The sequence below is a fragment of the Aegilops tauschii genome, chromosome 4 (genome assembly GCF_002575655.3).
Source record: "Aegilops tauschii subsp. strangulata cultivar AL8/78 chromosome 4, Aet v6.0, whole genome shotgun sequence".
NCBI classification, from domain to species: domain Eukaryota; kingdom Viridiplantae; phylum Streptophyta; class Magnoliopsida; order Poales; family Poaceae; genus Aegilops; species Aegilops tauschii.
The window spans coordinates 169,348,574-169,420,662 of NC_053038.3; the positions used below are offsets into that span (position 1 = coordinate 169,348,574).

At 46.6% G+C, this 72,089-nt stretch overlaps 1 protein-coding gene and 1 long non-coding RNA gene across 2 annotated transcripts; both read left to right on the forward strand.

The window, feature by feature from the left end:
• The first annotated feature begins 3,068 nt into the window (after positions 1-3,068).
• On the forward strand, positions 3,069-3,752 carry LOC120962489 (uncharacterized). The gene is made up of 2 exons (XR_005753248.3): positions 3,069-3,387; positions 3,467-3,752. It is a non-coding gene; the product is annotated as an uncharacterized lncRNA (long non-coding RNA).
• An 8,300-nt stretch (positions 3,753-12,052) lies between these two features.
• On the forward strand, positions 12,053-41,090 carry LOC109751373 (protein LOWER TEMPERATURE 1). The gene is made up of 6 exons (XM_020310273.3): positions 12,053-12,350; positions 12,486-12,531; positions 19,654-19,777; positions 39,471-39,550; positions 40,017-40,120; positions 40,800-41,090. Exons 1-6 carry the CDS (start codon positions 12,207-12,209, stop codon positions 40,836-40,838), a joined length of 537 nt encoding a protein of 178 aa, XP_020165862.1. The 5' UTR covers positions 12,053-12,206; the 3' UTR covers positions 40,839-41,090.
• The last annotated feature ends 30,999 nt before the right edge of the window (positions 41,091-72,089 follow it).

Genomic DNA, 72,089 nt, shown 5'->3' on the forward strand with positions numbered 1-72,089 from the left:
CTATGTCAATGCTATCTCGAAGCATGTATGTGGTACTCTGATCATTGATAAGAACATTTGAAGCGCCATGCTAAATTTACTTTATCAATTATTCAAACACCGTTGTTTGGGTAATGTCATGAACTTCCTCTCCCCTAACCTAAATGGTTTTCTACGTTATATCCTGTCATGGATATCATGCTCTGCTTGTCCTTGGGAAGGATATACCCCTGAAGCATGTGTTTAAACACATTTTCCTTTCCATTGTTCTGTTTAATCTGATAATCGCATTTTCCTTTCCATTGTTTTGTTTAAACCTTTCTTGTAATCTACTTAACTAAGCAGTGGGAATTCCCTGCTTAGGTAAGCACCTCGTTGTACCACTCTGTCGTTAAAACCCTGTTAATATTGTTGATAACATTCCGGTAACCACCGATGGACGAGAACTTTACCTATTGGTCTGCCTCGTTCAACGAGCAGGAAGATGGTTCTCTTCGTCCCTCGCCCTTGGTACCGACGTTGCCGACATAATTGATAGGCTATCCTCTGACATGCCTTGTTATCATGACTGTGCAAAATATCACCGCCCTTTCTACTTTTAACCCACATGGTGGGCCCATAACCCACAGTTCCACAGGATCGAAACCTGACTCTCCTGTACACCCCCTGTTTCTCTAGTTATTCCTCGCGCATGACCTCGTATGTAATTCACGAGCCACCTTCCTAGTGACCTATTATGGTAGCAGATGCAATACTTATTCTCGTTGCTCTGAACCCCTTTTCCCACTCTGTTTCAGGCAACGAACGATTGCATGCCCGCTCGAAACTTCTCATGCTACCTTCGATATTTTATTAAGTTTCAATTCAAGAATTACTTTCCTCCACCTTCCCCGATGTTATCTACCAGATAGACAACCTTACAAATGTGCGTTCTCCCGTAATACCCCCTTGTTCTTTCGTAAGTGCGATGGAGTTCCCTAAGAAAGGATGGCAACTTCATCATGATGCATTGATGCATAGGAATGAAGAAATCAACTCTATGGATCGATCTCTTCGAGAAAAGCAACCAAGACCGAGAAGACTCGATAGAATTTCGTAACCACATCTTTCCCCTTACTCTACCTCTTAAATCTCAGGACGAGATTTCTTGTAGTGGAGGAAGTTTGTGACGCCCGGATAATTAAGCTACAGTGAACCTCTGCTAATGATGCCACGTCACCTCCGTTACTGTTGCTAATCTTGCGTTAGTTAAAAACCGATTCAAAATCCAAATTCAAAATCCAAATTCAAAAACAATTCAAACAATTAAAGTTTTCAAAAGTCAAAACTAAAATGTTCTTATTGTGAAAAATAATTCATAAGATATATTGGTGGAGAAACCAAGTCTTTATAAAATGTTTAAATGCACTAAACTAATTAAAACAGTAGCTAAAACATTAAATAAATGCATTTTATAAATTATAAAATATTAAAACATTTTATTTAGGGGCCAAACTTTTTTAAGGCAGTGGGTTATTCAAAGACATTGATTTAGGAGCTATTGCCATATTTTACAAAACTAAAGAAATTAAAAGTAAAAAGAAAACAGAAAAGTTAAATACAAAGAAAAGAGGAGATACTAAATCTGTTGTGCACTTACCGGCCTGCCACTACAGTGTCGGCCCAGCCCACACCCCCGCTCGTCTACCTCCTGTTCACCGCACCCTCCGTGGACGAACCGAGCGCGTCCATGGTCGGGGATTGCCACGCGCCGGCCATCCGAGCCTCCCCGGCGAGGATAAGGCCGCCCCCGACGCCTAGGGTTTCACCCGTGTCCACTCCCCATCACAGTTCCCCCCTCTCGTCCCAGATCCTCCTCTGCGAGCTCACCCGAACGACGCCGTCGCCTTGGCCGCACCATAGCCGTGGCCATCGTCATCCCCGCGACTCGCGAGCACGCGCACGGGCTCCGCCGAGCTCCGCTACTCCCTCTGCATCCCCGAGCTCGAGCTCTACGCCACCGCAGCCTCGGGATCGAGCCCGTCTTCATCCACGACCGTCGGCGCTCCTCCGGCGGATGTCGCCGTTCAGCTACTCCTAAGCTACCGCCGACCCCCGTGTGCCTCCCCGGTGAGCTCCACCTTGTTTCCCCTCCCCCTCGATCGGCTGCTGCTGCTGCTAGCTCCGCCATGGCCGAAGCTCACCGCAAGCGCTAGCTTCGTCGTCGCGCGAAACGCCGCTGCTGCTTGCCCTCGAGCACGACCACGTGTTCCTAGACTCCCTAGGAGTCCAACGCGACCGCCCACGCGCCTTCTCGTGCCCCGCAGTCTTGCCCCCGACCTTGCCCGATTCCGGCCGCCGCCCTCACCACTCGCCGCCGTCGTTACAGCCCGCCCCAACCCTAGCCGAAGCCACCAATGGATGCGCCGCTCCGGCCCCGTCCGAACGAGCCCAACCACGGCTCGAACGGTAGCCCATAGCAATTTTCCGGCGAGGCCGAGGCCGCTCCGCCGTTGTTTTGGCCGTCGCCCTGGCCACGCCCTGCCTCGCCCGGGGTCGCGCTCGTCGCGACCGCTGCCACTGCCGCGACCTGCCCCCGCCTCGCCGCTGCTGCCGGTTGCTCCCGCGCTCGCCCTACTGCTTCTTCTCCTTGCGTTGCTGCTGCTGCTACTGCGTTGCTGTTGCTGCTGCTTGCTGCTCTCCGGCCGCCGGTGCTTGCTGCTGCTCACTGCTGCTCCTAGCTGCGCCGCGCCGCAGCCTCCCAGTGCCCGTTGCCACTGCTCACTGCTAACTGCTGCGTGCTGCTCAGAGTTACCGTCGCTGCTGCTTATGTCGCTCCTGCTCTGTACTCTACTACTACGTGCTAGCCATGGCAAGCAACCAATGCGCAGCCAAGGCATTGCTTGCCGGCTCAATTAGTAGGCCTATTAGTTTAGGGAAACGGTTCGGTTCGGCGCACCGGCCGAACTGGGCTGGTCCCTCCTCGTCGCGCAACGCGCGCACACACACGTGGACCCATGTGGCCGCTTAACCACCGCTCGTCACAGAAACCTCATCCTCACCCCCACGCGAATATCTATCCAGTTCCTTCCCTGGCCGCTCTTCTCTCTGTCTCTCAATCACCACAATCCCAATGCCGGTGACTGTGCTTGAGGTGCGCCGAAGCCGACGCGAGCGAGGAGCTGCGTCCATGAAGCGCCACCACGACAAGCTGCGCCCGCGGCCACGGCGAGCTGCGCATATCAAGCGAGGTCGTGGAGCGGCCGGCTTGCGGCGGAGGCTGTTTGTGTCCTCGGCCCGACAACGATGAGCAGAGGTGATGCGCTGGGACCCGGTGCTGGAACCGACATGGGGATTTGCTTCAACCAGCACCGGGATTTGCTTCAATGGCGAGGATGGTGGTGGACGGCGACAACGGTGGCCGTCGTGGTAAGTTGTTCTTTTTTTAATTTTTGCTGGAACTACTTTCGAATTTTGCTGGAACCATTTTCTCGATTTGCTGCAACAGGAGGGGACAATGTCGGGCGACCATGGCCGCGGGTGCCGTGATTTTTGCTGCACAGATTTTTTGCTGGAACCAGCATTTTGACTTGTTGCAATCGGCAAGGATGGTGCTGGGGCGGCTACGACGACAACGCCGTGATTTTTTTTGCTGCATTGATCTTTTTTCTTCTTCTGAGGAACCATTTTTCATTTTTGTTGGAACTATATCAATTTTTTGTTGGAACCATGTGTGTTTTTTGCTCGAACCATATCAATGTATTTCGCTGGAATCATAGTATTTTTGCTGCAACGACATTATTGTTTGCTGGAACCATATTAATTATTTGTTGGAACCATGTGTTTTGCTTTCAAGCTGGCATTGCTTTGTTTTTTCTGCTGCAACCGACGAGCGGCGATGCTGACGGCGAGCGACGAGCGTTGGGGAACCAGCGGAGCTTCCAGGTCGCGTGGGCATAGAGGTCGCACGGGCATGGATCGATGGCACTTTTTGTGTTTTGTTTCCTTTTGCGTGTGGGAAAGGACAAGAAAGGGGAAGGAAGAGGAGGCGAGATCTGACGGTTCGCTACTTCCAAATCGGATGGCTAGCAGCGGACCGGCCGAAAGTTTAGGCCGGTTCGCCGGCGCCTATCGTTGCCCATTAGTTTAGGCTAATTTATAGGAGTTAATTAATCTATGCCAATTACATGTGGACCACCCATTTTATTTTGACCCATATTTTATCTACGTGTCACTTACATGTGGGTCACACTTCCTTCGACTAGGTCAACTGTCACGCCCAATATGCGACCCTATCCAAAAGGAACTCGAAGGTCCCACCAAGGATAGACCCGCATATTGAAACGCTTTTGCAAGGTGGATATCATTACATCAACATTACATAATATTTGGGGATACATACAAGGCATACAAATGACGCAAGAATACATCAATACCACATACATAAGATCAACATCCGACTACGGATGAAACATAAACAGAAACTCAACGACAACCACCCTGCTAGCCCAGGCTGCCGACCTGGAACCTATCCCCTGATCGAAGAAGAAGCAGAAGAAGAACTCCAAACAAGCGAACATCGCTCTCGCGTCATGATCATCGCATAACCTGAACCTGCAACTGGTGGTGTAATAATCTGTGAGCCACGAGGACTCAGCAATCCCATTACCATGGGTATCAAGACTAGCAAAGCTTAAAGGGAAAGGAAGGGGTAAAGTGGTGAGGTTGCAGCAGCGACTAAGCATGATATGGTGGCTAACTTACGCAGAGGAGAGCGAGAAGAGAAGCAAAGGAACGGTCGTGAAACTAGCAATGATCAAGAAGTGATCCTGAACTCCTACTTACGTCAAACATAACCCAGAAACCGTGTTCACTTCCCGGACTCCGCCGAGAAGAGACCATCACGGCTACACACGCGGTTGATGCGTTTTAATTAAGCTCAAGTGTCAGGTTATCTACTACCGGATATTAACAAATTCCCATCTGCCACATAACCGCGGGCACGGCTTTCGAAAGATAATACCCTGCAGGGGTGTCCCAACTTAGCCCATGATAAGCTCTCACGGTCAACGAAGGATATTCCTTCTCCCGGGAAGACTCGATCAGTCTCGGAATCCCGGTTACAAGACATTTCGACAATGGTAAAACAAAATCAGCAAAGCCGCCCGATGCGCCGACATCCCGATAGGAGCTGCACATATCTCGTTCTCAGGGCAACACCGGATGAGACATCCTACGAGTAAAACCAGACCTCGAGTTTCCACGAGGGGGCCCCGCAGTCTACTCAGTTCGGACCAACACTTAGAGAAGCACTGGCCCGGGGGGGTTAAAATAAGATGACCCTCGAGAGAGCGACTCCCTAGGGAAAAGAAATAGGCTAGACAAATGGTAAAACCAAGGTTGGGCCTTGCTGGAAGAGTTTTATTCAAGGCGAACTGTCAAGGGGGTCCCATAAATCACCCAACCGTGTAAGGAACGCAAAATCCGGGAACATAACACCGGTATGACGGAAACTAGGGCGGCAAGAGTGGAACAAAACACCAGGCATAAGGCCGAGCCTTCCACCCTTTACCAAATATATAGATGCATTAATAAAATAAAAGATATTGTGATATCCCAACATAAACATAATCCAACATGGAGCAATCTTCATCTTCACCTGCAACTAACAACGCTATAAGAGGGGCTGAGCAAAGCGGTAACATAGCCAAACAACGGTTTTCTAGGAAGGGTGACAAAGGTTAGAGGTTCATGGCAATTTGGGAGGCTTGAGGAACAAGTGAATAGGTAGCGCAGCAAAGCGATAGAACGAAGCAACTAGCATAGCAATGATAGTAATGAGATCCAAGGTGACAGTCATCTTGCCTGAAATCCCGCTAGGAAGAAGAACGAATCCATGAAGAAGATGAAGCCACGAAGACGAACGAATCCTCACGATCGCAACGACACGGGAACTATCGAGAAGAAGCACACAACAAGGTAAACACACCACACAAGAACAAGGCATGATGCTCAACCAAGTATGATGCATGACGAGGCTATATGAAGCTACTCATGAAAAGAGATGATGCATACAAGAACAACACATCAAGGCAAGTTTAAATGAGGCCGGAATCAACATATAACAAATCCGGTAAGTCCTCATATGCAAATTTCGAAATTGGTACAGAACTGAACAAGCATTAAGTTGAAGTTGTTAAACAGCAAGTTAAAGAGCACCATGATGATCTACACGAAATTCTAGTCAAGTTACATATAAGGTTCATTAGATTCGGAGCTACGGCCTAGAAGATATGAGCAAAACAAGTTAAACATGGCATTGATGCAAAATGCATACAAACATCAAGCAAACACCTCAAAACAAGGATGTAACATGATAATGTGAGACTACATGCAAAACTAAGCAAGTTTCATATAGAGCACGCTCGAAACGGAGCAACGGTGCAACACATACACTCCAAACAAGACATAGCAACAATCTGTCCAAAACAACAACTAGGCATATAGCAAGCATCAAAACAATATGCTACAGCAACCCAACATGAAAACAAAAGGCATGGACATGATGTATAGGTAAAGCACAACAAAACATGAACACTGAGCTAACTCTAGAAATCACTAGAACATGCTCAAAAGGACATGGCAAGATTGCAAAATAATAGCAGGTTCACAGACTTAGCAGAAATACTGGACATGACAGAAATAACATCAGGTAGCAATGTTCAGGGCATGAAATCAACATGCTACAAGAACTTAACATGGCAAAACAAGGCATGGCATGAATCTACTCAAAGCATATAACAAAAGTCCCTTACTGACCATAAGCCAAAAAGGACCAGAAGATATGATGGCAAGCATGTAAACATAGCAAGTTTCGTTATCAGGTTTCAGACTTAGCAGAAAACAGAGCATGGCAGAAATATTAATATGTAGGCATGTTGGTGAGCTTGATGCACTCACCACAAAGCAATGCATGACAAACCAAGCATACCTACAGCAAGATAGCATGTTTATGAAGCTAACCATGGCAATAACAATAGCATAGCATGTATGGATCAACTACAATAAGCTTGGCAAAAATGAATATCATGTTAAGAATCTGCCAGAAATATATTATAGCAAAAGTAAAGCAAGATTGAGACATGCTAGGGCACTCTATAATTGCAAACAATTGCAGTAATGGATCAATTAGAACTATAGCTACAAAACATCCTTACTGAACATCTCCAAAATATGCATGGATCCCTCTGTAGCATCAAGTTTACATGGCAACAAAATTACAGCAGACAAGGACTTACAGAAATCACTCTGAAATCAGAAACATTACGGTACCTACTTTGCATGCTTGTGCTAGTCACTACAGAGATCACAAAAATACATGGCATATACCCTTGGAAAGATGGCATGGCATACTTCAAAACACATGTAGAGCTCATGCTCAAAAGATGCACAGAATAAATGATACAAAAATGACAAATCTCCAAGTTCTGATAAGAACCAGAGAATAACAGCAACTAGCAATCTTGAAACGAAGATTTGGGCATCAAGATGACCTCTAAAGAACATGGTGCAATTGAACAAAATGAAGAGTATCACGAGACGAACAATTTGACATATTACACGCGCGAATCGGAGCTACATGCAAGAAGTTACGATGTAGAAAACATGGCATGATAATGATAAAGTTCCAGGACTTGGAATATTCTCGGGGTCAACCTGCGGGCACTGTAGCACTGGATCGAGGGCAGTGCTCGAGCTCGGGCCCGATGCGCCGGAGGGAGGAAGGAGAGGCGCGGCCGGGCGGCGGCCGGGGCCGGCTCGGAGCGGCGGCGGCCGGCGAGGAGCCACGGCAGGGCGGCGGAGCACGGGAGGCGAGGTGCGGCCGGATCGGGCCGGCGCTGGTGGCGGGCAGAGGCGGCGACGGGAGGAGGCGCAGCGGCGGCCATGGACGGCGGAGGCGTGGGCCGGCCGGGGCGCACGGCGGCGCGGGCGGAGGCCGGCGGCGGAAGTCGCCGGGTGGCGGCGGCGACCGACGGAGGGAGGAGCGGGCGCGCGGGGAGGCGAGCGCCTCGGGGCGGCGGCGGCTCGGGCCCGCGCGGGCCCCGGATGGGCTCCGCGGGCCGCGGCGGCGGTGGAACGGCGGCGGACAGGTGTCGCACCCGGATTCGTCGCGGGGCGGTGGCGGACATGTCCGGTGGGAGGAGAAAGCGTCCGGCGGCGCGAGGGGAAGGAGGCTAGGGTTCATCTGCGCGAAAAATCGGGGAGGGACACCTATTTATAGGTAGAGGGAGCTAGGAGAGTCCAAACGAGGTGCGGTTTTCGCCCACGCGATCGTGATCGAACGACCGAGAGCATGGCGGAGACTTAGAGGGGTTTTGGGGCTGTTTGAAAGGGGGTTTTTCTGCAATACCAAAACGGACTTCGCGGTTACCCGGTTAACCGTTGGAGTACCAAACGACCTCCAAATGGAACGAAACTTGACCGGTGGTCTCCGGGTGGTATACCAAGGCCACTTGACAAGACTCGGTCCATTCCGAGAAAGATTGACACCCGCACACGAGAGAAAACAAGAGGGGGCACCGGGGAGATAGGAGCGCCGGATTGTAAAACGGACAACGGGGAAAATGCTCGGATGCATGAGACGAACACGTATGCGAATGCAATGCACATGATGACATGATATGAAATGCAGATGATGACATGGCAAAATGCAACACACAAGCAAATGACATGGCAACGTCAGCGAATAACTGGCAGACACCTGGCGCATCGGATCCGGGGCGTTACATCAACCCCACCCCCACTGGCCCCACCATCATGCACATAGGCTAGGGGAACACTAGGTAACAAAAGTGTTTGCTGTTCTATTTTCGAATTAAAAGGAATTTCAGTAATTCTAGAAAATGAATTAAAACTTTAAAAATTAATATAAAATAATCCGTAACTCGGATGAAAATACTTTGTACATGAAAGTTGCTCAGAACGACGAGACGAATCCGAATATGCAGTCTGTTCGTCCACCACACATCCTTAGCAAAGCAAACATGCAACTTTCCCCCTCCGGTCCGTCTGTCCGAAAACGCGAAACACCGGTAATACTTTCCCGGATGTTTCCACCATTCGCTAGTATCGCCTACTACCGCGTTAGGGCACACCTAGCACCGCTCGTTTTCATGTCTTATATCATCATGCTTATGTTTGCATTTTATTTATTGTTTCTTCCCCCTCTTCTCCGGTAGACTACGAGACTGACGCCGCTGCTGGTGCCCCGATCGACTACGTTGTTGACGACCCCTCCTTGCTAGAGCAACCAGGCAAGCCCCCCCTTGATCACCAGATATCGTCTATTCCTTCTCTCTACTGCTTGCATTAGAGTAGTGTAGCATGTTACTGCTTTCGGTTAATCCTATTCTGATGCATAGCCTGTCATTGTTGCTACAGTTGTTACCCTTACCTGCAATCCTAAATGCTTAGTATAGGATGCTAGTATTCCATCAGTGGCCCTACATTCTTGTCCGTCTGCCATGCTATACTACTGGGCCGTGATCACTCGGGAGGTGATCACGGACATATGCTATATACTTTATACTGTTACATTACTTATGATATTGTTCGAAGATGGGGGCTGAAGGGGCAGATGGCTCCATCCCGGTAGATGTGGGCCTGGGTTCCTGACGGCCCCCGACTGTTACTTTGTGGCGGAGCGACAGGGCAGGTTGAGACCACCTGGGAGAGAGGTGGGCCTGGCCCTGGTCGGTGTTCGTGGTTACTTCATAATAACACGCTTAACGAGATCTTGGTATTTGATCTGAGTTGGGTCGTTGACCTTATACGCACTAACCGCCACATGGGACAAGATATGGGCAACCAGCGTCATGGTATCAGCCGAAGCCTTCGTGACGTCAGCGACTGAGCGGCGCGCGCCAGATTGGACTGGAACGCCTGCTCTTGTATTAGGGAGGCTAGGTCTGCTTCCGGCCGCGTATGCAACGTGCAGGTGTGCAATGGGCGATGGGCCCAGACCCCTGTGCGCATAGGATTTAGACCGGCGTGCTGACCTCTCTGTTGTGCCTAGGTGGGGCTGCGACGTGTTGATCTTTCAAGGCCGGGCATGACCCAGGAAAGTGTGTCCGGCCAAACGGGATCGAGCGTGTCGGGTAATGTGGTGCACCCCTGCAGGGAAGTTTATCTATTCGAATAGCCATGATCCTCGGCAACAGGACGAACCGGAGTTGTACCTTGACCTTATGACAACTAGAACTGGATACTTAATAAAACACACCCTTCTAAGTGCCAGATATAACCCGGTGATCGCTCTCTAACAGGGCAACGAGGAGAGGATCGCCGGATAGGATTATGCTATGCGATGATACTTGGTGAACTTACCATCTACTCTCTTCTACATGCTGCAAGATGGAGGCTGCCAGAAGCGTAGTCTTCGACAGGACTAGCTATCCCCCTTTTATTCTGGCATTCTGCAGTTCAGTCCACCGATATTGCCCCTTTGCACAGATACCCATGCATATGTAGTGTAGATCCTTGCTTGCGAGTACTTTGGATGAGTACTCACAGTTGCTTTGCTCCCCCTTTTCCCCTTTTCCTTTCTTCCTGGTTGTCGCAATCAGATGGTGGAGCCCAGGAGCCAGACGCCATTGTCGACGATGACTCGTACTACACCGGAGGTGCCTACTACTACGTGCAGGCCGCTGATGACGACCAGGAGTAGTTTAGGAGGATCCCAGGCAGGAGGCCTGCGCCTCTTTCGATCTGTATCCCAGTTTGTGCTAGCCTTCTTAAGGCAATCTTGTTTAACTTATGTCTGTACTCAAATATTGTTGCTTCCGCTGACTCGTCTATGATCGAGCACTTGTATTCGAGCCCTCGAGGCCCCTGGCTTGTATTATGATGCTTGTATGACTTTTTTTAGAGTTGTGTTGTGATATCTTCTCGTGAGTCACTGATCTTAATCGTACACGTTTGCTTGTATGATTAGTGTATGATTGACTCGGGGGCGTCACATGAGGGTTCCAGCGGCGGCGGCGGCCGAAAAACACCGTTGCCCCATAACCCAAGAGAGCGGGGAGCGGCGAAATTCCTCACCGGCTTGCCATCGCGAGGAAACTTCTTCTCAAGTTCCATCTCTTCCAATCTGGTACAGACCCCCCCCCCGTCGCTGTTGAGGACGACGACCCCGCCCTCGTCGCGTCCGCGGCGCCGGCCTTGATCTCCTCATAGGCCCGGCACTGGCGCTTCACCTGCTCGCGGACGTAGTCCGCCTTTGCCCACTTGAGGGCGGTCTCATCGGTGGCGGCCATCTCCGCGTGCTCCTTGACGGGGAGCAACCCCGACTCGGTCTTCGGTCGGACAAGGCGGAGGGAACGAGGGGAGGGGCGGCCGCCCTCGTTGATGACGAGGGCGCCACGGCGGGTGCGGCGACCAAGCGGCGTCTCATGCGGCTCCGGCTTGACGGGGCGGAGCGCCGGCGACCCGGAGGAGAGCGAACCGGAGCCCGACGATGAGGAGGCCGCCGCCTACATTCGCCGCGGCGTCCAGGAACTACCGCGGCGGCGAGAGAAGGACGGGGGCGCCGGGTACTCGAGGCGCGGCGTGTGCCGGTCTCGATGTGGTCGAGGACGGCCTCGAAGGTGCGCCCGGGCCGTCCAACCCCCCGCGCGTCGGCGACCCTGGTCAGGGGTGCAGCAGGGACGGCGGCGGCTCCGGCGAGACGCAGGGCGGCGGCGGCGGCGACGACGGCGGCGACTACACCTGGTTCTACAGGCTCCAGGAACTACCGCGGCGTAGTAGTTTGTTTTCTGTTTTTTTAATAAATTTGAATGAAATCGCCGAGTTTGTATTGTGTTTGTACAAATTTGAATCAAATCGCCGAGTTTGCGCTGATTTGGGGGCGACCTGGGGCGTCGACTGAGAACGCAATCGCTTCCACGCCGAAAGTAAACGCCGATTCAGTCCCAGACGGCTCTTTTTCAACATCCTGAACGCCGGCTCTTTTTCAACATCCTGAACGCCGAACGGCTGGAGATGCTTTAAAAAAAAACCCTTTTATTAGTAGGTATAGGTATAGATCATATAACAACTATTTTACATCTTCAAATTTGCGTCATGTAAGTTCTAAATAGTTTTGGGCGAAGATCGGATGATGGAGTCGCTCGCGTTGGCGACATAAATTAACGAACGTCGTTCGCTCCCTTTTCCGAATTAGGAAAGAGTGAGAAAAAGGAGAGAACTCCATGGCAGCCGAGGGTTCCGGCGGCGGCGGCGGCGGGCGGAAAACACCGTTGCCCCATAACCCAAGAGAGCGCGGAGCGGCGAAATTCCTCACCGGCTTGCCATCGCGAGGAAACTTCTCCTCAAGTTCCATCTCTTCCAATCTGGTACGGAGCACCCCCCCCCCCCCCCCCCCCCCCCCCCCGCGATCCCCACCACAAAACCAAAACCCGCGGATGATTATGTTCCCTGGACGTTGTGAGAGGCTTCTGAGACCATCTTTCTGCCTATGATCTGCGCAGGGAGGCCTCAGGGTTTATGTCTGCGAGCACGACACAAATCCTCCAGGTCAGTAAGACCTTGCAATTGTCCATTTCGATTTGGTCGTTTTATGTTAAATTTTACTTTTAATTCAGGTTAATGGTGAAGGGTATGAGGGAACTTTATGGATTAGAAGCTGTATGTAGGGTTCAGCAACTTCTGTGAAATTAGAATTTTGGCTCTAGGGTTTGCTGGTCTCTTCTTGCTTCAGTGTGCATTCGATGAAAGTTTTGTTTGTTTGAAATGTCCGCTGCGAGCGTGTTAATTTTTTTTTTTTGGCAGTGGCTGCTGTGAGCGTGTTTACGGAATGTGCATTGGTTCAGAGTTCAGACGGCTGCCGTCTGTAGCCTGCGTCCACGCCACCTGTAGATTGCAGTGTAGACAACACATACAGCAGGGTGACTGTTTGGCTGGCTGTGATACTCAAACGACCTGTAAATAACGCTAACCAACTGAAATGATATCTTTTGGGGTCTGACGTGTGTTTTGCATATGACCTGATCACACTTGCCTAATTAAACATATTAGTACACAATGCACAAAAAAAGTACACATGCTACTACGAAAATAGTGATTCATGTGTTTATGCATGGCCTTTGTCCTTGGAAGCATGTGTACGTGAACTATATAAAATGCAACAAAAATAATATATAAGTTTGAATTGTTACAAAATTATTACATATGGGAATCTTTAATGGAAAAAATAAATATATAAAGGATTATTCAAACTAGTTATAATTATCCACTTGTTACCAGACTTTTGCCAAACATGCTCGACCAAATCTTGTTTGAGTTTCTGATGTGTTGGCCTAGCATGAATAGATGAATTCGTTTGTAGTACATCTGCAAAACAGATGTTGGGGCCACGATTGACCTCCTTCGGTGAAGTGGAAGATGCTCTAGGATTTCTGTCCAAGTCCAAAGTGATGTGAACCATTTCTCCCTCATCTTGAACAATCATGTTATGAAGAATGCAACAAGCTTCCATGATTTTATCGACAAAAGAACGCTTCCACAGGCGTGCTGGACGTTGCACGATGTTAAAACGAGATTGCAATACACCAAATGCCCTTTCAACTTCTTTCCTTGCCCCTTCTTGATGTCGGGTAAACAACCTGTCAATCTCTATCTGAGGCAGCAGTATAGTCTTCATGAATACAACCCATTTTGGATATATTCCGTCTGCAAGGTAGTACCCTCTATCATATTGCACTCCATTGACGGTGAACTGTACCCGTGGAGTCTCTCCTTTCAACTCTCAGATGAACAAAGGTGACTTGTTAAGCACGTTAATATCATTGTTTGAGCCAACCACACCGAAATAAGCATGCCATATACAAAGGTCGTGAGAAGCAACCGCTTCAAGGATCATAGTAGGAACGCCGTGATCACCGCGGGTAAATTGTCCTCTCCATGCATGAAGGCATTTCTCCCATGGCCAATACATACAGTCGATGCTCCTTAACATGGCAGGGAATCTGTGAGATTCGCCAATTTGAAGCAAACGCTTCACTTCATCACATCTCTGGGGCCTCAAATACTCTTCGCCAAACATGTCAATCACCCCTTGTGCAAACTTCCCCATACACTAAGCTAGTGCTTGCAGCTAGCATTAGTACCTCATCAAGTTGGTCAGCAGAGGTGCCATATGCTAACATGTGGATTGCTACCGTACACTTCTGTAGTGGTGAGAGCCCTGGTCGTTGGTGGCATGTGTCTTATGAGTAAAATATGGATCCCACTCACTGAGCGCATTCACAATTCTCAAGAACAAAGGCCTTCTCATACGAAATCTTCTGCAGAACATCTCATCTGTGTACATTGGATTGGATTTTCGGAGAAGTAATAGTGCAAGAGGTTCTGATGGGCTATTTCATGAATCCTATGTATGTACCTTCTTCCACCACTTCGACGGAGAGATTACTCAACATTTCGTTCCTCGAGCCTGGTGATCAACCTAAATGACCCAGTCAAATATTTCTCGCTCCACGATGAAGACTTCCCAAGTGTTGATACCATCGATTCGGTCACAATTGGTCAAGCTATCATCCCCGTTAATGGAAGACGATATCATTGATTGATATGACATGTCGTGTCGCTGAGGTCCTACATGATTTTCGAAATTTAGTAACAACAACAACAACAACAACAACAAAGCCTTTAGTTCTAAACAAGTTGGGGTAGGCTAGAGGTGAAACCCATAAGATCTCGTGACCAACTCATGGTTCTGGCACATGGATAGCAAGCTTCCACGCACCCCTGTCCATGGCTAGTTCTTTGGTGAATTTTCAAAATTTAGTAATGTCAAATTTTGTCCCTTTAATTCCTTTACATAGTACTCGCGTTAAGAAAATATACCAGACAAATATTGGTGTGCATAACACTGAAAGTACTAGCTGCGGCATTTTTTACTCCATACTAGCATAATATCGTGTAGTAGTATTATTGGTCTTGCTTACTGGTCGCGTAAAATTATCCATTTGCTGGAAACACAATGTCTATGTCGGCCTTAAAGAAAATTGTTTCTACTTTTCTCTATGGTATTAGGTGGGTACTTAGATCTTGCTGCAAAGGTTGAAAAGTATGAAAATTAGCAGTATATTTACACGGTACATGAATATGTAATTTTACTATTATATAATAATAATACAGTAAAAATGGCACATCTATTAATTATCCAAATCGACTAACTATTAATCAAGAACAAAAAATCAATGGCATTGACGTGTCATGTATGAAGTAGCTCTATTCATGATAAATAATGCAATGACTTACAACTTGTTATCAAGAATCCCAATAGGTGCTGTGCCGATCTATACAACGCAGCTACGAAGGCACTTTGGAGGTGCAGCCAAATAACAAACTGGGAAGATGTTCATGGAAGAGGTAAGAAGATGTCAGTGTGGGCACTGACTTTATGTACAACAGAATTAGGTACCAACATGAATTAGTTCATGAGGTGAGCTACGTGATCCAGGTTTTTCTCTATGGAAATCTTGACTTGCACCAGCGGAAGAGGTGAATTAGTTCCACACATCCCAGATAGTATAACAGACCAAGTGAAAATACAAATTACTTTTTTCCATGTAATCTTGACTAGCACTTTTTTCCATGTAATCTTGACTAGCACCAGAGGAAGAGCTGGATTACTTCCACACATGCAGAGTAGTACGATAGACCAAGTGAAATACAAACTATTGCACTGGATGCTAGCACATCACAAGGAGTACTGCTTGTTTAGCACATACCACATCAATCTTTTGTATTAGCAACCATATATTCTTTCAACAGCAAACTTGAACAATTCAAGAAAATACATAACATAGCATGTAATCTGAAGTATGTAAATATAGATAGCTTCTACTAGGTCTTCAGACCAAAGTTCAAAACGGCGCTGGGTGTTAATTATGCGTTTTGGGACCTACATGCGCCTTGCTCGCTTATGCGCTGCTTAGGCACGCCTAGGCGTGCCGTACAATATTTTACGGGCACCATACGGGCAGGCGAGCAGGACAGAGCTGGTGGGTGAAGATAAGCCGAGGAGCTTGGGGCAGGGGGGCCTCATGAGCAGTAGATTGAGGGGCTGGCGACGTGCGGAGGAAAGGAGCTCGAAGTGGAGGAAGATGTGCGTGCCCGTGGAAGGTGGAGGGGATCTAGGTCCTTTGGTCGGCGGCACACGGAGGAGAGCCGGACCCTAACCCTAACACGAGTTGTTTGATTTGGTAACTTTTGTCTCTTTTGGCGCCCATGCCGTTCGTTTTCTTCCTTTTCCTGCTGCTCCTTGCTCACTGTTTTGTGCCGTGGCGCGCCCCTAATCTCTGCGTCTGCGCGCCTGATCACGCACATAGGGAAAAAGCGCTATGCCCAGACGCGCCTTGTGCTTTTCCGAGTCCGTAGGGGCAAAGCGATTTGTTTTTGCCAACGCGCCGCGCCCAGGTGTGCCTTTTTGAACTTTGCTTCATACACACAAGTTAAAGACTGGAAATAAAGCGCCTTGTGCTTTTCCGATTGCGAAGGGGCAAAGCGATGTGTTTTGCCAACGCGCCGCGCCCAGGCGCGCCTTTTTGAACTTTGCTTCATACACACAAGTTAAAGACTGGAAATAAAGCAAACCTTCTAGAACTTTGTTCACATAACAGTGCATGATCACGAGGAGCCCCAAAGAGCCTATGTATGGATGGAAGAATCAGTACAGAAATTTGAGGGGGTACATCAAGCGAAGCTCGACCACAATCCACCACCACCGCACCGACATGGATAATGTTTCACCATCCTCAATCCTCTGCCTACTTTGCTTCTTTTGTTTCCATGCGAGTATCCAGAGCTTCCATTCTGCCATGATTCTAGAGACCACCGAGGGCATCTTCTCGAAAGTGCGGCTATTGCGCTCTTTCCATAGGGAGAACATTACCAGGGTGGCAAGCGCGTTTATTTCCTTGCTATTCTTCGTGGGATATCCGTCACGCACCTGCTCCCACTATTACACCAGGGTCGAGTGGAACCAGACTACCATAGAGAAAGGGCATTGCATGAGTATATATGGTTGAGCGATTCCGGATCTTGGTCGCACAACGTGCAAGCTGGCTGATGGGGGAGCCCTCTGTCCTGGAGTCGATCAGCCGTCCAGCATCGATTGAGCTCAAGCCAGCCAAAGGATTTTACGCGTAGTGACAAGTGTCACAGTTGTTCCGCTCCCAGCAATCTTGAATTGGCAGCGAAGAAGGCCTTGTACGCAGTCATAGCTGTGTATGTTCCGGAATCAGTCCAGATCAGCGGAAGCTGCCCGGGGCCTCGGACATCAAATGGCGCAGGCGTTCTACCCATAGGTGGCAGAATTGGAAGATCATCGAAGCTGAGAATTCACCCTTTATATCACTTATCCATGCGCTCTGAGCCCATCTCGAACCGAAAGTTGGCGTCTGCCATTCGATATTGCATCAGAGAGATCCAGGGCCAAATCCCTTGGAGAGGCTCCTTCTAGCTATCTGTCGGACCAGAAAACGGCAGTGCACCCATTCCCTACCGAGCAAACGGTAGAAGCATGGAAAACACATGCTGCTTCTGGTGATACAGGGATACTCAGCCCCTGCCATGGCCTAGAGGCACTACACGGGCCTGCCATAACCATCGAACCCTAAGCGCTGCATTAAGCAGGCGGAGGTTGTGAATCACAAGTCCACTGCATTCAACAGGCCGATAGACCATATCCCATGCTACCTTGCAATGTCCCGATCTTCACAAGCTCGTCCTTCATTTCATCTGGCACCCCTTCCCTATCCTGCACAAGGAGCGCTCTGTAAGCTCTCATCATTTCGGCCCCCTTTTCTTGCTTCTTAGCCTCAATGTTGTCCTTTGCTGCAAGGGCTGAGAGCCGTGCTTTTTCTGCCGAGAGCCTTGCTGTCTCAAGCTACTCACTCGAGGAACATTGCTGCATTTCTATCATATCCCTACGAGTTTTCTTAACTTCCTCCTGAGTGGCTATTAACTTCTTAAGCAACTCCATATCACCTGCAACCTCCTTTGACTTACCTTTGCCATTACGTTTTGCCTTGACATTTTTATTCCAGGTGGGCGTGGGATATCTTTGACGCCCTCAGGAGTGGACACATGCCTTCCCATCTCCCCTGATTCTGGGATCTTTCTTTCCTTCGATTGCTCGAGCCACTCGTTGTATGTAGCCCATTTCGTGTGCTCATTAATAGCCCGTCAACAATCCATGTGACATCTTGGTCATAAAAATCAACTTTCATGGTTCTACTTCATATGCAATCTGACCAGAAAGAAGTAGAAACAAAGCTTACACTGGTCGGTATAGATTGACAAACAAGCAAACCCGAAGCCTGGTAGAAGAATAAGTTGTATAAGGGTCTCTCAACTTTTACACTTTATTCACCATGCTGTATGCCAAGCTTTTCTATAGTCATAATATTATATGACAAATTATGCTCTTTTCCATTCGCTATTGTGTTTCCATATGTGCATATCATAAGTAATAAATTTTGTTTTCAACACATGGATAAATTTATAGAAGTTGAAATAGCACTAAAGCGAAGAAGGTACTGTCTTTTTTCCTTTTGGGAGAAAAAGAAGTACTGCTTTCATCAAGCTTATCGGCTAAAAACAGTTGTTTTGCATAATGCTCGTGAACTTGTGGAGCTTTTGTTGCTAAAGTTCAGATTTCTTTCTTACTATTACTTGGAGCTCCATGAAAAGTCAGGTTGCCGATTCTAAATACGGATCAAATCACAAATTATTTTGGATCTTTTCCCTCAGCTACACGTCTCTTGTTGATTCAAAGGGAAGACAATAAAAAATGAGGTGTATTGTACGCAGCAAGAGCAAGCACATTTCAGATCAATCTCTTGAGACACGAAATTACGTGCGTGAAAAGTATGATGGTTAATTAATTGACTCGTCTGTCCGTCCGGCAATAGCTCTTCTTACTTTAATTAACTGCGGCCACACTCGCTCATTGCAGACCACTAGAGATTCGAAGATATATACGATAAATGTGAGCGCAGAGTTAAAAACAGGGATAACATCCACGGGTAGTCCTACAAGCTCTTGTTGTTGTCCAAATTGGGAAACTGAGAAGAACAAGAACGAATCGCAGCAGAACTCGGAGGCAGCAACTGCAGCGTTCCATGGCTGCTTCTTGGTCTGGAGATCTTGAGTCAATGAAACGGCCTATGACATTAAGAACTCTGGTGGTGTCTACAACCCATGCTCAACCGATAAGACCCTGCTCTACAGTGCCGCTGACGGCTCTCAGCGATAGGTTCGTCAAGAATCTCAACAATGGCCTGCCATCCATCATCCAAAAATAAGGCAGTCTTCCTGTCACCGAGAATCATGGATGTTGAGGCAAAGAAGACATCCCTCTCGATTGACATGGCATTGGCCTCCATTCGTCCGCTCCAATGGGGCTGAAATTTATTGTAGCCTACGATCTAGCAGAACTGTTATCTGGTTTATCGGGGGCTTGGGGCCAGCCTACCTTTTAGCTGGTTGGTAATCTATGATCTATGTTAAGGTTTGCATGGTTCTATATTTGCAATTTGCTATAGTCACACCGATAACCTTTAATCTATGATGCTTATGCCTTTTCCTTTGTCTATTCATTTGACTAGTCGATCTCTGATATTTTAGAGGGACAAGTGATCGAGACGGATACGACAAATATCTTAATCAGACATCTGCAACTAAAGAAGAAAGATAGTGAGGCCAAAGACGCAGGTTCTAGGACTCCAGGGGAAAGTGGCAAGGGTAAAAGGTAAAACTGTTAAATTTTTTTGTTACTACACAGCCATGCAGCCAGCGCTCTATATTGTGCTATTTGGGCATCTCTTGTTTGTAAATCTCCTTGTTCTTCAATTGGATAAAATATGGATTCCTTGTACATTACGAGATAGATCAACCTGGTGGCATTTCCTGTTGCATTTAGCACTTCTTTTGCCCTTATGTTTATTATGTAGTGAATTTACTTTTCAAGTCTTCAGGGTGTAGCATATTTGAATCCATGGTCCAATTGGCGCTTCGGGTGTTGATGAAGGATCCATGCTGATGTCCATGGGTTGTTCCGCACGACACCTTTAGTTGCTCTTCTTGCTCAGCTGTCCACTTCGGCACACTACCAATCTGAGCCGGTGCACAATTCCATGAATACATCTTTAGTTGCTCCTCGTGTTCTATTGTCAACCTTGGCACACTACCAATCTTATCCATTGTGCCAACCTTCACACCGTCAGTGGAAGTCTATGCTTTGCTTGTATCACAGGATCTCTCCTGGATCAAGCACACAACCTTGTCAAGAATTATTCGGCAATCAATTTGGTCAATCAAAGCACTGAAGGACACTTAAGTTCACGGGAAAAGCTGAAACATGCAACACTGAGGATAATTCAATACTTAGTTGATTGTCCCAACACCCGTGATGGATTGCGCTGTGCCATCCGCCGTGTGAATGGTTTTCTGATGTGCGAGTGTGAAACATAGGATTTAAACTCATTAAAGTCTCTAGCAACATGTTGTGATGCTCCAGAGTCAAGCACTCATTCACAATTTATCTTATGGGCTGCTATTGATGCGTGTTCAATGTTACCTTCATTTGTATCGACAAAGTTGGCATAGCTGGTAGCAGTCTCCTGTCCTTCAGCTGAAGCAACTACATTTGCGTTGGGAGCATTCCAAGAACCACGGCACCCATTCTGACCACCATTCCCATTCCAACCTTCTCTGTTGCTACTGCCACCACTATACCCTCTGCCTCTTCCCGGTCTTGTGCAGAAATGACTGATATGCCCTGGTTGACCACAGTTGTACACTCCCTAGAACCTTGCTGGTCAACCACTCTGTAAGCAGATTCATTTCCATCTCCTCTTCTTGGGACATCGGAACAATGGCCTCATCAAGGGACACAAGCTTCGGCTGATGTAGCAGTGCAGCATGCCTGCTCTCATGATCTAGACCTTCTAGAAATTGCACCACATGCCTATGCTCAACCCAATTCCTGGCAATCTCCATGAACTGCATGTGGAGGCTCAAGGGGATTACACTGATCCAGATCCGCCCAAAAGTGTTGCAGCTCATTCACATACACCATCACGCTTCTGTCACCTTGACGAACATGATCTTGTCTTCAGTGAGACATGAGCATCAGGTTTCCCTTACTGGAATATCTCATGGACCAGCAAAAGCATTCAGCAATGCCTCAAGAATGATGGTGGGCTTCTTAACATGGCCTGATATTGCCCTTGTAGAGCATTTGGGTGGTTCTTCCATCTCTGTGCATGTAATCAAGAGGTCCGAGCATACCTGGCCATCCTCTTGCTTTCGAGGGTGCCATGAGCCTTTCGGTGTCTACGACAGTTGGTTCTTTCAAGTAGTGCGGTCCAAACACCTCAACTGCCGTAGTAGCAAATCTGACCATAGTGTTTGCGCATGTGCTCTCAGACATCCGGAGGTACTCGTCCCATGAATCTCTGGCCGTGCCATATGCAAGCATCCGCAATGCAGTCATGCACTTCTGGTAACCAGAGAATCTTATTCTTCCTACATCATCCTTCGAAGATGAAGTAGTCATTGTAGGCCTAGACGCCATTGTAGAGGCGACCGAACACATTTTTCGCATCCAAAAGCACCGGCGAAAATTGCCCATGAATAGGGCATCAAGGGCAAAGTAGTCATCCATCTGCATCAAATGCCCCTGTGCCCCGTTCCGATTCAGCATTTTATGACCCTTGATCGATCCCTTGAAATTGAGAAGACGCCCTTCCGCACGCTTCGCGTCTGCAAGGACCGCCCACATCATTGCCGTTTCATCCGCATAATCCTCCTCGTCAGACGAGTTGTTGGACGACTCAACAAAGTTGTCGTAGATGTCTGTATCACTATACAGTACGCATTTTTTTGAACTTGGAAGTGCCACTGCAGCTTCCCACTAAATTCCCACCGGATTGATCCAAGACATTTATTTGCAAGTTAGGGTTGCTATCCACCACTCATCACAACACTACTCAACAGATCGGACGGTTGGAAATGACTGGATTCGCCACCATGCGTTCACGCGCGCAAACTTCTCTGTTGAAGCCGCTAGACACGTACATCACGTCAGCAATAAAGTTCCACCTTCCACGGTTAGCACAGGTGAATTGGGGTTGTGAGCCGGGAGACCGACACGGTCATACACATCTCTCAAGATCTTGTGTGCATGGTGACATTATAGCATATCGTACAACCAAAGTGCATGGTGACATTATCACCTACAATAGTGTTTTTAAATAAACTACTACAATAGCTCCCTCAGTGAAGAAGAACTATACGGTTGTTGTAGAGACATGACCTATGTTTTTAAGGCGGTAAGGCGAGGCGCTGGGGGGGCGCCTCACTGCCTAAGCGCTAAGGCATAAGGCGAGGCGACGCCTTAGAGACTTGTAAGCAACGGAATTAAGTAGAATTTGGTAGGCACTGAGCAACTAGGCATACCGCATACAGCCAGACACACCTTGCAACTGATTGTTGTAGAGCCCATATAGCATCCATTCCCATCCTCTTTGCACTTGCTTTTCTCCCCAGCAGAATTCTGCATCAACATGAACAAATATGTTAAAATAATGTATCACTTACCAGTGCACATTCCACAAAAAATAGAAATAAAAGTGAGGCAGTGAGCAAAAGTGGAAAGAAAGATAGCAAGTATGAGTGCAACTGCATTTGCAATGCATGGCATATTACATAACCATTAACCAATTCAAATGACACAAGTCCAGTAGTCCACATAACAAAGGTCCACATAAGACAAACAGAATAATAGATAATTCCAGCATAGCAAAAGGGATAAAGGTGGCCAGCTCATCTCTCTCATGTCTCTCCACTCTCAAAGTCTCAATCAAAAGCAAACTCATCCATGGTGGCATTGCGCATTGGGCATACTTGAGTGTTGCTCTTGCTCCAAGTCCTCCTCTGCCTCATCTTCTTCAGGAATTGTAGGTAGGTCTCTTGCGTGCGTAGTGTTGCACACGGACATTTGTCTGGCCCCTACGAAGTGTAGTTGCTGTCCTATGCAGATTGCGGCCTCGAAGGTTTGAAGATTGCACACAACATTATCCCTCTTGGGAGGCTCGTGCCAATATCCATAGTTCCAACCCGGATCATTTGACCGTTGTGGCCTCCTTGTTGGATCTTTCATTGGATCATAAACAGGTTCCTCACCAGGTGCTGCATTTGCAGCCATGGTGCTGCTGCTACACTTCTACTGCCTGCAGCAAACAACCAAACACAAAGGAAATTAAGGTACATTAGCAACGGTTAAAAGGGCTGCCATGGCAGCAAGCCAGCAAACAATAAAGTACTTAGTAGACAGACAAAAGGGTACTAGACAGATGAAAGGGCTGCTGTGGCAGCAACTAAACTACTATACTCATGCAGATGTAGCAAACAGCGATAATCAACTAGCCATTAAACTAATCAGCATTCAACTAGTCATTAAACTAATCCATTGTTGAGCACAACACATCATGCATCAGTATTCAACTAGCCTTTTGTTGCTGCGAGAAATTGATCCGCGCAGCAGCACTGATTCCTCGCTTTCGTGGAGGTAAACCGACCGTTTTTCAATGCAAAACGGCAAAGATGAGCCAAAACCCTAGGTTGCTAGGGCTGGGCAGAAGCTATGAGCTAGGTGCTGGAAAGAAAAGAACGTAGGAGAAAAAGTAACGTAAGGTTGCAAAAGGATCGATTGATTCTCTTTTTCCAATCGGCCAAGGCCTATATATAAGGCACGCAGGACTTTGCGTTTAGGAGCAGGACTCCAGGTCCAAACCGAATAGGTTTTGGTCACTTTAAGTTGGTTGCCATGTATACAGAAAAACCTGCCTGCTAGCCATGTTCCCCAGCCATGTCTCGTACAGGGCTTCATTGGCCTACAATAGAAATAATAAAATATTCCGGCCAGGACGCTAATCATACCAGATAATAGAAGTTTTATACTAGTTGCCTTGTTCACTTGCGCCACCCTCCATCCAGATGTCTTCCCTTCTGCTTTTGCCCCAAGGAAATAACTTGCTTTGCCTGACTTGGTGTCTCTGCACTGAACATTAGCATATACACTAATCTGGCAGATCAAATAAACTTGATAGCCAAATTATACCTGCAACACATGCCCCCTGTTTTTGGTACACGGGTATTTACCAAAAATACTTTAATAATACCACATAACAGTGTTGACTGCCTTTACTGGTCACATTACTGCTCAAGGTGACGTACAAATAACACATCAGCCAAATTTTACTTAGGGCGATACTTGAAATCATATCGGCCATATTTTGCTTAGGGCGATATCTTAAATAATATCGGCCGTAGTGCCATCAAGCCTCTTGCCACATGCTAGGATAATACTTCTTCAAATATTTTCCATTGAGTGCTTTAGGCAATTTCTCCCCTTGCAAAGATTGTACAAAATATGAATTCCCAGGAACAATTTCTAAAACCCTATATGTGCCTTCCCAACTCGGCGACCATTTGCCGAATTTATTATTTCTAGTTCCAAGAGGCAGAATCGTTTTCCGCACTAAGTCTCCTATTTGAAACGATTTTTCCCTCACTCTTTTATTATAAGCCTTAGCTACTCTTAATTTTTCTTTTTCAATTTCTCGGAAGGCTCTTAATCTTTTCTCTGGAACATCATCAATTCTATCCATCATCAAATTATTATAGTCTACAGCCGACAAATCGTTTTGTCTGGCTACTCTAAGAGCTTGCAAATTAACCTCTACAGGTAACACTGCTTCCTGTCCATACACTAACTCATACGGTGTCACTTGAGTTCCTCCATGCTTAGATATCCGATGAGCCCATAAAGCCTCCGAAAGCACTTCATGCTACTTTCTTGGATGCTCCTTAATTTTCTTCTTTATAAGCTTAATTAAAGTTTTATTGCTAGATTCGGCTTGTCCGTTAGCTTGAGCATAATAAGGCGACGAATTTAACAATTTAATTCTAAAAGATTTGGCAAACTCACGAAATTGATGAGACATAAAAGAAGAACCTTGATCTGTAGTCAAAGTTTGAGGAATACCGAATCTGCGAATAATATGCTCCAAAACAAAATTAATCACTTCCTTATGGGTCATATTTCTTAAAGGAATCGCTTCAGTCCATTTGGTAAAATAATCTGTAGCTACTAGGGCGAAGCGATGACCTTTAGTTGAAGCAGGATGTATTTGACCAATAAAATCTAAACCCCATCCTCTAAACGGCCATGGCTTAATAATGGGATGCATCATAGCTGCAGGTGCCAATTGAACATTTCCAAATTTCTGGCATTCTTCACACCCTTTATAATAGTGAAAATAGTCCCCTAACATCGTCGGCCAATAAAACCCTACTCTTTTCAATAACCATTGCATCTTATGAGCCGACTGATGTGTTCCGCATAGCCCTTCATGTACTTCACCCATAACTACTCTTGGCTGATCAGGACCTAAGCACTTTAAAAGTAATCCATCTATCGTTCGGCGGTACAACTCACTATCTAGCAAAGTATATTTTAAAGCTTGTCGCCGAATTTTTCTATCTCTTGTTTGCCCAGGATCCTTTAGATGATTAATCAGAGGAGTTCTCCAATCACCTGGTTCTAAATTAGCTGCTGATTCGGTTATTTGTGCTGCACCGAATCTTCTTTGCCATGTACTGTTTGCTGCTGGATTGAACAAGGACCTGCTGCATCCTTTAGCAAATTAATAGCCAACAGATCAACATTACTATTAACAGCATCTAGCATCGATTTCTCTAATATGAAAAACTTTCCCTACTGATTTGGTATCCGGATGCTTGCTGCGCTAAGCAATTAGCTCTAGAATTCTCTTCCCTAGGTATATGACTGATAGTGAAAGTATTCAGAGACTTAATTATATCTAAACATCGGTCCAAATAGCTGTTTAATAATCCATCAAAACATTGAAATTCACCACCAATTTGTCGGACTACCAGAAGTGAATCTCCAAAAGCCTCTATATCCTTTACACCCATATCTACTAAATTTTGTAAACCAAACAACAAAGCCTCGTATTCAGCTTGGTTATTTGTACAAGGATATTCCAAATAGACCGATGTTTCATAAACGGCATTGTTTGGTGAAATTAAAACATTACCGATGCCTTGTCCCTCCCTACAAACCGATCCATCAAAATAAAACTTCCACGGGCACACACTAACATAATTAATATCTTCTTCATCCTTAATCCTATGATCAACAATAAAATCAGCAATGACTTGACCTTTCATAGCACGCAACGATTCATATGCCAAGTCATATTCTATTAGTGCATAAGCCCATTTTCCAATCCTACCACTAAGAATTGGCTGCTGCAGCATATATTTAATCACGTCGGCTTGACAAGCTACTACACATGTACTACTCCCTTCGTTCCTAAATATTTGTCTTTCTAGACATTTCAAATGGAATACAACATACGGATGTATGTAGACATATTTTAGAGTGTAGATTCACTCATTTTGCTTTGTATGTAGTCACTTGTTAAAATCTCTAGAAAGACAAATATTTAGGAACGGAGGGAGTATAAAGTAAATATGGCCGAAATTTTGTACATGCATAATATAAAGATAAACATAATTTTTCAATAAACACTTACCGACTCTCAGCGTCAAGCAAGCGGCGGCTCAAGTATGCAATGATGTACTCCTTCCCGCCGTTCTCTTGTGCTAAAACTGCGCCGATCACCTTGTCTTGTGCGGCAATGTATAACCTGAACTACACACCAGACTTGGGTGCTCGAAGCACCGGAGGACTTGACAAATACCGTTTTATATTATTAAAAGCCTCTTGCTGTTCTGCCCTCCAAGTGAATTCGGCTTCATGTTTTAACCGAAGTACAGGAACAAACGATTCAATTTTTCCCGCAAGGTTAGATATGAATCGTCTCAAGTAATTAATTTTTCCTAACAATTTCTGCACATCCCTTTTACATGTGGGCTCCTCCAATTTTTTGATTGCCTCTACCTTCTTAGGATCAATCTCTATGCCATGCTCATGAATTAAAAAAACCTAAGAACTTACCAGCCAATACACCGAAAGCACATTTGAGTGGATTCATTTTCAGCCCATACCGACGCATTCTTTCAAAAGCTAATCGCAAATCGGCTAAATGATGATCAAACCCATCCGATTTAACAACTACATCATCAATATATATTTCTAATACGATGCCTAGAAGATCATGAAAAATCAGATTCATAGCACGTTGGTATGTAGCTCCAGCATTCTTCAATCCAAAAGTCATAACAGTCCACTCAAATAAACCAACAAAACCAGGGCATCGAAAAGCAGTCTTAAACATATCTTCTTCGGCCATAAATATCTGATTATAACCAGCATTACCATCTGAAAAATTGATTACTTTATGTCCAGAAGCATCGTTAATCAACATGTCGGCTATAGGCATAGGATATTCATCTTTAGGGGTAGCCTTATTCAAATCCTTGAAATCAATACATACTCTTATCTTATCAGTATTTTTCTTTTCAACAGGAACAATATTAGAAATCCATTCCGCATATCTACACGGCCGAATAAACTGAGCTTTTAACAACCGATCAATTTCATCTTTGATGCGGTCATATATCCTAGGATTGAATCGCCTAAGGGGCTGTTTATGCGGCCTAAAACCAGATTTAATAGGCAATTTGTGTTCAACTAAGTCCCTACTCAAACCGGGCATCTCAGTATAATTCCAAGCAAAGCAATCAACAAATTCCCTAAGTAATGCACATACCTTTCCTCTCTGATCGGCCCCCATATTAGCATTAATAAATGTAGGTCTAGGGACACTTCCATCACCAATATCAACTTCCTCAAGTGGGTCAGCCGATGAGAATCCTTGTCCAAGCTTCTCCATGTCATCGAAATCCTCAATAGCTTCATGCATATCGTTCTTTCTTGAACGATACTCCTCAACACGCCTTTGCATCCATTTAACACTATCTTCCTTATTCATTGTTCACAAGGATAAGTCATTAAGCCGAGCTACACTAGCCGGCTGTGCATGTACAGGAACAAAACCATCTCTGCCAATACTAATATAATCATAATCTGATAAATCTCTACCCGTCAAGCATTGCATCTCACCGTGTTGCCAATCAACCGGAGCCTCAGCCAAAGCAATGCAGGCCGAATTATCCGCATCAACCACTTCAACATCATCATCAACCCACTGAATCAAACATTGATGTAGAGTAGAAGGGATGCAACAATTCGCATGAATCCAATCGCGCCCCAAAAGAATATTATATCGGCCTTTGACATCAACAACGAAGAAAGCAGTCGGCAATGTTTTGCTCCCAACCGTGAGCTCCATAGAAATAACACCCTTAGCTTCAGACAAGTCTCCTGAGAACCCACTAAGTCCCATATTGGTTTTCATTAGTTCTTCCTCTTTTCGGCCCAATTTAGAAAAACCCGAAAAAGGCATGATATTAACACCGGCACCGCCATCAACAAGCATGCGACCAATAGGCTTACCATCAATGTGACCCTTGATAAACAAAGGCTTTAGGTGTTGTCCATGCTTCTCTGGTTTCTCAAATGTAACACTTTTTGGGCCAAGAACAAGCTCTGCAACTTCAGCCTCTTCAGCCTTAGGCGCATGAAATTCAGCGGGCAGCTCAAATACCATATTAATGTCCATATCCGCAGGCATATCCTCTTTATCCCCAGAGTTTCCATCCATGACCATGTCATCAGCAATGTTGCCTTCCTCCCTTGCGATGCGCTTCTCTTTCCAAGTCATATTCGAAGGCACCATTGGTTTATCTTGATCGAACCACTTGTCGCGCTTCTTCTCAGCTAACTCCTCTCTAATTTCCATTGCCCGCAGCCGCTGCACCCTTCTTTTCTAAGTATGTGTGAGCCCCGTTGGGCACCATCGATGCTTCAGTTTAGTTCCTGGTGCCACTGACCTAATTCTGCTGCCCCCCCCCCCCCCCCCCCCCCCGAGTTCCTCGGTCTATACTGATGTGCTGCTGCTTGGGGAGCAAACATTCTGCCTTTGGCCGAAAGAATTCTGTATTGACCAGTCGTGCTAGCGGTCCCATCTTTCTGCATATTGGGCCCCAAATCAGCATGTGAGTTGCTTTCTTTTGCTGAAATTTCCTTTTGCTGCGATGTATCAGGCCCTTGTTGCTGCAATGCATCATTACTATCTTTTCTGAACCTGGCACACTTTTCTGAACTGAACCAAATCTGAAACCTCCAATCATGATTGTTTCTGGATCATGAGCAACACCTGCAGCTGGTTTGAGCTTACCATTATCAACATTATGAGCAGCACCCAACCCAGGTTGGTTTGTAATAGCACAACCAGACCTACATTCATCATGTTCAATTGAAATTTTTACATCACCCTTAGATCTGACCGGTACCCATGCAAACTTCTGGCCACCTATCCATCCGCACTGTGTCTAGGAAATCTGCTCTGCGCAAATCTTTTGCTGGATGAGCTATCTTCAGCCCCTTTGCGGGAACCATCTTTACCTCGAACCACAATAGCATCATGTGATCTTGCTTTATTATTAAATCGAGCCCTTTTCTCATGCATGTTTGGTCTGAACATTGGCCTAGGCGGGATCCATCCTGGTTGAAAATAACTTGCTGGCCCTATAGGATATGGCGCCCAAGGATTAAAACCCCATGGAGGAATTTGCGGATACATAGGAGGTGCACAACCCCAATATGCTGGCTCCATTGCGAAATATGGCTGCTGGTCATATGAATTTCTTTGCCATTGCTCATGACCGGCAGGTCCAGAAGGAGATCTAGGACGTTTATTACCTCCAAGCCGGTTAAATACATTGGTGGCCTTGCATGAAGTGTATTTCTCCAACAACATGTTAACTGTCGGCTTTGGCCTCGGAGCTTGTCTCCTTCTTCCGTTAACTTTCCGCACTCCTACTTCTGGTTTCTTTGGTTTGATCATCCTTGGAGGAGCACTATCATCAACAACATTTTTTTTTCTTGCGGATTCGGTCTGATCCGACCGAATAAGCATTTTCTTATTCTCAAACTCAACCACATTGATAGGAAAAGGATCACTATCGAGCTTCATCTTAGTACCTTCTGTAAAAATACCAATCGTCGGTCATTAATGGCCGATTGCACCTGTCGACGAAACACATTACAATCGTTAGTAGCATGAGAAAAAGAGTTACGCCATTTACAATAAGCTCTTCTACCCAGTTCTTCTTGAGATGGAATCACATGCCCTTCTTTTATTCTAATTAACTTCCATTGCAACATGTCAAAAATCTTGTCACACTTACTAACATCAAAAGTATATTTGATTTCCTCTCTTTTAGCTGGTGTGGGTTTCAGGGCAGCATATGCAAAAGGTTTTGAGTCAGGTGCTCGAACCCATTCGGCCATACATATATCAACATCATCTTCACTAGCCGAATCACTATCATGCTCTACAACATTAACCGTAGGTTTTTCCTTGTCTTTGTTCTTATTATCTCTAAACCGGCTGTATGGTTTAACTTCTTTAGCACGGTTTTCCTGTGCCCAAGCCTTTTGCAAAACTTGGTTAACATCTGAAAATTCTTGCCCTTCCAATTTATCTCTAATATGAGCAAGCAAACCCGAAAAGGCAAGATCAGCTAAATCTTTTTCGGCTATGGTCAAACTGAAGCATCGGTTTTTGACATCTCTAAATCTTTTAATATAATCATAAACAGATTCATTGTGTTTTTGCTTAACCATTGTCAAATCTGAAAGTCTTAAGTTCAGTTTCACCACCATAAAAGTACTCATGAAATTTCTGCTCCAATTGAGCCCATGTTGCAATAGAGTTAGGAGCAAGCGATGTAAACCAAGTAAATGCAGTACCAGATAAAGACAAAGGAAATAATTTCACTCTAAAAATATCTAATGTACCAACTTCACTGCATTGTGCTAAAAATTGTCCTACATGCTCAAAGGTTGATCTACCATCTTCTCCTGTGAACTTAACAAAATCTGGAATTCTAAACCCACGAGGATAAGGTGTTGTGTCGAAATATTCAGGGTAGGGTTTTTGATATGCACATGCTCTACCCTTAGGTTCCAAGCCAAATTCTCTAAGTATATTAGCAAGTTGATCCTTAAAATGTTCGGTAGGCTGCGGAGAACTAGCTTGTGGCATAGATGCACCATAAGTACGTGACAGTAACTCTAACAAAGAAGTTTGAGCATGATACATTTGCTGTGGAGAACCATTAAAACACGCATCTGTTACCGGCCCGTAAGGAACCCCGGTACCAATAGGTGGCAAGGGTGGTGTGCTATATGCTACTGTTTGATAGTAGGGTTGCTGCAGATTGGAATTAAAGCCAACACTTCGGTTATTGCTGCTGAAATTTTGTGGAACCGAAGTCAGAGCAGGAGTAGCGGCAGTAGGTACAAAATTATTAGCCGAATTGCCAATGTAATTCTGGCCACTTTGGTTATTGCTTAACGGGATGTGGGGCTGCACAACATTGGGTACTGCAATGGGTGTATGCATAGGGTTAGGTACATTAGTGAACCTACTATTTTCTGGACGCACCGGCTGTTTCTCATAACGTCCATCATTGGCCTGTAGTACCATTGAACGGATTTGACGAGGCAAGCTGATCTGAACATCCTTATTAAATTGCTCTCTGAACTCATCAAATTTGTTAGCTACAGATTTAGTAATCATGCGTGCCATGTCTGTCATTTGTTTGCCGTATTTACTAGCTACAGATGCATCAATTAGATGTGCAATCTCTTCTGTACAAGCAGTTTTACTTACCCCAGCAGGATGACTTGGTGTAGCTACCTTCTGGATGACCCGTTTCTTGTCCTTTGGAAGCCCGCCAACTTCTGCTCCAGCTTTTCCACCCTGTCTTCCTCAAGCTCCTGTTCAAGTTTTTGCCGTTCATCCTCAGGCAGATCCTCAAGTGTGACGGCGATGATGTTGTTGGGGTTGAGACCACTCCCGTCCTTGGGGTCGGTGCTCATTGTGTTCCTCTTCTTCCCCAGCGGAGTCGCCAATTGTGTTGCTGCCAGAAATTGATCCGCGCAGCAGCACTGATTCCTCGCTTTCGTGTAAACCGAGCGTTTTTCAATGCAAAACGGCAAAGATGAGCCAAAACCCTAGGTTGCTAGGGCTGGGCAGAAGCTACGAGGTAGGTGCTGGAAAGAAAAGAACGTAGGAGAAAAAGTAACGTAAGGTTGCAAAAGGATCGATTGATTCTCTTTTTCCAATCGGCCAAGGCCTATATATAAGGCATGCAGGACTTTGTGTTTAGGAGCAGGACTCCAGGTCCAAACCGAATAGGTTTTGGCCACTTTAAGTTGGTTGCCATGTATACAGAAAAACCTGCCTGCTAGCCATGTTCCCCAGCCATGTCTCGTACAGGGCTTCATTGGCCTACAATAGAAATAATAAAATATTCCGGTCAGGACGCTAATCATACCAGATAATAGAGTTTTATACTAGTTGCCTTGTTCACTTGCGCCACCCTCCATCCAGATGTCTTCCCTTCTGCTTTTGCCCCAAGGAAATAACTTGCTTTGCCTGACTTGGTGTCTTTGCACTGAACATTAGCATATACACTAATTTGGCAGATCAAATAAACTTGATAGCCAAATTATACCTGCAACACCTTTATTCTAATCCACCCGTCAATCTAAGAGCCATCATTATTCTAATACAACCAGGAGCCCATCATTCATTATTCTAATCCACCCATCTTCCACTAATATGCTATAAAAGGAGGGGGGGAAGAGGAGGCAGGAGGGAAGCCCCATACCTTGCTGATTGCTTGTTGCTGCCTGCTGCCTTGGTCCTCTTGGAGAGGTGCTGCTTGCTTGTTGTTCTGGAGAGGATGGAGAATCTGCAGGAGAGGAGGGGGAGGAGGAACTGCGGGAGAGGAGGGGGATCTGCCGGAGAGGAGGGGGAAGTTGCCAGAGAGGAGGGGGAGAAGCTGCTGTGGAGGAGGGGGAGAAGCTCAGATCCAGCCTGGGGGTGGGGGGAAACTGAAAATGGTTACAGGTCTCTCTCCCTCTAGTACCTGTTGGCGCCAAAACAGACTTTCCCGCCCTTTCTTTCCCTCCCAGTTATCTGTTTCCCGCCTAAACCACCCAGCTCTGTCTAAGGCGTCCTTATTTGCCTAAGGCAGGCAGAGTGGCGCCTAGGCGGACGCCTTGGACGCCTTAAGGACCAAGGCGGACGCCTTGGACGCCTTAAGGACTAAGGCGGACGCCTTAGGCACACATGTAAGGCAAGGCCGACGCCTTGGCTCCTGGGGGCGCTCTGACGCCTAGGCGTCGCTTGCCTTAGGGACGCCTTAAAAACAGAGGACATGACATTTTATTGTTTTCAAACTGAAACCGTTACTATTAAATCATACATCAATTTTTTTCTTGTGAATATTAACATACATAGATTACAAAAATGTGAGATCGATAAAGTGATATCAAACTGCCATGCATTTGACAATTTTCCTACGGATCAAATTATTCATCAATCAAATCGTTCGACGTGTAATCAAACCGTCAGCAATCGAATCGAGCAATGCGTTGATCTCAAGACTCTCACTTTGGATGATCCGGTCGGTCGCTTCAAGGCCCATGACGAGCGGAAGAAGCTGAGTTACGGTGATGCAAATCAGGATGAGTACCTGATGCTTACGCGTGCTCAGTGGCAGGCAATGGTTTCCAAGGAGAACAATTTCGACAAGGCGTCCAGTAGCGGCGGAAAGTACCGTCCCGCAAAGGACACTGACAAACAGTCGGAGAAGCCAAAAAGGAAAAAGTTCGACAAGAGGAAGATCCGTTGTCACAACTGGAATCTGCTGGGACACTTCAAGTCGGAGTGCAGGAATTCCCCGGAGGAGAAGGCGCTCATGGCCCAATTAGAAGATGAAGGTGACATGATGTTGATGTGTGAACTCGTGGACGAGGAGGGTCCAGTTCTTCAAGCGCAGGCTAAAGATATTGTCCCACTACGTGAAGAAAAAGTTCGCTCTCAAGATTATGGTTCGGAAACTCGTGTCGATGATACGGACGCAGGCGGTGATTCCGAAATTTGTGTCGATGCTACGGACACGAATATCACTTCGGCGTACGTGGCGCCTGAAGACCACGAATCAAAGTTTGTTGATGCAAAAGTGGACACGTGCGCAGCAGCCAGACAACTCTGTCCAGTAACAGGCGGAAGTGTCCCGCTGAGTAGGCCGAAAGCACTAGCCGCAGGAACTCAAGCAGGAGGTCTCGCACGGAGTAGCGGTGTCTTGCACATAGTAGAGAGCAGCCACGGCACATTAGATTGTGCTTGGCTTGGAAGGAGCGCGCAAGGCTCATGCAGGGTGGCGCCTGATGGGGAAGGAGGCAGTGGGCTTGGCCCATTGGCTATAGGCGTTGGCTGCCTAGGCAACAACAGTCTATGCAGGCCACGAGGACCACCGAAGGGCATGCATGCATTCCCACGTGCAAAGGATGAGCATGCATCAGGAGCCCCATTGTGTGCATGCTTGTACGCAGGAAAGGCAACCATGTTGGCACCTACATCGTTTCCGATAGTACAGGAGAAAAGGATACGCCTACCTACAACCGACAATCTACACCCGGTGAACGACATGTATCGGAGAAAACTCTGTGGATGCTTGACCCGGTAAAGGAGAAAAGGAGTGGGCGACGGTATCCAGCAAACGTCGAGGAACTGGCGGAATTCAAGGGCGCAAATACAAAGGAGTATTGGCGTCAGGCTATGGAAGAGAAGTTGAGGTCGATCCAAGGCAACAATGCATGGGAGCTTGTGAATCTTCCCAACAATGAAAAAGTCATGGATCTCAAGTGGGAATTTATGATCAAGAAAGATGTCGATGGGTCCGTGAAGGACAAAGCAAGGCTAGTAGTCAAAAAGTACGTGCAAGAGGAAAGTGCGGACTTCGAAGAAGTGTTCGTTCCCGTTGCAAGGATGGAATCAGTGAGATTACTCGTTGCTCTTGTGGTTCAGGAATCATGGAAGATACATCACATGGATGTAAAATCCGCGTAGGAGATGTGTATGTGAATCAGTCACCGGGATTCATCAAAGAGGGAGAGGAACACAAGGTATTGAAGCTACACAAAGTCTTGTACGGGCTACGGCAAGGCTCTCGGGCGTGGAACGTCAAATTTGATCGGACTTTGATTTCTCTTGGATTTGAGAAAGCCCCACTAGAGCATCCAATGTACAAGAGAGGTGAAGGAAGGGATCGTCTACTAGGAACTACGTCGATGACCTATTGATAACTGGAGCAGATGAAGAGATGATTGAAAAGTTCAAGCTACAAATGAAGGAGCTTTTCAAGATGGATGATCTCGGCCTTTTGAGTTGCAACTTCGGGACAAAGGTACATCAAAAGCTGGAGGGGATCACACTTTGTTCGGAGGCATAAGCAAGGAAGGCACTTGAAAGTTGTGGCATGAAACTTTGCAATCACATTGTTGCTTCAATGGAACCTCGTCTTGAGCTGAGCAAGAAGGAGATGGTGAAACTACTCGTCTATGATGGTAGTATCAAGAAAGGGACTGTTGACGACAGTAAGAGTACCTCAGATGTGGCATATTTCCTTGGTGGAAGCATAGTAAGCTATCTATCACCAAAGCAGGAAGTGGTGACATCGACTTCAAGTGAAGCGGAGTGTCAAGGTGTGTGGCAAGGGAGGCTACACAGTGATTTCATGGATCGAGATCCAGAACCAGTGGTGCTCAACGTTGACAATGAGTATATAACTTTTCTAACCGAGAATCCAGTGCGGCATGACAGGAGCAGGCACATTGATACAATGTATCATTTTATAAAGGATTGTGCGGAAGAAGGTAAGATGAAGGTCAACTACGGTTGCACTGGTGATCAGCTGGCGGACATCCTAACCAAGGCTTTAGATCGAGAGAAGTTCTTGGAGATGAGAAGAAGGATCGACGTCCGAACTGTGACATGACGACGTCGTGTTTAGGGGGGTGATTGTTAGGAATAACCACGACGTGTACGTGGCCGTATCCGGTTTAGTGTCCGGTTTAGTATATGTGCATGTACGAGTCCGTGTAGCTTTCTAATAATTCACCGAGTAGGAGTAGTATTAGCCAGGTTTGCTAATATATATACCTATGTACCCCAGGTTGTAAACTAGACCGTGAGATCAATAAAGCAAAACACCAGGCTTGAGACGGGCCTGTGGCAATCATCCAAATATTTGTGTACGTGCGTTTGTTTTCGGCCGGCTGGCCGCCGTGCACGTACGTCTGATTTTGGTGTTGCCTACGGAAAGATTGATCAGGAGCAGACTAGCTAGTACAAGCTAGCTTTGCACTACGGTGTATATCGACGTAAAGCACTTCGTCGAGATTGTCAGCAAGCTTTGTTCGTCATCGTCGTTCGTCGTCGGTCGTATCGCCGTCGTCGGAAGTACTCGACGTCGGGACTGGGCCAACAATATCTTTCCTCACTTTTCCTGACACACCTATCACTCCCGTTGAGCCCTTGCATGTCCGTCTTGTTGCCCCTGCTTCTCCCACTATTGCAGATCCGACATCACCATCTCCTATGGTTTCCTCACCTCGCTTGTCACAGGATTCTGCGCCTTCATCCCCGGTGACTTCTTCGTCTCCATCCCCCGAGTCTAACTCGGCTATTCCTCCTCATATTCTTCCATCTTTTACTCGGTATTATACTCGTCGTCCACGTGTTGTGGATACATCTACTGATGAGCCATCTACTTCTGATGTGCCATCTTCGTCCTCTCAGCCTACGTATGGCTTGCGTCCTCGTCCGCTTCCGCCTATTGATCGCCTTGGTTTTCCAAGCGCTTGTGCTGCTGTTCTTGAGCCGACTTCTTATCGTCAAGCTATTGTTCATCCTGAATGGCAGTTTGCGATGGCAGAGGAGCTTGCTGCTCTTGAGCGCACCGGCACGTGGGACCTTGTTTCTCTTCCTCCTGGTGTTCGTCCAATCACTTGTAAGTGGGTCTACAAGGTTAAGACTCGCTCTGATGGTTCTCTTGAGCGCTACAAAGCTCGTCTTGTGGCTCGAGGCTTTCAGCAGGAGCATGGTCGTGATTACGATGAGACTTTTGCTCCTGTGGCCCATATGACCACTATTTGCACACTTCTTGCCGTGGCCTCTATTCGTCACTGGTCTGTGTCTTAGCTGGATGTTAAGAATGCCTTTCTTAATGGTGAGCTACGTGAGGAGGTTTACATGCAGCCTCCACCTGGATATTCTGTTCCTGATGGCATGGTATGTCGTCTTCGTCGCTCTCTCTATGGCCTTAATCAAGCCCCTCGCGCCTGGTTTGAGCGTTTTGCCTCTGTGGTGACTGCCGCTGGTTTTTCAGCGAGTGCTCATGATCCAGCGTTGTTTCTTCACCTTTCAGCTCGTGGTCGGACTCTTCTTCTTCTCTATGTTGATGACATGATCATCACTGGTGACGACCCCGAGCATATTGCCTTTGTGAAGGCCCGTCTTAGTGAGCAATTTCTTATGTCTGATCTTGTCCCTCTTCGCTACTTTCTTGGGATCGAAGTCTCTTCTACCTCTGATGGCTTTTTCATTTCCTAGGAAAAGTATATCCAGGATCTTCTTGCTCGTGCTGCTCTTACTGATGACCGCACTGTTGAGACTCCCATGGAGCTCAATGTCCACGTCCATGATACTGACGGTGACCCCTTGTCTGACCCGACGCGTTATCGTCATCTTGTTGGGAGTCTTGTCTATCTAGCTGTCACTCGTCCTGATATCTCTTACCCAGTCCATATTCTGAGTCAGTTTGTCTCTGCTCCCACTTCGGTTCACTACAGTCACCTCCTTCGTGTTCTTCGCTATCTTCGTGGCACGATCTCTCACCGTCTGTTCTTTCCTCGCTCCGGTTCATTATAGCTTCAGGCCTATTCGGATGCTACGTGGGCTAGTGATCCCTCGGATCGCCGTTCACTTTCTGCTTACTGTGTTTTTCTTGGTGGTTCTCTCATGGAAGACGAAGAAACAGACTGCAGTTTCCCGTTTGAGTGCATAGGCTGAGTTGCGAGCTATGGCTCTTTTGACGGCAGAGGTGACTTGGTTACGGTGGTTGCTTCAGGACTTTGGTGTTTCTATCACTACACCTACTCTTCTACTGTCTGACAGTACAGGTGCTATTAGCATTGCACGCGACCCTGTGAAGCATGAGCTCACCAAGCATATTGGTGTTGATGCTTTTTATTTGCGTGCTGGTGTGCAGGATCGGGTTATTGGTCTTCAGTATGTGCCTTCCGAGTTACAGTTGGCGGATTTCTTTACGAAGGCCCAGACTAGAGCACAGCATGGCTTCTATCTCTCCAAACTCAATGTTGTTTATCCACCATGAGTTTGAGGGGGGGGGGGGGGGGTATTAGAGTACTATATATATAGCCATGTAGCCTTTTGTATTTACCCCCTTGTATAAGGGGTCTTCTGCATACGTGCACCTGTACATGTATATATACTGGCCTATGGCCTCATGGGAATACAAGTTGCTTTCCTAACACCAGCGACCTTGATTTTTATTTTATTTTTGTCAATTTTCGCATGTAATGGCAGTACGGTCGTTGGGTTTTTCTGTAAATAAAAAATGTGAAGGAATTTTGTGCCAATATGTGTCGCAGTGGTTGACTTTTTCTGCAACTAAAAAAAATATGTTGGTGTTTTTGTAAAACTATCTCTCGTCTACTGCTACCACTCACTAACAAGTGGGACCATACACATGGATACGCCCCATACGCATATTGTGCCGTATCTGCATGCTTGAGTCAAGTTAGATGACCACAAAACCGTATTTTCAAAGTTTATCACCAAACTGAACATGCAATGCAAGTTCTGTGACTCCGAATGATATTATCTCTAAATTATGCAACCTATTTGGTAGATAACTGTAAGGGGAACCCCTACGGTATAAATAAGAATCCAAGTTCGCTTCTGTGAGGAGCTGAACCTATTGAATTCATGCACCGACCAACTCATCCAAAAGTCTGAACTGATGGAGGGAGGTGGGCAATATATTTCAACACTCCCCCTCACGTCTAGGCTATTTTAGTCCTTAGACGTGGGATCGATGTAGGCCGCAGAATCGTTTTATTTAATACTGCATTGGCAGGGTCTTGAACTCAAGACCTCTTGGCTCTGATACCATATTGAATTCATGCACCGACCAACTCATCCAAAAGTCCGAACTGATGGAGGGAGGTGGGCAATATATTTCAACAGAACCTAGGCGGTGGGATTGTACATCCACCCCCCAATAAAGTGAAGTAGGCTCACTTGTCAAAGATTTTTATAAAGCTTGTATTTCTTTCGTTCCAAAAAGGCTTTTATTTTTGTTCATGGGCTTATTAGTATTTTATTTAACATCACATAAATTCACTCTCAAAGTAAGCTGTAATTCCTTTTCTGTAGATGTGCTGCCAGAAGTTTGGGTGTGCAAAAGTCGTCAAAAAAGCCCAACCTGGGCAGTTCTTCCGGATTGCCTTCCTCTGGTAAGTGCCTTGATCATGTTCTTAACTTTTATCTTCACCTCTGTGTCTTTTATTTTGCTCATCTCTGAAAAAATGCATGTGGCATAAGATGTGAATCTTGGAGGCAGATAGAGCGAAGGGATATCTGTCATACATCGTTTAGCAGAAGCAGATCATGTCTGATTTAAGTGAAAAATTGAATATACGTTGTCAGCTTCCATCCAACTTCTTACCACAAATTCTGTTTTTATGTATGATGTGTTAACCAATTCTACCCAGAACACCTTTTTAATGCTATCAAACCATTAGTTCTAGGTTTAATAGTACCCAGATATGTTTTCATACATTCAAGAACAAGCAGTATGTTTGTTAACCTGATAGTGCGCTCTTTGCTTTTTCCAAAACCTGATAGCAGTATTTTTTTTGTTTTTTTTTTGCGCATAAGCAGTGTTGTTTTTTCACTCTGATGGATACTCTAATCTTGCAGATGAAGCAATATCTGGCTTTTCACAGCACACACTGCAGTCCTTCACCGTAGAGAGGTTGCGTGCACTTCTCCGACAAAGAGGCCTCACAACCAAGGGGAAAAAGGCACATGCTTAAACCTTCTTATTCTGAATTTAAAGTTCGTAGAATTAAAAATCTTGATCAATGGTATAACCATTTGAATTGTGCTTCAAAAGAACTTAGTTGAAATCACATACATCTTGTACATTTGACATCTTGGATATTTCTGAATATGCTCCACATGCTTGAAAATTCATTTTGTAGTGATTTCAGAATATGCGAAGCCATATTCGAACATTCTGACAACCTACCCACTATCTAGCATGCTAGTATGTTTGTGTATTCTGCAATTATTAGCAGAATTTAGCCTCCAAGGTAAAAGTAAATTGGTGGACAAAAACCAAAAATGAGGATGCAAGTATTTTGTTTGCTAGAATAAAATGATGAAATACAAAGTTTTTGGAAAGCAAACTGTTCTGACAGTGCTAGTGATGCTTTTTAATATTGTTGTTTTACATATAGTGACAGCACATCTCGGTTTTTGTGCTATTTCACAGTATTTTGTAGCACGTCACGGTTTTTGTCCTATTTCATAGTATTGTAGCCAGTACGTGTGTTAGAAAAAAAGGAGGTATCACTATTGTATTGTAGTGTGCTCTTGTACCTTTTTATGAATATATTTTGTTTGTGTATGTATTTTCCAGTTTGGAATTGTCATCTCATCCAAATAAACACTAATATTATGGTGGCCTTCCGTATGTAGGACGAACTGATCACTCGCTTAAGAGAGGCGCAGAGTTGATATCAATCTCAAGTTTCTGCCTTGTTTGTGATTGATCAATTGCCTACTGGCACTGTAAAACGTTGCTGAGTTGAATGAATCATCAGGCTTTACTTGTTGACATTTTGTCACTATTGCATATTGTAGGTGTATAACTTAAGGTGATGTAGTGATTTACTCAGGCTCAGGCTATCATGAATTTGACGTCTTGTAGCGAACTTTCACTATATGCTTGTCAGAATTCTTGTTTCATCTTGAATTTTGGATTAGAAATGTGGCGGTCCAGTGTAGAAACACCATTTAATCGCTGATTGCTGTTTTTTTAACCCTGAAACCATAGAACAATAGTGTGATGGTAACTTTCATTAAATAAACGGAAAAGCTATTTTCCTGCCGACTGGCTGTTAGCGGTAGGCATGTACAATCCCGTTCCCCCCGCGATTCAGTGTTGTGTGGAAGAAAAAAATTGCTGGAGCGGGGATCCGAACACTGGTCGTCTACTGCTACCTCAAAGAGGTTAGCCAACCGGGCTAGAATTACTTATTGTGCACCTGAACGCAACTGGACATTTTTATCCTTCTTTATTATGCATTGGGAAAAAGCATTATATCTTCTGATTTTTCGTTTCTCACTAGCGTGTCATGTTATTGATTATAGTGAGAGAGGCATACATGTTTACATCAATTTTAAATACATTTAAAAAAAGTGTTTCACAAAGGGATTAAACTGATGATTTAAGCACTGCCGATCTGATGAATTATGTATAAACAAAGTGGTAGTTTTGACCGGGGAAAAGTTGTTGACAACACACCTTGGATATTTTTTGTAAATGACATGATAATTTACGAAAGGTGGACCAGATAACCTACGCACCCAGGGGCTGGTAACTTTTGATCGAGGAATTCTTTTTGTCGAAACATACCCCGTTAACTTCTATGTAAATAGCATGGTAATTCACACAGCACCGACTTGGTAACTTGCATAAAAACACCGTGATAACTTCCATCTGAAAACAAATATAAACATACTCCCGGTAAAATTTTGTGTAAATACCATAGCATGCCACGCCGGTCCGCAAGCCTCAAAATAGTTAAGTACCAAACATTATGTTATTTACCGATAGTCCCGATCGACTTGACATCTATCAGGTGAGATGCTTGCGGTTGCGATGGAGCTCCCAACTCGCGGGGGGGGGGGGGGGGGGGGGGCATCACCATCACCGCTCGCGCATCCCGACAACTTCTGTTATAAGTAGTATGATAACAGACACATCGCAGATTCGATAACTTAGCTATAAACATCATGGTAACTTCAACCAAAGGAAAAGGTTGTTATAACCAAAGTAACTTTAACCCACGGGGGGTTAAAAAGTTGGGACATTTACATCTATGCCCCTAATTTGTGCCCACTCTCAGATTTACCCCTAATTTCAAAGTCTGCTCAAATTTGCCCCTCCGCCGTTACGTGCACTTGCAGAAATGTCCTTCTGTGCTGTTACCGTCCGCTCAAAGCAGGTCAAAGCCGGTCAAAGGGCTTTGACCGTCCTGAAAAAAATATCAAAAAAATCTAAAAAATCTGAAAATTTCTGAGATCAAAGATACTCAGGTTCACAAGGTGCGTGCAAATTTTCGTGCTGTTTGGGCATTTCAGGAGCTCGTGTCAAAGAAAAACAATAAATATGTAAGCTTGCGAACAGCAAATTCAAAAAAATAGCAAGAAAATTCAAAAAAATATGAAATTTTTTGGCATCAAAGAGGCTATGGTCTACAAGCTGCGTGCAATTTTTTTTGTGTTTGGACATTGGAGGGGCTTGTGGAGAAAAAAACAAAATTTGGCTCGGTAAAAAACTTGGGAAAAATGACTATTTTGTTTTTTCTTGCTAGAGCTCCTCGCATGTCATTTGATCACAAAAACTTGCAAGCACCTTGTGCACCCAAGCCTCTTTGATGCCAAAAACTTTCATTTTTTTGAATTTTCTTGCTATTTTATTTCAAATTTACTGTTCACAAGTATGCATATTAACTGTTTTTCCTCGCCACGAGCTCCTGAAATGTCCAAATAGTATGAAAATTTGCACGCACCTTGCCCACATGAGTATCTTCGATCTCACAAAATTCTAGATTTTTTAGATTTTTTTTGCTATTTTTTCAGGACGGTCAAAGCTGTTTGACCGGACGGTAACGGCGCAGAAGGGCATTTCTGTAAGGGTACCTAACGGCGGAGGGGCAAATTTGAGCAGGCTTTCGAATTAGGGGTATATCTGATTAGGTGGTTCGAGTTAGGGACAGAAATGCAAATGGCCCTAAAAAGTTCCCCGAGTAATTTTATATGTAAATAGCATGATAATTTACGCTCCGTAAACATGATAACTAAGATACAAATATCGTGATAACTTTGACCCGGAGAAAAAAGTTGTCGAAAACAACCCCCCCGTTTTAATTTTTTTTGTTAATTGCATGATAATTTAGTCACCGCAGTGCCGGTAACTTGCATTCAAACACAATGATAACTTTGATCGAAAAAAAGTATTGAAAAGATACCCCGTAATTTCTGTGTAAATAGCATGTTAATTTACACACTGCAGACATGATAACTTATATACAACACTGTGGTAAGTTTGACCTGGGGGAAAGTTGTTGGAAACATACCCCTAATAAATTTTGTGTAGATAGCATGATACTTTACTCACAATGGATTTCATAGCTTACGTACAAATATCATGATAACTTTGACCCAGGGGAAACTGTTGTTGAAAACATTGGGGGGGGGGGGGAGGGGGTGTTGCTGAAAACACACCTCTGATAACTTCTATGTAAATAACATGGTAATATATTGTTATCTGAGTTGATAACTCACGTACAAACACCACGGTAACTTTTGACTAGATGTCCTGATAACTTCTGTGCAAATAACATGATACATGGACAACAAAGCTGATAACTCAATAACAAATACCGTGGTAACTTTTGACCCTGGAATAAAAGTTGTTGAAAAAAGATACCCCCAATAATTTATGTGTAAATAACATGATAATATACGCACACCAGAGCTGATAACTCACGTACGATAACTTTCACTCGTTTTTTCTTTCAAGAAGACATAACCTCGATACCTTTTTGTCTAAATAATACGGTAATATTCGACCACAGACCACGGTAACTTTGATCCGGGGAGAATAAATCAAAAAACATACCCTCAATAACCTCAGCGTAAATGCCATGGTATTCTACGCACCATAGACCTAAGCACTGCATGGTCTGGGACATACCTAAACCGGTCTAGCCAGGCACAATGCGTAATTTTTTGTTTTATATCTGGGTCATGCCATGTCGGCATGTGGACCTCACCTCGTGGCCCAAGGACGAGATCGATCGTAGACGGTGGGTATTGCATAATTTACTTACAATACCATGGTAAATTTTGACCCATGCAAAAAAGTAGTTGAATGTCACAGCCCTAGAATTGTTTGCAGTTAGTTGCATCATGCATCCTATTATTTTCAAGAAACTTGAAATGAGGAAAGTGAAAGCCTCAGAAATCAATTTAAAAGAAGGGCAAGAACCCTTTAAATTGCATTCATTGTTTCCAAAATGCCTTCATAAATGTTTGATAATTTTGGCAAGGCTTTGAGACCAAACCAAAAATAGTGAACATTTTTGTGGAATATCTTGGGCACTGAATTTAAATCACTATTCTATTTGAATTTGGAAATATACCCAAATATATATGGGATATATTTCCAATACCTCTGATATGTTTTTTGTGCTTTTGGAGAAGTCCAAGAAGCAATATAAAAATGGTCAGAGAATATTTTGCATTGTTTTGAATTCCTTTGAATCTGCAAAACAGTGGAAAAGTAATAAATAAAACAGAAAAACAGAAAGAAGAGAGAAAGGAATTACCTGGCGCTTACCTATAGCCTAGATGCCCAGCACTGTGCAGCCCAGGAGCTGGCCCAGCCCACCTCCACGGCTCCCTGTCGTCTTCCTCCCCGCGCCAATAGGCAGCGCGCGTGGCCGATGCACGCCGGCACGCGCCGGCCACCTCCTACTTACCTACTCGCCGCTGGAGGCACCCGAGGGCGCCACGCACTCCCCCCCGACCCCCTCGACCGCTCCCCTCTCTCCCTGCCTCGCCTCTCTCGCTCTCTCTCCCGAAGCCGAGCGAGCTCGTTGCCGCCGCTCGCTGCCACCGCGTCCACCGGCCACTCCTCGACCCCTCTCCGTCTCCGGGAGCTCTGCCACCATCTCCTACGTCTCCTCGACGAAGGAAGAAAGCCCAGACGCCCGGAAGCGTCGCCGTCGAGCTCGTCCCCGCCGCATCTGCCCGGAGATCGCCGGCGTCGATCTGCCTCGTCCAAGCCATCCCCGAGCCCACTGACCTACCCTACGGAATCACTGTGAGCCCCTGCGCCTCTTGCCGCTCTCCCCGTCGACGCGTTCGCCCCCTAGCTGCGATACCCACCTTGGCCGAAGCTCGCCGCCGCCATGGCCGTTGAGCCCCACGCTCCCGAGCTTCCTCTACTTTCCCTCGTGGCACCATAGTGCTCCTAGCGCCTCCAGGAGGCCGCCTAGCCACTCCTTTTCCCCACCCGTGCACCGTAGCCCGCGCCCAAACGCGCCCGTAGCTCCGGCCACCGCACTTGTCGCCGTTGCTGTTGCTGCGGGCCGCCCTGGCCACTGCTGCTCGCACTGCTCGATGCGGACGATTACGAGCAACGCGTAGATGCCCTCCACCGTGGGTTTGGTCACCCGTGGGCGAAACCCGAGCCGTTCCGCCATCACTGACCTCGCCGGCAGCTAACTCCGGCTGTGCCGACGTGGCACATCCATTAGCAGCTAATTGCGCCATTAATTAACCTCCGGTGAAACTGACAGCCGGGCCCCACATCCTAACTAACTGGCTAACTAAACTAGATTAAGTTTAATCTAATTACCCTGGACCCACGCGTCAGCATTGACTGTGCTGACGTGTCCGTTGACCGGACCCACCTGTCATTGTCACTAAACAACACTAGGTCACTGACCAGTTGACCCCACTGGTCAGGTTTGACCTGGACCGCTCCTGTTGACCTGCTGAGGTCGGCATGATGTAGTGCTGACGCACTAAATATTTTCTGGGATTTCAAATAAATCAGAAATGATTTTTTTAATTCAGAAAATATCCAAAACTTCTAAAAATCATATAAAATCAATCGTAACTCCAAATGAAATAAATTATATATGAAAAATGATCAGAAAAATCCAATCTATCCATCTGTACTGGTTTCATGCATGTTTAAACAAGTTAACCTGCTGTTCAGTGCAAAACATGATAAAGCACTATTTAAGATCACAAACGAGTTTGAACTTTGAATCTTTGGTTCAAAATAGTTCAAACCCATCTGGTTATAGATGCATTAGTCCAACACACTCATTTTGCCATGTCACATGCATGCATCATATTGTTGCATATTGCAGTGTATTGATTGTGTTACCGGTGTGATCCCCGTGGTAGGTTCTGTTCCCGAGGATATCCGTGAGTGTCCAGTTGAAGCGCAGTACCCCTCGACCACTCTGCCAGGCAAGCAAAACCCCCTTGTTCATTCCGATACAATCCCACTCTCTCGCTTCTGCTCTCTTTTACTGCATTAGGACAACAACGATTCAACTGTTACATGCTGCGGTAGTTGAACCCCTTTCCTCTACATGACCTGTCATTGCCACCGTAAATAGATGAAACCCACTACATGAGTAGGAGTTGTTTGAGCCCTGATGTGCCTACTCATTCATGCTTGTTTGTCATGCCTGCTACTGCTTAGAGTTGAGTCAGGTCTGATTCATCGGCGATGAATTGGAAAGTGGTGAACATGTCCTACTGTGTATGAGCTAAGTGTGTGAACACGATTTGGTAAAGGTAGCGGTGAGAGGCCATGTAGGAGTACATGGTGGGTTGTCTCATTGAAGCCGTCCTCAGGAACTGAGTTCTGTGTTTGTGATCCATGAACATCTACTACCACACGTTGGAATCCTTAATTGACCCTCTCGGCTTCTTAACCACCCTTGTCCTCTGTCCAGGAGTTGCAAGCAGTTTCTGGTGTTTGTAGTATGCTAGAGGCCGTGCGCAGCGCTGACCCGAGGGGTGGGCTGTGATGCAGTAGGCACGTGGTCGGCTATGCCGGGCGCCCGTTTGGTGTCGCGGAACCCTGTACACATCGTTCGGGGCCGTATGTGGAAACCTCGGCCGGACTCCCTGCGGATGGAACCTGAATAGGCGATAAACCTGGACTAGAGACTTGAGTGTTTAGGTAGGCCGTGGCCGACACCCTTGTTGGGCTTCCGCTTGAAGGTTGCCGAGTACATGTCATGTAAACGGCGGTAAGTGGTGAGAGCGTGTGTGAAGAAGTTCACCCCTGCAGGGTTAATATCATCTATTCGAATAGCCGCGTCCGCGGTAAAGGACTTTTGGGTTGCCTATAACAGTTCATAGACAAGTGTAAGTGGATACTCTAAAATGCACAAGATAAGCGTGAGTGCTATGATGGCCTTCTCGTAGGGAGACGGGAGCGGATCCATAGTGGTGTATTGATATGGTGAATATGTGGACTCGTGTGCGCCACCTCAAAAGAGTTACTTGTAGTCATAGTTTAGGATAGCCACCGAGTCAAAGCTGGCTTGCTGCAGTTAAACTCCACCACCCCCTTTGTTGATAATGATGCATATGTAGTTAGTTCTGATGTAAGTCTTGCTGGGTACATTTGTACTCACGTTTGCCTATTTTATGTTTTGCAGAGAGACGTCAGTCTCGTTAGTAGTTCCGTGTGGACTTCGACGTTTAGCATGATACCCCAGCTACGATCTTGTGCCCTCGGCAGGATCTGGTAGATAGTCAGGCTTCTCAGCCTTTTTCATTTGTAGATGTCTGTATTCAGACATGTTAAGCTTCCGCATGTGCTTTGACTTGTATGCTCTGAATGTTGGGTCATGAGACCCATGTTTGTAATATCTTGGCTCCTCGGGGCCTAATGAAGAAATACTTGAGTCATAGAGTTATGCTGTGATGCCATGTTGTATTTACACATATCGAGCATATTGTGTGTATGATTGAAATGCTTGGTATGTGTGGGATCCGACAACCTAGTTGTTTATCCTTGGTAGCGTCTCTTATGGAGAAATGTAGTCTTGTGCTTCCATGAGCCATAGTAGTCCGCTACAGCCCGGTTCACCGGAGTCCTGCTAGCCCAGCACTATTGCTCCGGAACACTTGACTGGCCGGCATGTTATTCACTTCGTTCCTGTGTCTGTCCCTTCGGGGAAATGTCACGCGCTGACATCCGGAGTCCTGCCTAGCCTGCTACAGCCCGGTTCACCGGAGTCCTGTTAGCCCAGTGCTACAGCCCGGATTCGCACGCTGCTGACCGACATGCTCGATGTTGATTCATGTATGCCTGTCCCCGTAAGTTAGTGCCACTTGGGTTCAGGACTAGTCATGTCGGCCCGGGTTCTCTGTCATATGGATGCTAGCGACACTATCATATACGTGAGCCAAAAGGCGCAAACGGTCCCGGGCCATGGTAAGGCGACACCCGTGGGAATACCGTGCGTGAGGCCGCAAAGTGATATGAGGTGTTACCGGCTAGATTGATGTGACTTGGAATCGGGGTCCTGACAGCGTTGGTATCAGAGCCTGACTGCCTGTAGGATTACCAAGCCAAACTGGTCGAAGTTGAGTCTAGAAATTCTTTAGTTATGTAAGGGAATTGATTGTGGAAGGGAACGTAAGGCTCTTTTTACTCCTTTACCTTATGCCCTTCTGATCTGAGTCATCCTCTTCTTTCCTACGTGGGTTAAGGACTAGGATCTCATCTCTCTATCAGGTTCACGTGTTACTAATCCGTAGAATCTTAGGATTGTTGGTTCCAGGCCTCAGTTCAGTTTCTACTACTTTTAGTATGTTGTCAGTTGAACCAGAACCTTGATATGATGTTGTTAAGTGACTATGCAAATCCTTGTGAATGTCTCAAATATTTTTCTGAGCATTTACAGCCGTTATGCTGTCCGAGTCGTCCCAGGTTTCTAAATAGTCTGATGCATTTGCAAATCCCTTCCTCCCGTTCCTGATGTCCTTTTGGGCCAGATTAAGCACACTAAACGGTCTGTTGAGGTACTCTACTGCCTCGACATACAAGATGGAGCTATTATTATGACCCTAGGTGTTTTAGGGAGTCAGCTAGTAATCTAGCCATGTTTTGTGTTCCCAGCGTGATGATTCTGGCCACCATTCTTGAAAGCATCCCGTGATGCCATTTAGTTAGTAGGCATTCTATTCCTGGGTTCTTGAACCCAAGTTTCACCCTACTTACTTCATGTTAATAGTGTTTGCTAGTTCCTTTAGGATATTAGTAACATTTGCGATAGTCCTCGAGGTCCGTGGTATTTCCTTCTTCCAAATACCATGAACCATCCTTGGCAGAAATTCGTTTGAATCAAAGGATCACAACTAGACTGCTCTTGATGAGTTCTCCATTATACTTGTGACTCTCCAGTTCTACCCTTCTGCATGGGTTATCCGGAAGAAATATGTTGAACTCGTTCGACATGCTAGTCTATGCACCCACAACTCAGAAAATGGTATGTTCCTTTGAGTTGTCCCTCTTTAGTTGTATCCTGACCTCCGTCTATCAAGTGATAGTCATGAATAGTTGTGCCATCGTGTTCGTCGGTGTCTATTATCTTTGTGGTCCGTCGAGCCGTTCTATTTCAGAATGACTAGGAGAAACAAACTCCAGTACCTCATCCATATCCAGGATTGGGTCAAAGCAGTTGTATTCCGCAGATCAAAATGCAACCCAGCTTTTGATTCTGTTCTACCCTGAAGTATTGCCCTCTTGATGTCAGGAATGTCATGATAATTGTACGAACTCTTACGAATTCTTGATGCAGTGATACTCCTCGCCATCATCATTCGCTACTCGGTTCCGTGTTGTTGCAACCGGAATACTGACAAGTGAACCGTGATGTGTGAAATCAATACTCCTAGCAACTAGTTGCTTGGTAGTAAATGGAAAATATTCTCATTCTTAGCGTGTTGGTTATTGAGTCATCATTCTAAGATAGATTGTGCTACCTAGTCCTTATTTCTGGTGCACTCTTCGATCAATGAGTTAGGATTATTCAATCCCTTGCTTATTTGATCATATCGTCTTGCTCTGAAAAGCAAGATTGTTCTCGAGCTTAGTAACATATCGGTGGTTCGTGATGTTCCGAATATCTTCTCGGAAGTATTACCAGGTTGTCACCTGACCGCTATGTTGAGTTCGTGATCACGTTGGTTTTCCTCCAAACCACCCATTCTCCAAGAATCTGTGTTGGATACCCCTGAGCTAGTTGGTTAAGCCAAACAAAAACTTGGAGAGTTGGAAGATAAAAACTTGTCTGACTTAGTTCATGTTAAGGGATATCTTTTGTGTGTGTGTGTGTGTTGAAGAAAGATGATATCTCCATTGATTGGTCCTCGTGATCAGTTGTTGGATCTATTGACTTGTCAAAACTTTGACTTGAGTATGGGCTATCGTCAAGTCAAATCAGAACCAACGATGTTCGTAATGTTGTCTTACTCGTGGTTGATCCCTCGAGCATACACCATTACATCTTTTGGTCTGACCAATGCTATCACTGTGTTCACATAATGGTGGAAGTCCAGTGATATGGAAATTCCGATGAGTTGCTGTTGAGCCCATCAGCAGCATTTTGTCTCCCCCATGATTCATGTTGAACATCAACCTAGTGTTGAAAACTTTGTAAGCAATGCCTTCGTGTTCCGTTCATGAAGCTTATGCTTGGATGGAAGAAGTGACTTCCTTGAATTCATGTGCATTTGGTGCAAGTTGCCACCGTGAGTTCGAGAAAGATTGTTTTTGTTTCCTCTGGTACCATCCCCAGTCAGTTATGCATGTGCGAACTTATTTTATGGTTTGGTAGATTAATTACCTCCACTCCATATGTATTCCCCAGCACACCAAGCCACTAATTGATTTGTTCAAGGAAAAGAAGTTCTTGAGTGCTAAGTGCTAACCCTTAAGGACCCAAAAGGTACATGCGCATGACTTCGCGCTCCGCAATGATGGTTCGCAATCAAAACTCGGTAGTGTTTCATTGTAAGACTACTATGTGGTCATGCTTGTCTTGGACAACGTGTTCACATGTATGTAGCAGAACCAGCTCATGTTTTGGAGCTTGCTATCGTAGTTCATTTCTCGAGAACCTCGCAACATCATCTCGTCGGTTTGTGTTGCAAACTTTCTTTTCGGACATGTTGAGTCTGAAGTATCCTATCACCAATCAGATCTGAATCTCAGGCAGATATGATGGTTGGAACATTCCCAACGGTTGCATTTTGTTCCCAGCTTGCACAGCCATTGTGCCAATTTCCCATGGGCCGCCCTTCTCAGCAGTTGCTGTCCAAGAACATCTTCAAAAGTGGACTTACCATGGGTCCCATCCATTTCTGATGATAGGCAAAAATCATTCATTGCATTGTCTTCAACAAGGTAGTCCACATCATCCATTCTAGTCCGGGTATGCCATTCCTTTGAACTCTGCCAAACGATTGTTGGTGAATTGCCTTAGGCTGGTATAGAGAGTTTCAATGATCTCCGTATCAAAAGTAATTCTTTTTGCGACATAAGGGGTGATCCTACGGGTCACCCTCCTCCAAGATGTCTCGTTTTGGTGTCATGGAAACTCAACTCCTTGCTACGTTGGCAACCGTTCACCACCCTCTTAGGTGTGGAATTTTTGCCAACCTAGTGAACCTTTGTCATGTGTTTCACACCATCTCTCTGGACGTATGCTTCGTTTCTCAGCTCGAGAGATGTTTCAGCATCTCGCTCCATGAGTTGATCCTGAGTTGTTCGATCTTCGATAAGATCGATCCTTCTAGAGTTCTCCCTTTCCTCTCGTTGTCATGTTGGTTGGAGTTCTCAGAGCAAGGCATCAAGACAAAGATGGTGATTGAATCAACGCCTTTATGAAGTGCAACCTGGATCATGAAGATTATGTTAGTTTGTGTTCCCCCTTCATCTTACCCTACGCTTGAATCTCGGGACGAGATTCTTGTTTAGTGGGGGTGAGTTGTCACAGCCCTAGAATTGTTTGCAGTTAGTTGCATCATGCATCCTGTTATTTTCAAGAAACTTGAAATGAGGAAAGTGAAAGCCTCAGAAATCAATTTAAAAGAAGGGCAAGAACCCTTTAAATTGCATCCATTGTTTCCAAAATGCCTTCATAAATGTTTGATAATTTTGGCAAGGCTTTGAGACCAAACCAAAAATAGTGAACATTTTTGTGGAATATTTTGGGCACTGAATTTAAATCACTATTCTATTTGAATTTGGAAATATACCCAAATATATATGGGATATATTTCCAAATACCTCTGATATGTTTTTTGTGCTTTTGGAGAAGTCCAAGAAGCAATATAAAAATGGTCAGAGAATATTTTGCATTGTTTTGAATTCCTTTGAATTTGCAAAACAGTGGAAAAGTAATAAATAAAACAGAAAAACAGAAAGAAGAGAGAAAGGAATTACCTGGCGCTTACCTACAGCCCAGATGCCCAGCACTGTGCAGCCCAGGAGCTGGCCGAGCCCACCTCCACGGCTCCCTGTCGTCTTCCTCCCCGTGCCAATAGGCAGCGCGCGTGGCCGATGCACGCCGGCACGCGCCGGCCACCTCCTGCTTACCTGCTCGCCGCTGGAGGCACCCGAGGGCGCCACGCACTTCCCCCCGACCCCCTCGACCGCTCCCCTCTCTCCCTGCCTCGCCTCTCTCGCTCTCTCTCCCGAAGCCGAGCGAGCTCGTTGCCGCCGCTCGCTGCCACCGCGTCCACCGGCCACTCCTCGATCCCTCTCCGTCTCCGGGAGCTCCGCCACCATCTCCTACGTCTCCTTGACGAAGGAAGAAAGCCCAGACGCCCGGAAGCGTCGCCATTCAGCTCGTCCCCGCCGCCTTTGCCCGGAGATCGCCGGCGTCGATCCGCCTCGTCCAAGCCGTCCCCGAGCACACCGACCTACCCTACGGAATCACTGTGAGCCCCTGCGCCTTTTGCCGCTCTCCCCGTCGACGCGTTCGCCCCTAGCCGCGATACCCACCTTGGCCGAAGCTCGCCGCCGCCATGGCCGTTGAGCCCCACGCTCCCGAGCTTCCTCTACTTTCCCTCGTGGCACCATAGTGCTCCTAGCGCCTCCAGGAGGCCGCCTAGCCACTCCTTTTGCCCGCCCGTGCACCGTAGCCCGCGCCCGAATGCGCCCATAGCTTCGGCCACCGCACTTGTCGCCGTTGCCGTCGCTACGGGCCGCCCTAGCCACTGCTGCTCGCACTGCTTGATGCGGACGATTACGAGCAACGCGTAGATGCCCTCCGCCGCGGATTTGGTCGCCCGTGGGTGAAACCCGAGCTGTTCCGCCATCACTGACCTCGCCGGTGGCTAACTCCGGCTGTGCCGGCGTGGCACAACCATTAGCAGCTAATTGCGCCATTAATTAACCTCCGGTAAAACTGACAGCCGGGCCCCACATCCTAACTAACTGGCTAACTAAACTAGATTAAGTTTAATCTAATTGCCCTGGACCCACGCGTCAGCATTGACTGTGCTGACGTGTCCGTTGACCGGACCCACCTGTCATTGTCACTGAACAACTATGGGTCACTGACCAGTGGACCCCACTGGTCAGGTTTGACCTGGACCGCTCCTGTTGACCTACTGAGGTCGGCATGACGTAGTGCTGACGCACTAAATATTTTCTTGGATTTCAAATAAATCAGAAATGATTTATTTAATTCAAAAAATATCCAAAACTTCTAAAAATCATATAAAATCAGCCGTAGCTCCAAATGAAATAAATTATATAAAAAAATGATCTGAAAAATCCAATATATCCATCTATACTGGTTTCATGCATGTTTAAACAAGTTAACTTGCTGTTCAGTGCAAAACATGATAAATCACTATTTAAGATCACAAATGAGTTTGAACTTTGAATCTTTGGTTCAAAATAGCTCAAACCCATCTGGTTATAGATGCATTAGTCCAACACACTCATTTTGCCATATCACATGCATGCATCATATTGTTGCATATTGCAGTGTATTGATTGTGGTACCGGTGTGATCCCCGTGGTAGGTTCTGTTCCCGAGGATATCCGTGATGTCCAGTTGAAGTGCAGTACCCCTCGACCACTCTGTCAGGCAAGCAAAACCCCCTTGTTCATTCCGATACAATCCCACTCTCTCGCTTCTGCTCTCTTTTACTGCATTAGGACAACAACGATTCAACTGTTACATGCTGCGGTAGTTGAACCCCTTTCCTCTGCATGACCTGTCATTGCCACAGTAAATAGATGAAACCCAGTAGCATGAGTAGGAGTTGTTTGAGCCCTGATGTGCCTACTCATTCATGCTTGTTTGTCATGCCTGCTACTGCTTAGAGTTGAGTCAGGTCTGATTCATCAGGGATGAATTGGAAAGTGGTGAACATGTCCTACTGTGTATGAGCTAAGTGTGTGAACATGATTTGGTAAAGGTAGCGGTGAGAGGCCATGTAGGAGTACATGGTGGGTTGTCTCATTGAAGCCGTCCTCAGGAACTGAGTTCTGTGTTTGTGATCCATGCACAGCTACTACCAGACGTTGGGATCCTTAATTGACCCTCTCGGCTTCTTAACCACCCTTGTCCTCTGTCTAGGAGTTGCAAGTAGTTTCTGGTGTTTGTAGTATGCTGGAGGCCGTGCGCAGCACTGACCCGAGGGGTGGGCTGTGATGCGGCAGGCACGTGGCCGGGTATGCCGGGCGCCCGTTTGGTGTCGCGGAACCCTGTACACATCGTTCGGGGCCGTATGTGGAAACCTTGGCCGGACTCCCTGCGGATGGAACCTGAATAGGCGATAAACTTGGACTAGAGACTTGAGTGTTTAGGTAGGCCGTGGCCGACACCCTCGTTGGGCTTCCGCTTGAAGGTTGCCGAGTACATGTCGTGTAAACGGCGGTAAGTGGTGAGAGCGTGTGTGAAGAAGTACACCCCTACAGGGTTAATATCATCTATTCGAATAGCCGCGTCCGTGGTAAAGGACTTCTGGGTTGCCTATAACAGTTCATAGACAAGTGAAAGTGGATACTCTAAAATGCGCAAGATAAGCGTGAGTGCTATGGATGGCCTTCTCGTAGGGAGACGGGAGCGGATCCATAGTGGTGTATTGATATGGTGAATATGTGGACTCGTGTGCGCCACCTCAAAAGAGTTACTTGTAGTCATAGTTTAGGATAGCCACCGAGTCAAAGCTGGCTTGCTGCAGTTAAACTCCACCACCCCCCTTTGTTGATAATGATGCATATGTAGTTAGTTCTGATGTATGTCTTGCTGGGTACATTTGTACTCACGTTTGCCTATTTTATGTTTTGCAGAGAGACGTCAGTCTCGTTAGTAGTTCCGTGTGGACTTCGACGTTTAGCTTGATACCTCAGCTACGATCTTGTGCCCTCGGCAGGATCTGGTAGATAGTCAGGCTTCTCAGCCTTTTTCATTTGTAGATGTCTGTATTCAGACATGTTAAGCTTCCGCATGTGCTTTGACTTGTATGCTCTGAATGTTGGGTCATGAGACCCATGTTTGTAATATCTTGGCTCCTCGGAGCCTAATGAAGAAATACTTGAGTCGTAGAGTTATGCTGTGATGCAATGTTGTATTTACACATATCGAGCATATTGTGTGTATGATTGAAATGCTTGGTATGTGTGGGATCCGACAACCTAGTTGTTTATCCTTGGTAGCCTCTCTTATGGGGAAATGTAGTCTTGTGCTTCCATGAGCCATAGTAGTCCGCTACAGCTCGGTTCACCGGAGTCCTGCTAGCCCAGCACTACTGCTCCGGAACACTTGACTGGCCGGCATGTGATTCACTTCGTTCCTGTGTCTGTCCCTTTGGGGAAATGTCACGCGGTGACATCCGGAGTCCTGCCTAGCCTGCTACAGCCTGGTTCACCGAAGTCCTGTTAGCCCAGTGCTACAGCCCGGATTCGCACGCTGCTGACCGATATGCTAGATGTTGATTCATGTATGCCTGTCCCCGTAAGTTAGTGCCACTTGGGTTCACGACTAGTCATGTCGGCCCAGGTTCTCTGTCATATGGATGCTAGCGACACTATCATATACGTGAGCCAAAAGGCGCAAATGGTCCCGGGCCATGGTAAGGCGACACCCATGGGAATACCGTGCGTGAGGCCGCAAAGTGATATGAGGTGTTACCGGCTAGATTGATGTGACTTAGAATCGGGGTCCTGACAGCGTAACATACCCCTGATAACTTTAGTGTAAGTGCAACACCATGATAAGTTACACACTATGGGCATGGTAACTTTTGGCCTGAAAAAAAAGTCGTCGGAACTTACCAACATGGGATCTTGTTTCGATGCTCTCGTCGTGGCGTTTTTTTTTACTGAAAACGGATTTTAAACCGGAGCGACGGTTTGAGCTACAAAACATTTTGAAGTTTTGAAATAGGGAGAATCTTTTGTTGACATCATCTGTTTTGTCTTTTAGTTTGCATGCATGCATGAAATCATTAATCAAGGCTGGTTGCATGTGTTTCCTCGCAACCACCCACGGGATTAGCTAGTAAGGTTGCATGCATGCGTGATTAGGTAGGAAGAAGGAGTGGAGTGGGTTTTTCTGAAGGAGATCATGTTGAGATTAGGCTTCCAAGAGAGTTGGGTCAATTTTATCATGCAATGTGTTTCTACTGTTGAATATCGAGTTAGATTTAATTCAGAAGAAACTGAGAGTTTTAAGCCATCCAGAGGTTTACGACAAGGAGACCCGTTATCGCCTTATTTATTTTTGCTATGTACTGAGGGGCTATCTGCTCTCTTGTCAGATGCGGAGGAAAGTCGGAAAATTGAAGGTGTGAAAGTGTGTAGAGAGGCACCACCGATTACGAATCTTCTTTTTGCAGATGACTCATTGATGCTGATGAAGGAAAGTATTCATAATGCAGAGGCTTTGAAACCATTCTGGACTCGTATTGTAAAGCATCGGGGCAATTAATCAGTGTTGATAAATCAAGTATATTTTTCAGCCCCAATACAAAAGTGGAAATCAAGGAGCAACTATGTACAACACTCAATATCATGACTAAAGCTCTCAAAATATCTGGGGTTACCGGCTAATGTGGGTATGGATAAATCTGACTGTTTTCAGTATTTGATTGACCATATCATCATGAAGATAAGTGGATGGAAAGAAAAACTTTTATCCGTGGGAGGGAAGGAAATCCTCCTGAAATCTGTTACACAAGCTATCCCCACCTATGCGATGTCCGTCTTTAAAATTCCTAAAATTTTTTGTAAGGGAATCATTAATGCGATATCTCATTTTTGGTCGGGGACAAGGATAATCATAAGCGGATGCATTGGATGGCTTGGTGGAAAATGTGTGTACCCAACAATCAGGGGGGCATGGGATTCCGGGATATTCATTGTTTCAACCTAGCAATGCTGGCAAAACAAGCGTGGCGTATTATTGAGAATCCAGATTCCTTATGTGCGACCGTGTTGAGAGCTAAATATTTCCCAAACGGTGATTTATTGAGTACAAAGCTAGAAAAGGGCTCTTCTTTTACTTGGCAAAGTATTATGGCAGGGGTTAATTGTCTAAATCTTAGTTATATTTGGCGTGTTGGAAATGGTCATAACATTGATATTTGGGAAGATGCTTGGATTCCTAATAGTGCAAATAGAAAAGTAATCACACCGAGAGGGAGTAATTTGATCTCAAGGGTATCTGATTTAATTGATCATGCTACTAGTAATTGGGACGAAAATCTGGTTACACAAATGTTCTGGTCAGTTGATGCACAAAGGGTCCTTGCAATTCCTTTGTCACAACATGATATGTCAGATGTTGTTGCTTGGAGCTATTCAAAGAATGGAACTTTTTCTGTTCGATCAGCCTATGCAGTGAACACCAACACGGGGGAAAATTAAGAAGAACTGATGATATGGGACATATGACTATCAATCCTATTCGGAGTGAGATTTGGAAATTATCTTGTCCATCGAAGGTTAAAATTTTCATTTGGCGCACACTGCATGGCACCCTCCCTTGTAGAGTTAATGGTGAATAGACATATAAAGGCTACCCCCAATTGTCCGGCAAGTTCCTTTGGATCAGAGGATACAAAGCATATATTATTTCAGTTTCAGAAAGCAAAGGAGGTTTGGAAAAAACTGGGTCTAGATCAGGTCATTAAAAGAGCGTGCTAAGTTGATTATGCTGGTGAGGTGGTGCTTGAATTTTTGCTTTATATGCCTGAACAGGAGCTTATGATCTTGGGTATTCCGAATGTCCTTGAAGTAATTGCAATTTCAACTTGGTATCTATGGTGGGAGAGGAGAAAACTGGTCCATAAAGAGAAAACCCAAGATGCTAACCAGATCTCCATGGGAATTCGTGCAATTACGTTAAACTATGTTTTGGCTATATCACCAAAGGCTACAATGAAAAGAGGAGGCTGGGTCCAACCTCCAAGTGGGTTTGTAAAACTTAATGTGGATGCCTTCTGATCATGATCGGCTCAGGGGCACGGCTGGTGCTGTTTTGAGAGATGATAAAGGAAAATTCATTGCAGGGGGGAATTGGAAAATTGATTGGTGCACGGACGTTCTGACGGCTGAAACTATGGCCGCTACCACTTAGTTATTAACTTAGATAACATGGAGGTCATCGAAACCATGAACAATGGAGGACGGTCATCTAGTACAGCGGCGGCAGTGTTTGACGATTGTTATTTTGACTTTCCCATTACTAAATTTGAGCATTGTAATAGAGAAGCAAATAGGGGCGCACATGAACTTGCTAAGTTAGCTAGATTTTCTTCATCTTTGAACTGGTTTGAGGAGCCCTTGAGTGAAATTGTACCCCTCCTCATAAATGATGTACTTGTTATCGCAAGTGAATAATTTTTCTATGTTTCTTTTCAACAAAAAGGTAGGAAGAAGGAGGCGTATGGATCTGTTGCTTATCTTCCGGTTAGTTGGAAGTTAGCACAGTCCTTAAATAAAAGGTATATGTACAAAAAAAGGAATAACAAAGGGAAACTAAAAAACTATCCAATACCAGCTCTAGGTAACACCGAAACAAAAAGAGTTGTGATTGTGGCACTAACAACAAGTTTGGCAATCTTAGGGAAGGGGAATGGGAATTAGTGGTGTGAGTTTTTTTGAGGGGAAAGCCTATTGGCACTTTATTTAAGGATCGAAAGGTTTACATCTTTGATTACATGCGGTAAAATGAAATTAGGGAGGGGGTTAATCCTCCCATGACAAAACTACCTAGGAATCATATACATGTGTAACTACCACATGTGCCAAATTGTTTGCTTCCCGAGGGCAATGCTAAAACTTCAAATCTGATATTTCATGTGCAACTTGAAAACAATCTTCAAATATGATATTTCATGTGCAACCTAAAAACAATCAGCTAGGATAGCAGAGTAGGTGCCCGGATATCCTTCTCTCGATTGCAAGCTTCAATTATCTCTAGACTGATCGATTCCTTCTATACTCTCGAACATCTGATCGTGTAGACTAACTGAAGACCTTGTCTCAGTGCTAGGGCTTTCGTCAATGCAGCATCATGTGCATGAATAAACGGTTATGCCATGAATAAAGTTTCCGCCAGCCCCGCAACAGCCTGTCCTCTAGAGTCTCTGACGATGGCTGCCATTACATGCGAACCATCATCAAAGAAAGCAGCATCAGTGTTAACTTTGTTCGTGATGGCGGTTTAGTCCCCGACTTGCATAGTTTGATGCAGTTGCATGTATAGATAAAACTGAGCTTGTGGGCGTCATTACCTTAATCCATTTCTTCGCTTCACAGCGTTCCCACCATATATATCAAGCGCCTAAATCCACTATCTCATGAAGACCAAGATGGCCAAGAATTGGAGATTTTGAGCTGGCCACCGCAACAATTCTTCTAGAACAACTGAGCTAGAGTGATCTACCATAAAAGTCTTCTCAATACGATCCATAACTCCCAGAGCCTTCCATACCTTATGAGCCCTGCTGCAAGTGAACAATAAATGTTTGATGTCCTCAGCCCCATCCCTGCAAATCGGGAACTGTGTTGAAACTTTGAAATGTCGATGAGCAAGTACACCCATTCCTGGGATCACCCGTCGTAGCGCACACCACATGTTTATTTTGATCTTGCTCGGAACTTGCAAATTCCACATGATTGCCTCGGGGCATAGAACCACCCGTGTTTCCACGACTCCGTCTTCGGGGCCAATGCTGAATCAAAGTAGTCGGAGCCCACTCGGGCTGAAGGACGGCCCCGTCGCAGGAAGGTATCTTCCCATCCTTGAGGTGGGGAACCACTTAGAAAAAATACCGGAAAAGATCGAGGTGGGGCCAGACGCCTAGGAAGCACTCCAGAGGGACACAAAGTTAGTGAGGTGCAGGATGCTGCTCGAGGTCAGATGATGCAACTGAAGCCCGTAAAAGGCCAGCACGTCCCTGGTGAATGAGTTGAGTGGGAACTGCAACCCATGGTGGATAAATGCTAGGTGCACCACCTGGTTCGAGCGCAATGGCCACGGGACCATATCTCTCGATCGAGGCGCCATCCATCCTATCTTGGTGAACTCCAGGAGAAGCCGCATTGTCACCAGCTGCTCCAACTGAGATCGCGAAACAGAAGAGTGCTCCCAATCACTGGCCCACTCGGGTGGATGAGGAAGGCACGATAGCACGGCCTCGAGCGGGTCGCCTTGGCCGCAAGAGGAAGGAGTGGAAGCCATGACTCTCCTGCGAAGGGAGGTGCAGGCGCCGTCGATCCGGAAAGAGTTAGTGGAGCACGCCAGTGGAGAGGAAAGGCCAGGCAAGGCTCGATGTGGCCATTCGGCCGTATTTAAAAGAGGATGGCATACGAACCGTACCTGAGATGGTGCCTCCACGGCTAGTGGGCCGGCCCGTAGAGTTTGCCTAGCCCTGTCATCCAAAGAAGAGTCAACGACGTTGCTAGCAAGAAGAAGGGAAGGACCGCCCTACTACGGCTCAAGAGGCTAGAAGCACGAAGAGAAGAGCATGATGGAGATCTTGGAGCGCGGACGCCCGTGACCTCCGCCGTAAAACAACCTCCCACCGATCCTAAGGTAGTGGTCGATCCTACTTCCTCAGATACAGATGCCAACTCCGTCAGGGACGTAGTTAATGACACTAAACCTCCTACTCCTCAAGGAAAGAGTGGGTCGGGCACCCATGTCGCGGTTGCCCCTCCCCTAGTCTATAGAGGACCGGTTCTCTCACTTCATATCAACACTCATGGGCCTCCTCCTATGCTTGACTTGAATAACTTTCATGATTGGTTTTTTCGTATCATGTCTCATTTGAATCATAACTCAACACAACTTTGGAGAGTCAATGAGCAAGGCTTCTACCCCCATGATCCAAACAACATGTCAGCAAGAGAAGATGACAATCAAGTCAATCACTCTGCATTATTCATTCTTCAAGCCGCAATGCCTCTGGAAGAGCTTTCTCACTTGCAGCCATTCACCCGAGCTAAGGATGCATGGGATCACATCATCTCCTTGTACAAGGGAAGCTCGAGCATTCAACGCTCCAACTTTGAGGTCATACTTGATGAGGCGGATGAGTTCCTGATGAAAGATGATGAAGATCCTCGTGAGCTTTACCGGAGATTGACCACTCTTGCGGTCTCACTCCAAGACCATGGGAGCAAGGACACCGATGACACTTGGGTCAAGCGGAAGTTCCTCAAGGCCATCATGCCTTTCATTAAGAGCATGTCCTCCGTGATCCATTAAATACCAGACTTCCACACCTTGTCCTCAAGTGAAGTGTTGGATGAGTTCATTGCAATGAACATCTTGAACAAGAACGCCGACAATGCTCTAGTTCGTGTTCAACAGTCAAAGAAGCCCAACCTTGCCTTGAAGGCCAAGGCCATTCCGGAAGAGGAAGAGGATGAAGAAGAGTGTTGCCCCGAAAACACCAAGTATGCTTACCATGAGCACATGGCTCTTGCGTCAAGGCAATTTTGGGGAAACAAGAGAAACACCAAGCCCACCTACTCCAAGAACAACTCAAGTGGCTCCAAGGGCAAGCAACGTTTGAGAACTTGCTACAGTTGTGGCAATGTGAGTCACTTCGTCGTGGATTTCTCCTACGAGAAGAGGGAAGGACAAGTCCTTCCCCAACAAGAACAACTTCATGAAGAAGGTGCCACAAAAGGGTTTGGTGGTGAGCGAAGAGTACAACTCTAATGATGATGATGCAAGTGCTGAAGGGATTTCAATGGACTCCTGTCGGTGTGGTTTACATCGGGTGTTTCCCACCCCTGACTACGCATAGACAGTTGCAGTCTCCTACTGGGAAGGGCTTGATGGAGGATGGCTCCATCACAAGGCACTCAAGACTTGGTAGATAAAACAATGAAGAAGACCTCGAGGCAGGTCATCGAGAAGTACTGAAGATTAAGATTCGAGTAGCCGGCAAGCTTCGGGCCGACAAGCTCAAGACCGGTAAGCTCCCTCCACTGCTCCACCTCGACAACCTATCAGGAGCCTGCCAACAGGTGGCAAGCGCGCAGGCAGTTAGGTAGAGCTTGTCGGGGCACGTGGTGATCCACCGCCTAAAGACCACCTTTATTGACACCTGTCCAAGGGCGTGTCAATAAAATAAGATGTAGCTAGGCTGACGATACAGGTGGAGCAGTGCTCCCTTGCTGATATTCGCACAAGCGTGACACCTAATGGTGCATTTAATGCTCTTGTCCTATACCGTCTGGGTTAGGCACGATAGCACTGTAGCCACTATTTACCCTCTGTAATTACCATTTTGCCACTATGGTGACCCCTTTCTTCTATAAAAGGAGGCCCATGGCTACCTTTACAAGGGTCGACACCCTGCCCACTTACAGTAGCTAGCTTCACCTCCTGAGCACTCTACCGGCAAGGTTGCACTCTTATAAATGCTAGGCTAAACAACTCATCAATCCACCAAAGCAGGAGTAGGGTTTTACGCTTCACAACGGCCCGAACCTGGGTAAATGCTCGTGTGCTTCATGGTTGTTGCTACTCTTTGTGCGTTGCGTGCCCACACCGAACATAGAAGGGCCTCGTGGCCCATAGATTGTCGTACGCCCACATCTTTGGCGCATTAGGCAGGGGCTTCACGCACGTGAATCTGCATCAGCCACGTCAACATCATCATCTTCTTCATCATCATCGCCCATGGCGCCCAAGAAGGCCAAGGGCGCTGCTGCTCCCTCCACCTCCAAGGTGTCGTCTCATGCGTGTGCTGGGGATGGGGCTGGGGGCGGCCAAACTTCGCACTCCTGCATCGATGACGAGGGAAGTCAGCTTCCTCATTGTTCTGGTGACCGCAGTCACTCGTCCAACGGCAAGAAGAGCGTGACGAGCCTCAATGACAAGGCAACGTCCAAGGGCGGAATAACGAACGCCGAAGCCACCGCAGGAGAAGGGCGATCCTCCACGTGCTGGTGGTGAGCGTGACCAGCCGTGTCGTAATTCTCAAGACCCATGCCATCATTGCGAGCGCACTTCTGAAGTGCACTCCAAGGATGATCATGGCCAACAACCGCGCCGTACCTCTGTGAAAGGATCGAGAAGAGGGGTCTAGAGGGGGGTGATTAGACCCTTCACAAGTAAAAGTGGCAGTTTTTAGGTTCTTCAAGTTAAGGTTGAGTTTAGCACATGTTAAGGCACACACAATACATTTCAAGCAAGCATGACGAGAGTATAGGCAGCGTAAAAGGTAAAGCATGCAATTTGCAAGAAAGTAAAGGGATGGGATTGGAGTGTGCAAACGCAATGGAGATGCAGAGATTTTTGGCGTGGTTCCGATAGGTGGTGCTATCGTACGTCCACGTTGATGGAGACTTCAACCTACGAAGGGTAACGGTTGCGCGAGTCCACAAAGGGTCCACGAAGAAGCAAATTTGTCTATCCCACCATGGCCATCACCCACGAAGGACTTACCTCACTCGGGTAGATCTTCATGAAGTAGGCAATCTCCATGCCCTTACAAACTTCTTGGTTCAACTCCACATCACAACGGAGGCTCCCAAGCGACACCTAACCAATCTATGAGACACCACTCTCCAAAAGGTAATAAATGGTGTGTAGATGATGAACTCCTTGCTCTTGTGCTTCAAATGATAGTCTCCCCAACACTCAACTCTCTCTCACAGATTTGGCTATGGTTGAAAAGGGATTTGAGTGGAAAGCAACTTGGGGAAGGCTATAAATAAAGGTTCAAAAGGTTGGAATGGAATCTCTTGATCTCAACACATGAGTAGGTGGTTCTCTCTTAGAAAATGGATGGCGGAAGTGTATGCACGTTCTAATGGCTCTCTCACAAATGGAGAAGGGGGTGGAGGGGTATATATAGACTGCACACAAAATCTAATTGTTACACAGTTTTGACCTATCTCGGTGGCACCGGTTAGAAAACTCGATGGGACCGATCTGTTCAAAAATATGAATGTTAGGAATCTCGGTGGGACCGACTGGAATAACTCGGTGGGACCGATGTGCTAGGGCTTAGGGAAAACATCATCTCGGTGGCGCCGATTGCATCAACTCGGTGGGACGGAAGTCAAGCAATAAGCAACAAAGAATCTGTCAAGCCAACACTAAAAAAAAGACACATCCGTGACATTTTGGGCCAAACAAATTTTTTTCTGTCATACATATGACACTTCTATGACGATAATTGTGACAAAACCTGGTATCATCATAGATGTGGTGGGCTCCTACTTCTATGACAAAAAATCATGACAGAAAATGGGCTTTTCGTCCTGGGCAGGCCGGAGACGCAGCTGCATGACATTCTTTGGGCTGTCCATGACGAAAAAACCGTGGTAGAAGCGAGGGCGAGGAAAATTTCGGGGAGTTCCCAGTTACGGTGGGAGGTCGGGGGCCGAGCGATGCGCGTTTCTCTCGTACACGTACGCGCGTGTGTGCGAGGCGTTGGCTCTAACTGAACCCGAGGGAGGCGTTGGGCTCTAACTGAACCCGAGTGATTGCACTGCAGGCTACGCGTTACTAAACCCGAGCGATCGATCGATGGCTGTTAACTGAACCCGATCGAGCGATTCCTTCGCTACTGCTGCTAACTGAAGTCGATCGATGCTGCCTCTGGATGAACAATGAGCGTTGCTGGGGGGGTTTGGATGAACAGTTCCCGGTGGGGGTGGATGAACAGGACCCCGTGGTGTTGCCTTTGGATGAACAGGACCCCGATCTATCGAGCCGGTTGGGGCTGGATGAACAGGACCCCGTGGAGGGTAGGATGAACAGGACCACCCCATGGAGGGCAGAATGAACAGTAGATGGTGCAGGGCTGGATGAACAGTAGCCCGTGGAGGGGTGGTTGAACAGGAGCCCGTGGAGAGGGCTGGTTGAACAGTAGCCGGTGGAGTAGCGCGTGGTGGAGGCTGGATGAACAGGAGCCCGTGGATGAACAATCGCAGGTGGAGGCTGGAGGAGGTCGACGGTGGATGAACAGTAGCCCGTGGAGGCGGGAGGGGGTCGACGGTGGAGATGAACAGTGTCCCGTGGAGTCCCGTTTTGCGGTACGCCACACCCCTCCCGATGAACAGGACCCCCGTTTCGACCGTAGTGCTCCAACACAAGTCCGTTTCCTCCGTTTTGCGGTACGCCACACCCCTCCCGATCAACAGGACCCCCGTTTCGACCGTAGGAGGTCCGTTTCCTCCGTTTTGCGGTACGCCAGACCCCTCCCGATGAACAGGATCCCGTTTCAAACGTGGCCGGTCGAACACAAGGCCGTTTCCTCCGTTCTGTGGTACGCCAGGCCTCGTTTCCATCGGCTGTTCCGTCCAAGCCCTCCCGATGAACACGACGACGCATTCCGTTCCGACCCAGCCAGTTGGCTCCCCATGAATACGACGGCGACGCTGTTTCTCCGTTCCGACCCTGCCATGTACACGAGCCCTGGCCGTACGTATGCGCGAGTAGGCATTCGAGACCCTACCCATATGTACGTATGTGGCCGTATTTTCTTTCTTGCACACTGGCCGCTGTACGTACGTGTACATGCTACGTGCGCGCCTCTACTACGACACGTGTGTGCCTCTACATCGACCAGTATGTACGTACACGTTCGCGACCAGAATGACAATGCTACGTACGCTTCGACCAGGTGGGTCCCGACTGTCAGGCACTTCCTTGCCTGCGAAGATGTAGCTGGTGGGTCCCAGCAGTCGGGGGGCGAATCATTTTTTTGCCCGGACGCACTTCCTTGCGTGTGAAGATGTAGCTGGTGGGTCCCAGCAGTCAGGGGGAAACATTTTTTTCACGAAATACAGTGGCCCGTCCGGTGGGTCCCAGCTGTCAGGTGGAGGAACCATTATTTTCCGCGTAATAAGGAGGCAATTCCTTGCTGCGGCCGTGGACCCAGCTGTCAGCCTCTCCACGTACAGTCCACGTCCGATGGAAGTCGTTCCTTGACCACGTTGACCACGCCGCGCCGAGAGCACCAGGGCGGTGGACAACGGCGAGGCCTAGGAAGGGGACGACGGGGAGCCGGGGAAGACGCGGCAGTGGAAGCCCGCGCGGAGAGGAGTACGAGGGTTCACTGGTTCGGCTGCGGTGTGAGGCTGCCGTCGCCACAGGGCCTGGCCAGCGGTGGGAATAGTAGGGGGCGGTGAGGCCTCCGCGGCAGCACAGCCGGCCACGGGAGGCAGGAGCATGCGGCACGACCGGTGCTGCTTTGGGCGGCTGGAGCAAGAAGACCAGAGGTTGAAGAAGCACTATGGCCGTTGGATGGACATCGTACGGTCACTAGAGCTAGAATCGTTCATATTGACTAAAGTTGACAAAGGCCCCCGTCCCAGTCAACTTAGTAGGCCCACAAGTCAGCCTCCCACCATGGTGGGTCCCAGCAAGCAGGGGGAGTATTCATTTTTTTTGTGCGTAATAAGGAGGCACTTCCTTGCGTGCGAAGATATAGCTGGTGGGTCCGAGCTGTCAGCGGCGGTAACGTATTTTTCGTGAAATATAGAGGCCCTTTCGGTGCGTCCCTGATGTCAGGTGGAGGAATCATTATTTTGCGTGTAATAAGGAGGCATTTCCTTGCGTGCGGCCGTGGACCCAGCTGTCGGCCTCTCCACGTACAGTCCACTTCAGATGCATGTCGGTCGTTGACCATGTTGACCAGGCCGCGCCGAGAGCACCAGGGCGGTGGACGACGGCGAGGCCTAGGAAGGGAACGACACGAAGGCAGGGAAGACTCAACAGTTGTTTCCCACGCGGAGGGGAGTACGACTGTACGAGGGTTTACTGGTTCGTCTGCCGTCGCCGGAGAATAACAGCAGGTGTGGGTGAGTAGAGGGATGGCCAGGCTAGCGATGGGAGTACGGTGGGGCGGTGAGGCCTGCGCGGCAGCAGAGCCGGCCGCAGGGAGGAGGGAGCAGGCAGTCCCGCCGGCGCTTGTTTGAGCGGCTGGAGCAGGAAGAGCAGAGATTGAAGAAGCACGACGGCCGTTGGATGGCCATCCAACAGTCACTGCTTGTGCGTCAACCTTTTTTTAGAAAAGCCTCAAATCTGTGGAAAATAGCATACAGCCCATCTGCCATTATTTCTAATAATTTACAGCCCATTTGCTAATTATTAAGGTTTTTTTGGAGCCCATATTCTTTTTGTTAGCATTACAGCCCATATTGTGGCCACGGTTAAAAAATTATACGAAATTTTGCATATTTCGGTGCGGTCCGAACTGTTTTTAATCCCGAAATTTTGACTCACATTCAAACTGATTTAAAAAATAAATGTATATCAATATAAAACCTAACAAATTCTCCATGCATAAAAATTAATGTAATTTAAAATCTCGAAATGAAAAAAAAGATATTTGAAACTAATTGCCGGTTTGATGTGTTTTAAAAATGTACAACCCATTTCTCATTACTGATGGGCCATTTTCTCGGCCAGCCGAATGAAAGCTCTCCTCGTGTTGAAAGATTTGCAGCCCAACAGGCCTGACAAAGCGACTTACTTGGCAAATCACAAAAAAACTGGGCTGTGGCCGTGGACCCAGCTGTCAGCCTCTCCACGTACAGTACTCTTCCGATGGAAGTCATTCCTTGACCATGTTGACCACGCCGCGCGGAGAACACCACGGCGGTGGACGACGACGAGGCCTAGGAAGGGGACGACGCGGAGCCGGGGAAGATGCGGCAGTGGAAGCCCGCGCGGAGAGGAGTACGAGGGTTCACTGGTTCGGCTGCGGTGTGAGGCTGCCGTCGCCGCAGGGCCTGGCCAGCGGTGGGAAGAGTAGGGGGCGGTGAGGCCTCCTCGGCAGCACAGCCGGCCACGGGAGGCAGGAGCATGCGGCACGACCGGTGCTGCTTTGGGCGGCTGGAGCAAGAAGACCAGAGGTTGAAGAAGCACTATGACCGTTGGATGGACATCGTATGGTCACTGGAGCTAGAATCGTTCATATTGACTAAGTTGACAAAGCCCTTCGTCCCCGTCAACTTAGTAGGCCCACAAGTCAGCCTCCCACCAAGGTGGGTCCCAGCTAGCCGGGGGAGTATTCATTTTTTTGTGCGTAATAAGGAGGCACTTCCGGTGGGTCTGAGCTGACAGCGGGGGGAACGTTTTTTTCGCGAAATACGGTGGCCCGTCAGGTGGGTCCCAGCAGTCAGGGGGCAAACGTTTTTTTGCAAAATACGGTGGCCCGTCCAGTGGGTCCCTGCAGTCAGTTGGAGGAATAATTATTTTCTGCGTAATAAGGAGGCACTTACTTGCTGCAGCCGTGGACCCAGCTGAGACTCTCCACGTACAGTATACTTCCGATGGAAGTCGTTCCTTGACCACGTTGACCTCGCCGCGTTCCGTTGCATGCATGCGTCCATGGGCGTGGTGCGTCCCCACTGTCAGCCTCTCACGTACAGTCATCTTCCGATGACTCTCGGTTGTTGACCATGTTGACCACACCGTGCAGAGCGCACCCAGACTGGAACGACCCGGAGATGGGGAAGACGGGGCAGTGGAGTCGCAGATGGAGAGGAGTGGGAAACTTCACTGGTTCGGGTGCGCGGCAGCACAGCCGCGGTGCCGCCCACAGGAGACAGGAGCAAGAACAGAGGTTGAAGAAGGAGCACGGCTGTTGGATTAACATCCAACGGTCCAGCTGCTAGAATCATTTGTTGATTAAGTTGACAAAGTCGTGCGTACACGTCCGCTTAGTAGGCCCACAAGTCAGTCACCAAATCTGACGGGTCCCAGCTGTCAACGAGATGAATAATTTTTTCGCAAAACAAGGAGGCACTTCCTTCCGTGCGAAGATACAGCCGGTGGGTCCCAGCTGTCAGGTGGAGGAAACATTTTTTTCCAGCTTAATAAGGAGGAACTTTCCTTGCGTGCGACCATGGACCTCGTGGGTCCCAGCCGTCAGGCTCTCCACGTACAGTCCTCTTCCGTTGACTCTCGTTTGTTGACCATGCCGCACCGAACGCAGCGAGGCGGTGGACGATGGCGAGGCCCCGGACGGGAACAACTCGGAGATGGGAAAACGCGGCAGTGGAGTCGCAGATTGAGAGGAGGAGAAGGGTTATAACTGGTTCTGTTGCGGCATGTGGCTGTAGTCTGTGGAGAATAACAGGAGGTGTCGAGGGGTGGAGGGATAGCCTGGCCGACGGTGGGGTAGCGCTTCGCAGCGATGCGTGCTAAGCAGAGTCGCTAGCCGCCGGAGGCCGGACCAGGCGGTCCCGGCGACGCTGGAGGAAGAAGATGAGAGATTGAAGGTGCATGCCAGCCGTTGGATATAAATCCAATGGCTGTGGATGACACAATCATTTGTTGACCAAGTTGACAATGCCCTGCGTAGGCTTCGACCTATTGGCCCACATGTCAGCCTGCAAAAATGTGGCATATATTTAACCCATGTTTTCTAGAATGTACAGTCCATTTACTGGGCTAGGTGAACAAATAATTTCGCGTCAATCAGGCCCATTTATATTTTCTAAGAAAACCCAACCCATTTGCACTTCCTTGAAATACACGTATTAGGTGGGCTCGTTATATATAATGTTATGTTAGAAGGAGCAATTAATATCAAAGAATAAACCGGAGTGGCACATTATATATATATATAATTAAGAAATTAGGAGTTATTGCTCAAAATAAAAATGAGCGCGTTATTATTAAATTGGTCCTTAAAATCTTCGCAAGATTTTGTACGCAATCACCAGGATTTTCCTTGCCTGTGAGTCAAAAACAACCAGGATTTTCCTTGCCAACTTCTGTTAAACATTTACTTTTATAAGTTAATAACACGTGGGATGTTTTTATAATGTATATATAAGTCTCTATAAAATATTCGATAATAGTAATAATATAAATATATATAATGTGGTTAGAAGGGAAAACATAAATTGGACACAACATGACTTTTATAAGAGACCTGCATTTTATACCCCACAGTAGGCATACTAACAAGTTCACACACAAATACAACAGAAAAGGTAAACATTCATATCAAACTCAGGTTCACAGGACACGTTCATATTCATAGCCAACATTCACTATCAACAACTCAAAAGATTCATATATACACAAGCTCAACATATCTATGCATCCAAATGATTGATAGATCACACGACAATATTCATACATAATTCACAAAAAGATTCAGATATACACATGTTCAGTATGTTTATGCATCCAAATGATTGAGATCACAGCCAATATGATCCATGGACGAACTTTAATTACCTAGGGTACAGACTGGTAAATGGTGTTCAATCGGAGGTACTTCTTGCTAAAATTAGTTCTTGTACGAGTAAACTTTCGAGTACATAAGAGGCAGCACAGACAATCTGAACTTTGCTTGTAGGTTTATCCTCAAATAGTGGCCTCGTGCCGAGGGAGGTTTGAGCAACTTGGCCACTACTTTCATCCAACTAGTTTACCGGCTCATCTTGGTCCTGTATCTCGCCAAAATTCTACATTGCAGACGAGAAAGGAGGCGGTTGAGAAAATGAACCACCCAAATTTTTTGTGCAGTTCAACTGAAATGGAGCATCCTTGGCGTGCAGACTGATTAAGTGCCAGATGAATATACGCGTCAACCAATTTGTCTGGAATCTTTAGACTCCATGCCATATAGTTCGCTACCATATGTGCCGATAACCAAAAGGCACAAGTTGGGACCAAAGACTGGACTGCGTTTTTCTGGGCTATGCACCAAGCAATATTTTTGGCGTTCACTCTCCTAATACTTGGAGTTTGACAATTGGTTGACGCCGGTTGATACTCGAATGAATATAGGCACTTCTTGTCAACATCGATGCTTGTCTGAGTGAACTTTGGAGTACATAGCAGCATCATAAGTACCTGTCCATCTGATCATTTTGTGCAGTTCTACTGAAATCACCCGATGTAATGATTTGCCTACGAGTTCAGGCTCCAAATTACTCCTTTATGAAATCGGCAAACAGTAGCACAATACCAAATTACCAATACATATGATAGGCACAATAATCAGGATAAAGACCAGTACCAACCTGTGTGAGGTAGCATATCAATTACTATTTCCTTTGATTGGAAGGCGAGATAAGCCAAGCGACTGACAGCAAAGGAAGAAAGCAAGCGGAGATTAGCGACTGACAGGAAAGGACAGAAGCTGTCGAGGCAATGAAGCACCCAAAGTTTTTGTGCAGTTCCACCAAAATCGAGCATCCCTGTTGGCACATATATTGAGAGAGTGAGATTACTGTAATAGTGGGACTAGTTGATGAAACATACACTAACAAATAGAAGCACCTCATTATCTTAATGGGTAAAGTTAGCAACATAGTAGTCTTGCTTAAAGAGAGGTATTAGTTTATTTAATCAGTGCCAATTAGCTCAACTCAACACTCAAAGCATTGCCATTTATCATAGGTTGCAAAACTTTAACGTGCAAAGATAAAGGAGTTTCTCATGACAGTAGCACGATACAAATAGAGATGACAACAAACTAATATGGATGCATGCGGCGGGAAGCTGGCGTCTTGAGGGGCCAGGGCAGTGAGAGTGGGCTCCGGAAGCGGTCCCGACTCCAGCATGGCCCACCTCACATTATCATCATATATTTCTTGGAATCCGTGCGTGGCGGGCGGGCGATCTCTTCTCCCTCCCCCGTTTCTCTCTTCTCAGCCGACGCCCGCCGAGCAATTAG

Bases quoted from the DNA above. Each gene is read 5' to 3' on its own strand.
- LOC109751373 (XM_020310273.3), top strand. From the start codon at position 12,207: ATGGCAGCCGAGGGTTCCGGCGGCGGCGGCGGCGGGCGGAAAACACCG. The intron at 12,351-12,485 runs GTACGGAGCACC...TGATCTGCGCAG, and splicing joins GTTCCATCTCTTCCAATCTG to GGAGGCCTCAGGGTTTATGT. The intron at 12,532-19,653 runs GTCAGTAAGACC...CTGATATTTTAG, and splicing joins GCACGACACAAATCCTCCAG to AGGGACAAGTGATCGAGACG.